Source organism: Zingiber officinale, chromosome 1B (genome assembly GCF_018446385.1).
Source record: "Zingiber officinale cultivar Zhangliang chromosome 1B, Zo_v1.1, whole genome shotgun sequence".
NCBI classification, from domain to species: Eukaryota; Viridiplantae; Streptophyta; class Magnoliopsida; order Zingiberales; family Zingiberaceae; genus Zingiber; species Zingiber officinale.
Window position 1 is genome coordinate 126,296,844 of NC_055986.1, and position 72,089 is coordinate 126,368,932.

Below are 72,089 nucleotides of genomic sequence, written 5' to 3' on the forward strand. Positions count from 1 at the left end.
GTTCCTTTCCATCTTGGTCGTGAGCTACTGTTTATAATTTATAAGGAACCGATAACATGATCTTCTGTGTGTGACACCACACACCATGTTATCTACAATATAAATTAATTGAGCAACTACATCTATCATAAATGTAGACATTTGACCAATGTGATTCTTATTTCTAGATAAATGTTTATACCAAAAGCTAGGCTTTTAGTATACACTCTAACACATCAACCCAGCTTCCTCCAATGTGGTCGAGCCATGTTCTGAGTCATCTGATAATTTCTCTATTGGTGACCTCTGCTTGGCCATTACTCTAGGGATAGTCCACTAAAGTGAAAACCTGTAAAATGTTATAGTTGGCACACCATTCTTATAGCCTTCGTCATTGAAATTGACAAATTGTCTTCTATTTTCAAAGATGAGCTTGTGAGGAACGCCAAACTAACACATGATTTTTTGTCATAAGAATTTGATAACTATCTGCTCGGTTATCTTAACCAGTGGTTCGACCTCCAACCATTTAGAGAAGTAGTCCACAGTCACGAGAAGAAATTTCCTCTAATCGATCGCCATGGGCAAAGATCCAATAATATTCATGTCCCACTGATCCAACGGGCAAGAGACAATAGATGTCTTCAACTCTTCAGTGTTAGGACCAAAAGTAGCTAGAGGGGGGGGGGGGTGAATAGCTCGTCACGTTCGCTCGTTGCTCGGCGTTGCTTGGCGTTGCTTGTTTCTTCAAAGATGTGCAGCGGAAATACAAAGAAACAATCACACAACGCTAACAAGGTTGGTTTACTTGGTATCCACCTCACAAGAGGTGACTAATCCAAGGATCCACACCACGCACGCACCCTCCACTATGAAAACACTCCTTTTCGGTAACTACCGAGGGTGGAGAAGCCCTACAAGACTCTCAGTACAAGAAGAAAGGAAAGGGAAACAAAATACAAGCGCAAAGCTTACAATGAGTACAGAAAACCCTAACCCTAGTTTCTCTTCTTGCCTTTGATCCGCCTCTTGACTTGGAAAGCTTCCAAGATCCTTCAAGAACTGGCGATCTGATCTTTGAGAGCGCTGTGGAGGAGTTGGCGAGAGATCTGGAGTGAATCGGAGAAGCGATACCGAAGGAATCGTGCGCCTGCGGCCTTTATCGACGCCAACGGTCGGATCCCGATCGATTCGAATGTTCCCAATCGATCGGGGAGGCTTTGGATCGATCCACGGATCGATCAGCACGTGCGCGTTAAACGCTGGATCGATCCATGGGTCGATCCAGCGCTTATCGCGCAGCCAGTCGCCAATCGATCCACCGATCGATTGGACATCTGAATCGATCCACGGATCGATCCGAGGCTCTGTTCGACAAGGCTTGGATCGATCCACTGATCGATCCAGCTCCTGGATCGATCCACTGATCGATCCAGTACTTGGTTTTTGCCCAAAACTAAGTCCCAAGCCTACCAAACCAACACCCGGTCAATCTTGACCTGTTGGTACACCATGCCTAGCATCTGGTCACTCCTTTGACCTGCTAGGACTTCCCACCAAGTGTCTGGTCAATCTCTTTGACCCACTTGGACTTTTCTATTCATGCCAAGTATCTGGTCACTCCCTTTGACCTACTTGGACTTCCATCAGATGTCTGGTCAATCCCTTTGACCTATCTGTATTTCCTCATGCCAAGTATCCAGTCAATCCTTTGACCTACTTGGACTTCCCAACACCAGATGTCCGATCATCCTTGATCCATCTGGATTTTCCCTTGCCTGGCTTCACTCACCAGGACTTTCATCTAGCTTCACTCACTAGGGCTTTCACCTGGCTTCACTCACCAGGACTTTCATCTAGCTTCACTCACTAGGGCTTTCACCTGGCTTCACTCACCAGGACTTTCACCTAGCTTCACTCACTAGGGTTTTCAATCTGCCTAGCTTCACTTACTAGGACTTTCCTTCTGCCTGGCTTCACTCACCAGGACTTCCATTCTACCTAACATCCCAGTTAGGACTTCCCAGTCAAGTATCCGGTCAACCTTGACCTACTTGACTCTTCTTCAATCAATTTCTTATTGTCAAACATCTAAACTCAAACCAAGACTCAGCTTGGTCAACCAGGTCAACCTTGACCTGAGGGATGTTGCACCAACAATCTCTCCCTTTTTGATGTTTGACAATACCACAATAACACTTACAATACCACATGTAAGTTAGGCTAATCCTATAGCCTCAATCTTCATGCCACTAGGCAATGAACACATAAATTAAGCTCTTCATTCTCCCCCTAAGAGGGCACACTCCCTCTAGGTAATGAAAGCCTAACTTACACCCATTCACAGGTCCTTTCATTCTCCCCCTATTGGCACACATCAACCCATCTTTGGGCACACATCAACCCATGCCCCAATTTTGGGTACACATCAACACATTCATTTGTTGACGACTCTCCCCCTGAAGAGTTGCTTATCGTTGTTCACAACATCACTCATTGTGATCAACACGATAATGAAGGTCCCATACCCTTCATTTATCCTTAACTTCTCCCTCAATGTAGACAAATACCCAACCTTGAGCATTTTCTAACCACTTGAGTTCCCACTTGAAATAATGAGGATATCCACTCCCCATTTCAAGTTCAAAAGCTCATACATGAGCATTTTCTTTACAGAAGGTTAACCACCTTCCAAGGTTCATGAAAAATAATTTTTCATGTCTTTAAAGAGTCCCTCCCCCTAAAGACATGGTGGTAACTTCTGTCATTGCACCAACAATGACTTGGAATCCCTAAACCTTTAGGAAACCCAAATTTAGAAGTTTTGAGGTTCAAATACTCAAAATTTGAAACAAACCTCAACCTAAACTTCAATGAAGCCTTCCTTAACCAATCCATCCTTGTTTTCACATGAAAACACCCTTTGTATGTATACAAATGTATTTTAGGGTTTGGAATGGTTACCTAGACTCAAAGAGGTTCAAAGATGTGAAATCAGCCTTCCCACCAAAATCAGCAACTTGGATCGATTGAAGTTGGTTCAATCGATTGAACCTTCCGAATCGATCCACCGATCGATTCAGACCTGGATCGATCGGTCGATCGATCTGCTCACGGGAGACTTGCCTTCGAATCGATCCACGGATCGATTCGGCACTCAATCGATCCACGGATCGATCGAACTCGATAGTTGCTGAAATTCCATTTCAATCCAGAAAACCCTAGAAAATTCTACAAAAATCTAAAAATCATGAAATTTCGTGTAGACATTATTTAGGGCATACTTAATCATGGAAAAATAGCTTTCTATGAAAATACATCATATTTTCAAAGATTGACACAAACTTGAGAACTTGCAAAAACTTTAGTGTTTTCTTCAAGTTTGTGTCTAACTATTCAATGGTGATTACTATCAAAAGATAACCTTCACCAAGGTTTTCCAAACTTATTTTAAAAACATTTTAAAAACCAATATCCCACCATGTTCCTTGGGCTTAATGCACATGACTTGTACATTAGCTTTCCCAATAATGGGAAACACATAACTATGTGTTTTGATGAACTTAAAACTCAAAAGAATGCACTAAATCAACATCTTGAGTTTTGTTCATCATCCTAACATCTCACTTGTATCTAATGTGCACTGAAACACATACAAGTCATCTTATAGGTCTTTGTGAGATGTAGATTTTGGTTTTGCCCTAATCTAGGGATCATGCATATCTATCTAGGCATTTTAAAGATATTAGACATCCACCTAGGATGTCACTTGTTAATAAGTGTTGCTAAAATGCCATTTGTCCTTAATTACAAGGAATTAAACTAATGCATGATAATGTTATGGCATACATCAAAATACAATAACATTCAAAAGAAAGATTCCTATAACTACATGATGTATGAATGTCATGACATGGTATTTTTGGATTTTGCATAATAAAACATGAATGCAAAAATAGACATGATGTCATGGCATATGATGGGCAAACAATCATGGCAAGATTTAGCATAAATAAAATATACCTAGATTAACTATTTAAGTATCCTTAAAATCTTAGCTAAACTTACAACTTAAACCTAGATTGCCCTAAAGTGCTTCAAGAAAATGCCAAAGCCTAAATTGGCATTTCTAATTTCCTTGATTAAATTATGCCAGTCGAAATTAAGCATATCCTCAACTGTTGGCATATTTCATTTTTCACAAGAGTAGCACTTTTAAATTAAGGCCCGGATTGCCTTAAATTTTCTAAGAACATACCAAAATCCCAACTTGGTAGTTCTTCTGAATTTCCCAATATGTGCCATTTAAGATTAAAATCAATTCTTCCACCATTAGGCACATTTTACTCTTTCAAGGAGTAAATAATAATTCCATTTCATTTTCAAAGGTTAACAAAAACCTTGAAAATGCTCCTTGAGTGTCAATTTCCTTAAAGTTGGGTTAACTACCCTTCTAATCGGAGTTGACACTCTCCAACCCATCTATGGGATAGAGAAGATGCTCCTAGGAACCCAACACCTATTGGTGCTCCTTGGATGCTCTAGGTACTCACTAGGGATAACTTCCCTAGATACCTTCCTAGTGACCTTGTTGGGCTTCTTAGAAGCCTTGGTCACATTTTCTAGGTCAACTCTAGGGATAGCCTCCCTTGTGACCTTGTTAGTGACTTTCTTAGACTTCTTAGAAGTCTTAGTCACTTTGGTTGCAAAAATACTTCTAGGGATATCTTCCCTTGTATCTTTGACTTGACCTCTAGACTTAGGGTTTGTTCCATAGCTATATGGAACCCTATGATAACTTGGCACATCCTTTTTAGCTTTGGGTTTGTATCCCAAACCTCTATGGCCATTGAATGACTTTTGCACCCCTAAACCTAGGCTATACTCATTTTGCCCTAATAGGATATTTTCCATCCTTTTTAGGGTCTTTTCCATTTTATCAAGTCTTGATCTCAAGACTTGATTTTCTATCATTAAATCCTTAGATTTTGATTTTTCATTACACCCATGAGCATTTTTGTTTTTGGACTTGTATCTATTATCCTTAGTGTTCTTGCCCAAGTGTCCATCTACCTTCCTAACCTTAGGTTGGGTAGTTTTGGCATGTAGGGCCACATGTTTTTCCTTAAAGCCCTCATGCTTTCTATTCTTATGGTAAATTGCATTAAAATGATAAAATTTTGAACTATCATGCTTTTTACCATAATGTAAAGGGGTAGGCTCAATAAATGTTACCTTCTTCTTTACCTTGGAGGCTCCCCCTTGACTTGAGCTTCCTCCATGAGCCTTGACCACCTTCTTCCCCTTAGGGCATTGATTTCGGTAATGCCCTTTTTGTTGACACAAGAAGCACACAATGTGCTCCTTGCTCTTCTTTGTCCCGGGGGTGGTCTCCTTGGGCTTCACCTTGCCCTTAGGTGCCACTTTGCCCTTCTTCTTGGCCAATTTAGGGCACTTACTTTTGTAGTGCCCATGTTCCCTACACTCAGAACATATAATATGATTTTTATTATTAATTGAAATATTTATACCTTTGCTTGTAGGGGTGGCATTTTCTTTGGATCCGGAGGTAGAAGCTTCCTCTTGATCGGACCTTGATTCTCCTCCATTTGATTTTTCTTGACTTGTGGAGGTAGAATCTTCTTCCTCCTCTTTGTCTCTTGACCCGAATATAGAAGCTTCTCCTTCTTCTTGATCCAGCGTCACCAAGGATTGCTCCCCCTCAATCCTAGAGGTGGAGGCTTCATCATCTTGAATATGAAACAAGGAGTATGCTCCCTCCTTGTTCCCTTCGTTGCATTCCCTTGAGGATGAAGCTTCTTGGATTTCCTCTTCTTCGGAGGTTGAGCATCTCTCAACCTCGGAGTCCTCCTCTTGGTCTTGCTCCAAAGAGTCACCATCTCTGGATACTTCTTGCTCTTGTACAGTGGAGGGATCTCATGAGCCTTGGCCAATTTGCTCCATAATTCCTTTGCATCTTCAAATTCTCCAATTTTGCAAAGGATGGTGCTTGGCAATAAATTGACCAAAAGCTTGGTCACTTTGTCATTTGCATCGCACCTTTGGACTTGCTCCGAGCTCCATTTGCTTTTCTTGAGAAGCTTGCCCTTGGAGTTTGTTGGAGCTTCAAATCCTTCCATTAGAGCAAACCATTGCTCTATCTCCATCATAAGAAAGTTTTCGATTCTTGATTTCCAAGAATCGAAGCTCGTGGAAGTGTATGGTGGAGCCACCCTCGTGTCAAATCCAAGTCCATCTTGGAATTGCATCTTGAAGTTGAGCTTCTTGAAATCTTTGACTTTGACAATTTTGCTTCAACTTCTTCACCCTCTAGCTTTTCTTGATATGCTTGACCCTTCCGGCGATGATTCCGGTGAAGAGCGGCCTCGCTCTGATACCACTTGTTAGGACCAAAAGTAGCTAGAGGGGGGTGAATAGCTCGTCACGTTCGCTCGTTGCTCGGCGTTGCTTGGCGTTGCTTGTTTCTTCAAAGATGTGCAGCGGAAATACAAAGAAACAATCACACAACGCTAACAAGGTTGGTTTACTTGGTATCCACCTCACAAGAGGTGACTAATCCAAGGATCCACACCACGCACGCACCCTCCACTATGAAAACACTCCTTTTCGGTAACTACCGAGGGCGGAGAAGCCCTACAAGACTCTCAGTACAAGAAGAAAGGAAAGGGAAAAAAATACAAGCGCAAAGCTTACAATGAGTACAGAAAACCCTAACCCTAGCTTCTCTTCTTGCTTTTGATCCGCCTCTTGACTTGGAAAGCTTCCAAGATCCTTCAAGAACTGGCGATCTGATCTTTGAGAGCGTTGTGGAGGAGTTGGCGAGAGATCTGGAGTGAATCGGAGAAGCGATACCGAAGGAATCGTGCGCCTGCGGCCTTTATCGACGCCAACGGTCGGATCCCGATCGATTCGAATGTTCCCAATCGATCGGGGAGGCTTTGGATCGATCCACGGATCGATCCAGAGCGCCTCTGATCCAGCGCTGATCGCGCGATGCAGCCGCGTCCCAATCGATCCACTCCCAATCGATCCACTGATCGATTGGGACATCTGGATCGATCCACGGATCGATCCAGAGGCTCTCTGTTCGCTAAGAAAGGCTTGGATCGATCCACTGATCGATCCAGTACTTGGTTTTTGCCCAAAACCAAGTCCCAAGCCTACCAAACCAACACCCGGTCAATCTTGACCTGTTGGTACACCATGCCTAGCATCTGGTCACTCATTTGACCTGCTAGGACTTCCCACCAAGTGTCTGGTCAATCTCTTTGACCCACTTGGACTTTTCTATTCATGCCAAGTATCTGGTCACTTCCTTTGACCTACTTGGACTTCCATCAGATGTCTGGTCAATCCCTTTGACCTATCTGTATTTCCTCATGCCAAGTATCCAGTCAATCCTTTGACCTACTTGGACTTCCCAACACCAGATGTCCGATCATCCTTGATCCATCTGGATTTTCCCTTGCCTGACTTCACTCACCAGGACTTTCATCTAGCTTCACTCACTAGGGCTTTCACCTGGCTTCACTCACCAGGACTTTCACCTAGCTTCACTCACTAGGGTTTTCAATCTGCCTAGCTTCACTTACTAGGACTTTCCTTCTGCCTGGCTTCACTCACCAGGACTTCCATTCTACCTAACATCCCAGTTAGGACTTCCCAATCAAGTATCCGGTCAACCTTGACCTACTTGACTCTTCTTCAATCAATTTCTTATTGTCAAACATCTAAACTCAAACCAAGACTCATCTTGGTCAACCAGGTCAACCTTGACCTGAGGGATGTTGCACCAACATTCAGTAGGTCGGTGCAGTATGTTCTGGTATCTTTGACACGATAAACAAGTAGCTACTGTCCAAGCGGTATATGCTTATAAGGTGGGCCAAAAATATCCAGCCAATAAGATTTTTTGAGCCAGCGAACAACCGCCCGGATGATTGTCACAAGAACCTTGGTGTACTTCTTGTAAGATGTACTGAACGTCTTCCAATCCGATGCATTTGAGCAATAACCTCGAGAAAGCTCTCTTGTATAATTAGTCTCCTATTAATGTGAACCACCCGATCCTCTTTTTTATCAACCGAGTCTGCTCCTGATCGGCGGACGGATTGCCCGATCGGAGGAACTTAATCAAAGGTGCCCTCCAGTCACTTAGTGCTCTTACTTCAGCCACTCTCTTGATATGAGCAACTAACATCACCTGCTCGATCGTCTTATTTAGCACTATAGGGCTTAAAGAGCTCGCTAGTTTGGTTAACTCATCCGCATATTGGTTGTCGATCTGGGGGATCTTTTGCATAATTGCCTCTTGGAATTCTGCCTTTAACTTTTCAAAAGCTTCGGCATATAATTTTAGTCTAACATAATTTATTTCAAAAGTACTTGAAAATTGTTGGGTCGTTAGTTAGGAATATGACTGCATAAGCACCCATAAGGCTCCCATATACCTGGTTGCATACAGACCGACGATCAGAGTTTCATATTTTGCCTCATTATTTATGGCTCGGTAGTTCAGCTAAATAGACAGTTGCATCTATCTTCTCGTGGAGATATTAAAAGTATTCCTACTTTGCTGCTGTGTCTAATGGACGACCCATCCATATATACTTTTTAAGCTGCCTCTAGCTCGGCACTCTATATTTTGGTCACAAAATCAGCTAAGGCTTGCACATTGATCGCAGATCTAGGCTGGTACTGTATATCAAATTCACTCAACTCCATAGTCCACTTGATTAGCAGCTCAAACACCTCTAGGTTGAGGAGGACTCTCCCTAACATGGTGTCAGTTAACATAATTATAAGATATGAAAGAAAATAAGGGTGTAACCTCTGAGCGACCAGGACTAGTCTGTATGCCAGCTTTTCAATACAGGTATAACGACTGATGTACATAGATTATATATGTTATTTTGTAGGGTTTAATACACATCTTCATGCATTCATTATCTATGATTTATGCTTTTGCACCCTGTATCATATTAATTTCAGTATAATTATTATCTTGCGTTCAGAGATCTGCTCGGAGTCTATTTTCATTTTCGGGAGCAGTCTGGAGTGAAAAGGGAATCTAAAGGCGCAAAGAACGATCATTTGATAAAGACCGGGACCCAACTTTGTCTATCCGTGGAGAGAAAAACTGAGGAATGGAGTACCCAAGGCAAGGGAGTGAGCAACAACCATTATGGAACCAAATTTGACCTGGTCATGCCTTGAGGCACGACCCAGAGGAGATGGCCATGCCTTTTGGCATGACCAAGCTATTTGAGCCAGAGCCAATTGGCTCTGGCCGTGCCTCTAGGCACGGCTAGGTAGCCAAGAGACGGTTTAGCCGTGCCAAGAGGCACGGCCACCTCGAGCCTCACTTCTATTTAAGAGGTACTTCATCCCCTTTCAAAGGGGGAAGCTTGGTGGACAGGAGGAGACCATTTAGGTCAGATCCCTGCATCTAGAGTCGTCATCTGGATGATCTGAAGCCATTCTGCTGCTCCATCCTTATCGGAATTCCAAGATCTACATCAAAAGGCTCCACTCGACATCAAGGTTAAGTTTTTACTCCCTTTCTTTAGGGATTTGGGAATTTTTATGTATTTAAGTCTTTGGATTGTATTTCTATCTATTATAGAGTAGATCTTCACTATTTTAGGACGTAGGTAGAAATTACAATGTGTGGATGTTATAAACTCTATTGAATTGCCGACTCCTTAGTTTGATGAAGCTTGTATGTACTTGTTCTATTTCATGAAATGCTTGTAAGAAGACTACCTTTATGGATTTGAATTTGTATATCTAGATTGCATTTCTGTATGCATAGATCTGAATTCTATACTAGATACATTGCTGTGTATCTAGAGTTGAGCATGAACCTGAACTTTCATTAAATAGATGCATAAATTGTTGTCTCGTTTGAGTGTGTGTGATTCGATATAGCTCAGCATGGTTTTAAGGTGCTTGTTTCAAAGTTGAGTATCTAAAGTAACTATCCTTCTATATGAGTCATAACCTCCAAGGGGAGAATAATTCTATATATGGATTAGTCTTTTACTTGACCTAATGAGCTTTCCTTAATCATATTCTATGCAAGTGACCTATGTAATCTAAAGACGTATACCCGAGGGAGACCTAGTGACAGGAGATACTCTACTGAAACCCCGAACTCTCTAAGTTACTTCTTTACTTGATGACATATCTGATTACTGGCAAGGAGAGTACTCTGATACACCGTCTTGGGGTGGGATTCAGTAGTGAATTAGACTGTCCTGTAAACATATAAGTAGAGAACTATGGAAGGGCGAATTCATAGCATAACATCCACCATTACAACGAAACCAATGGCCTAGAACATTTTATGAATTAAAGACTTTCTTGATTTTCTTCCTTTTACTTTACGGTAATAGTTGAAAATCTCCAGACAAACACTTATCAATCTTGTCTAGTCAAACTCGAAGTATAGAACCGACTAGCACTTAATCCTCAGTCCTTATGGGATCGACATTTATAAATTTTATTTCTTGATGATAACCATACGCTTGCAGTTTAACATATCAATGGCATTCAGTATTTTTCAATAAATGGCTTAAGAAGTACACTGGTTGTTGTTCATTGCCGCTATGCTACGCCAACGCCAATCCAACCGCTCGCTCTGTGGAAGACAAGTATATCTAGAGCGGCTCATCTGCGATGGGTTTTGCAAGTACAGGTAAAGAAGATGAATAATTCTTAAGTTCCTCCAGTGCCTTACCGCATTCAACATCCCATTGAAACTTGGTAGCTCAGCATAGAATTTTAAAGAATGGCTAGCTCCGATCGGATGACTTAGAGATGAATCTTAACAAAGTTGTAATTTTTCCGATCAGGGGTTGAGCTTCCTACAGATTACGTGGAGGCGACATGTCTTAGAGTACCTTCACTTTACTCGAATTTGCTTTGATTTCCCGCTCGGTTACAATGTAACAGAGGAATCATCCGCTCCTTGCTCCGAACAATCACTTGTTAGGGTTGATTTTGACTCTGTACTTCCTCAAGGTCTGGCAAATCTCTTCTATATATGCACACAGATTAGTAGTTCGGAGGCATTTTATCAATATGTTGTCAACATATACCTCCATATTTCAGGCAATCTACCGACAGAATATCTTGTTTATCAATCTTTGGTAGGTGGCTCCAGCGTTTTTTAGTCCGAACGGCATGATGTTGTAGAAGAAGGTTCTACCTGCTGTGATAAAGCTGACCTTCTCTTGATCTTCCTTGTCTAGCGAGACCTGATGGTATCCTTGATATACGTCTAGCATGTATATCAGCTCGTAGTCCGCTGTAGAGTCAACCATCTAATCGATGCACGACAAAGGACAGTAGTCCTTCAGGCATGCCTTATTCATTCTCTAAAGTCGATGTAGACCCGTCACTTATTACTCGTCTTGGAGACCAACACCACATTGGCGAGCCAACTTGAGAATTGTATTTTGTGGATGTGCCCGATCTCCAGTAGCTTCTCCACCTCCGCTTGGATAATCTAATTCTGTTCCAAGCTAAAATTCATTTTCTTCTGCTTGACTGGCCTGACGTCTGGTCGGACGTGCAATTCATGTTGTGCTATTGTTGTCGAGATACTTGAGAGCTCATGAGTTGCCCACGCAAATACATCATGATTTTGCCTTATACATACAACAAGTTTGGTCTTCTTTTCTGTGCTCAGATCAACTGCAATAAAGGTAATGGTCTCCGATCGACTGGGGTGCACTTGAACCTCCTCTTTTTCTTTATAGACCAATGTGGGAGACTTCTCCAGAATTGTTTGACCTCTAGCCATTGAGCCTTTCGAGCGGCTCGCGACTCAGTGTTCACTATTTCCATATAGCAACGACGAGTGCAAGCTGGTCGCCCTTAACTTCACTGATTGAGTTATCCATAGGAAACTTGATCTCTTGGCAGAACATGGAGACGACCATTTGGAACTCGTTCAACGTTGATCTGCCCAATATAACATTATAAGCGGACGGAGCATCCACTACAATGAAATTTATCATCCTTGTCCTCACGAGTGACTCTTCTCCAAGCGATATGACCAGCCAAACCTATTCGATCGACAACAACTCATTACCTGTGAAGCCGTATAGTGGAGTTGTCCAGGTTGAAGTTTGTTCCGATCGATCTGAAGTTGATCAAACATCTTCTTGAATATAATATTCACTGAACTGCTTGTATCAACAAAAGTGTGGTGAATGTTATAATTAGCAATTACTCTGATGATCAATGCATCATCGTGAGGGACTTTGACTCCCTCTAAATCTTGGACACCAAAACTGATTTTTGGTCCCTATGCTTTTTCTTTGCTGGACATGCCTGCATGGATTTCTAATCGCCTAGCATGTGACTTTCGAGCCCGATTAGAATCACTGTCGATCGGGCCTCGCGCGATCATGCTGATGTCACCCTGAGCGGCATTGCTACGATTCTCTTCTTCTCGAGCTGACGGGCGTGGCCGCTCGGCGGACGCTAGAGTAGGCCTCTAACTCTCCCTTTGTTGGGGATGTGGTTAGTGCTACTCGGGAGTCGCCATGCCCTCCTCATATTGTCCACCCAATTGGCAGTGATGGTGGCGATCAGGAGATGGAGATCAACAGCGGAATCTTTGAGGAGTTGGTCGGCGCGGCTTTGAGTTGAGATGATAGTAATCCCTCGTGTTGTGAGTTGCTTAGCGGTGGTATGAGCAGAAGAGTCAGGTTCACTATCGAGGCTCGATGAATTTTGCCTACTTGGCCTCGACATATTGGATTGCATGGGTTCGGGGCTCCTGATGTTGCTGAGTTGTGCCCGCTTGGGATCCTTTTGGTCGTGGCTGAGTGTGGGTTGCTCGGTGCTCCGGGACAACTACCGACTCAGAAATCACATCCTTCTTCCGAGTTGACTGGGCATATTTGACGTTAATGTACTTAGTAGCCACCCAAGCATATGGTCAAAGACTCTTGGGGGCTTCTGGATGAGTAAGCGAAAGAAATCGCCATCTGTAAGTCCTTGGGAATAACTTACCAAGATTTCCGGGGTGGCTGACGGGACGTCCATGGCCACTTGGTTGAATCTCTTTATATAGGCTCGTAGTACTTCCTTGGGCCCTTGTTTGACAACGAACAAGTTCACGTTCATTTTTTGGTAGCGGCAACTGCTAACTAAATACTTAAAGAAAGTCATTCGGAAGTCTTTAAAGATGCAGATGGATCTGATCGATAGCCGTTTGAACCATCTTTGTGTCGATCCGGGGAGCGTGGTGAGGAATATTCATAACTTGACTCCGTCGGTGTAATGGTGTTGTCGAATTTGATTAGATGGTCCTCGGGGTCAGTTGACTCCAGTGTACTCTTCGATCATTAGAGGCTTATAAGGTGGCAACTGATTATCGAGGATTTATCAAAAGAACTATCTGTTGATCCGTTCAGGAGAGTCATCGAGTCAGGATGCCTTGCATTTCCGCCTACGCCTGGCAGGAACATTCTTGGAAGATGATCCTTGTGCCCTTTATGCTCGACTATGCTCTTCCAAGGGTGTGCAGAATAATGCTCGGTGATATGAGATCATCACGTTCGGTGCTTCCTAGAATGCACTAGTCGGCCTATGGTTCGACTTGCGGCCGACAATGTCTCCCGCTTGGGTTCTTAGGTCAGCTCGCTGACCCATTGTCGACACGGTGGGGTGTTAGACGCTCGACAATCGGTTGTTGTCGCTTGTTGCTGCTGCACTATCTTTGCATCTCAAGCATTTATTAGTATCTCTAAATCTTCTTGGGTTAGCATCATGGTGGTGAGTCATCCAACGTCTTTCATCTTCAAGTTTCATATGCAGGTATAGTTCCCACAGACGATGCTAAATATAATCCTGTCCGAAAGCTGAGAAGATGACAGGTTGGGAACGCGACTCTAGTGCTGACTGGAAGGAGACTTCACGGTGGCTCTAATGCAGACCAAAAGAAGACTCCTTGTTGTCCTACAAGACCGGGAGATTTAGTGTTGGGTCGGGAAGGGGTCTTTGGCATTAACCCTCCGATGCTCAAGTAAGTATCCAACTCAGTGGAATAGTAGCAATGAATAGTAGTGAAAAGTATGTAGAACAATGAAGCATCGCACACCTTTGCCTGTGGATGGAGATCCCCTTTTATAGTGTCAATGTAGCATTGGTGCACGAATTTCAAAGCTGTTGGGGTTCAATCAAAGTCCCACATTGGAAAGATTTGGTAAAGATCATGAGGTTAAAAGGATGCATGATATATGTTGGAATGTATACTAAAAGCCTAAGCTTTTGTAAACATTTATTTTGAATAAAGAATCACATTTGGTCAAATTGTCTACATTTAGTTGTAGTTGTTCAATTAATTTATATTATAGATAACATAGTATGTGGTGCCACATACAGAAGAGGATGTTATCAGTACCTTATAAATTATAAACAGTAGCTCACGACCAAAATGGAAAGGAACAAACCATTGGAAGGTCGTAGTGTAATTAGGTATAAGTTTATCTTGACTATATAATTACACTAGTACACTTAGAGTGTATTGAGTAGGACCATTAGAGGTCGTTTCTTTTATACTGACTTTATAAAGGAACAAAGACCTCAGTTATTATGGAAGTGTGTACTCTTAATCCTAATATAATAACAAGTACATATATTTGATATTTATTTCTTTAATTTATCAATGGGTGAGATTTAGTTCGATGAATCAATAAATCCGATAAGTTGGGAAATGATATCACTTATAATGTGTGTTGTTGATTATAGAAGGAAACTGTGTCCTAGTAATCTAGGTTGATAATGTCCCCAAGATGAGCTCATAAAGATTGTCATGTTAAACCCTGCAGGTAGACTTAGTCCGACATGACGATAAGGTTGAGTGGTACTATTCTTGGATTAAGATATTAATTAAATGAGTTGTCAGTAACTCACTTAATTAGTGGACATTCGACATCTTAAACACAGGGAGACTAACACACTCATAATAAGAAGGCGCCCAAAAATGTAATTTGGGATTGATGTGGTAGTTCAATAATAGTTCTCTAGTGGAATGAATTATTATTGATAAAATTAAGTTGTGTGTTCGGGGCGAACATGGGATGCTTAATTTTATCGGGAGACCAAAACCAATTCCTCCTCTCGGTCCCTATCGTAGCCTCTTAATTATAGAGTACTATACCCACCTTCTATACCCACCTAAAGGGGGTCGACCAAGCTAGCTTGGGGATCAAGCTAGGGCCGGCCTAAGCATGGTTTATGGGTGGTCGGCCCTAGCTTGAACCCAAGCTAAAGGGGGGCCGGCCCTAATGAAATTAAAAAAGAATTTTAATTTTAATTTTAATTTTTCTTATGTGGAAGATATAATTTATTGGAGAGAATTAAAATTAAAATATCTCTTCTACAAAAGATTAAGAAAAGATATTAGATCTCTTTCCTTATTTGTAGATAGGAAAGATATTTTATTTTTTCTCTGAAAATTATTCACATGTTGAAAAATTAAAATTATTGAAATTTCTTTTTATTAACCATGAAGGGATTTTTGAAGAGAAATTTTATTTTTTAAAATTTCCGGAAATAAATTAGGAAGTTTTATTTTGTTGATTGAAACTCTCCTAATTTGTCCTTTTGATTGTGGCCGGCCATTGTATGGATAAAGAGGAAGTTTTATTTAATTCTTCCCAATTAATTCATGTCAAGGAAAGTTAAGGAAATTTTATTATAATTAAATTTCCTTATTTGCCAAAGCTAAGGAATATAAAAGAGGGGGTTGGGGTGCCTTCAAGAGATACAACTTCTATTATTCTTCTCCCTCTTTTATTCCTTGGTGTGGCCGGCCCCTTCAAGCTTTCTCTTCTCCTTGTTGTGGCCGAACCTCTTCTTCCTTTTGGAGATCTAGTTGTTGCTGGATACAAGCTTGGAGAAGAAGGAGAGAAAGCTTATATCCCTTGGAGCATTAGTGGTGTTTTTTCTTCATTCTTGGAGGTGCACTTGAGTTGGCCGAATCTTACAAGGAGGAGAAGAAGGTGTTTTGGTGGTTTCTCATCTCGGAAGATCGTTGCCCACACAACGCCCGAGGTTAGAAGAGGAATACGGTAGAAGATCAAGAGATTTTTCTAAAAGGTATAACTAGTATTTTTCCTTTCAGCATCATGCTAGTTATTTTAGGAAATAATACCAAATACAAGAGGCATACGGTTTTAGTGTTTCGAATTTGCTTTCGATGTAGTGTTCTTTTGTTTGTTCTTTTCCTTGTGATTTGATTATTCTTTTTGGTTGACCTAAAGTTATTTTAGGAAATTAAATATTAGCTTTCCTTAAAAGGTTTTGTCTAGTCGGTGGTGGTTGCTCCCATATCCAAGAAGGTCATGTGCCTCGCCACGTCAGTACTGGGAACCAATTATGGAAATTAATATTTACTGGAATTAGTAACTTAGGTGATTTGGATCGAACATGTTAAGTTCTGCAGGAGATCCAAGTCAAAACCTAAAAGAACATATAGATTAAATTTTGGATCAAACGTGTTAAGTTCCGCAGGCGATCCAAGTTTAATTTAAAAGAACACATGGTAGCTAGGAAAAGGTTCGGATCTTTGTACAAAATTTTTGTACAGTGGAACCATTAGGTTTTCCGAGTAGCAACCAACAATTGGTATCAGAGCTAGGGTACTGCCTCTGTGTATTTGGTATTAGTTTAATTATGCGCATGTCATACATAATTTAGGCAGGTTAATAGTAGGATATGCTAACTTTGTGGATGCAGGATCCAACTATTATAGCTTTTAGTTATTATGTGTGTGATTGGACCCTTGGACATGTCAAGGGCATTTATATGTGTGTGCATGATTGTATTATAAAATACAGCAGGAGCTGTATTTAGTTTTATTAGGATTTTATTTTTTGATCTAGTTACATGTACATTCCTTTTATGGAATATAGGATCGATGGATGTAAATTTTTATTTTATGTTCGATCTAGTTTACATGTACATTTCTTCGAGGAATATAGGATCGAAAAATGTAAAATTCTATTTGTGTCGCGGATCGAATCTTGCAAGGCGTGGAACTTTTTGAGGACCAGAGGCGCAGCGGAACAAGGAGCAAGATGGATGCGACATCTAGACCCCGTGGCGGCGGCCAAATATGGCAGCAGCTTGGGATGACAACACACGGAGGACAACCATAGATAAAAGTCATAATAGTTGAAAATTAGATTTTCTATTTATTGCTTTTATATTGTGCTGTGTGTGTATGTTAGTATACAGTTTTAGTAGGCTAGCATAGTTAAAATTCCTCATTTATAAATAACTAAGTGGGAGAGGGATTTTAAATAAATTCCACGGTCTCCATTACTGGTTTGTAAGTGATGCAAACAAGCTTGCGCGTTGGCTCTGAGTGCCTTCCTCCATATCGGATGAGCTTGTTTGTGGATCACTAGAACAAACTTCCATTTTGGATGACTATAGGAAGTTAATTAAGAGCATGTGATCTTCCCTATCGGAAGGGGCACAATCTTATTAATGGACTTAGTGTCAAGTATTGATATACACTTAGGCACGTCTAATAGTATCCTCTCCATCGAAGTCACTGCTATTATTCGTGTGACCAAAGGATACCAACTATTAATTTTATTTGTCAAAAAGTTAGGTTGACAAGATAATAAAATTAATGGGTTGAACCCTCCTTTTTACAAATGCTGAATTTGTATACGTCCACACTATCGTGGCATACAATATTCGCGGTGTTTTGAGGTGTTGGTTAATTTAAAATAGTATTGTTTGAGGAATCAATATTATTCTAAATTTATAGTTCTGACCAAAAGTTATTTGTGATTCTTAGGATGACTTTCAACCCACTGTCCATCATACTACAACAGAATAGACTTACTGGTCCTAACTACATAGATTGGAAAAGGAACCTGGACATTGTTCTTACTACTGAAAGCTATAAGTTTGTACTGACTGAGCCTTGTCCTGATGCACCTACTGGTGAATCTACCCAAGAGGAGATTGAATATCATAAGAAATGAGTAAAGGCAAATGAGATGGCGCGGTGTTACATTTTGGCTTCAATGTCAAATGTATTGCAACATCAGCATCAAGATTTACCAACAGCTTATGATATTATGAACAATCTCAAGGAACTCTTTAGTCATCAGGATCGAGCTTCTAGACAAGAAGCCATGAGAAAGATAATGACAGCCACCATGCAAGAGGGTACTCCTGTGAGGGATCATATCCTAAAGATGATGGCTTATCTGAACGAAATACAGATCCTTGGAGGAGAAATTGATGGGGAAACCCAGATCGATATGATCCTCCAAACACTACCTAGAAGTTTTGAGCAATTCCGCCTGAATTACAATATATTCATTGGCGGAACTACTGACAGAACTTCAGGCAGCAGAAGGTTTGTTTCGTCACAATTCTCATATTCACTATGCTGAAAATGGTTCTACTTCTAAATCGAAAGGAAAGAAGAAGAAGAAACAAGTTGGTTCAGCAAAGAAAGTGAATAAATCTCAGAGTACAGGACCTAAAGCTGGAATGAAGAAGTCGAAGGGCAAGTGCTTCATTTGCAAGCAGTCAGGACATTGGAAGGCGGACTGTCCTCGTAGGAATCAGAACAACAAAGGTATATCTCATGCTCTAGTTGTTGAAACATGTTTAGCGATGTTATCTACCAGCACCTAGTGTGTAGATACGGGAGCCACTGATCATGTCTGCAATTCCTTGCAGAGGTTCTAGGAAACCCGACGACTAACTGAAGGAGAGATTACCGTCTACATGGGCAATGCTACTAAGGTGGCGGCTGTTGCAGTGGGAGACGTCTACTTATCTTTTAATAGAAATAGAAATTTGGTTTTAAGAAATTGTCTTTATGTACCCAGTTTTAGAAAGAATTTAATTTCAGTTTCTAAACTATTTTTAGATGGATATTCAGTTTCCTTTAGTAACGATGTAGTTATTAAGAGAAATAAAGTGATTATCTGTTGTGGTGCATTAGTTGGCAATTTGTATACTTTAAATCTAATTTCTCCCACAAAGCAAAACAAGGAAATTTATAACTCATCTTCTAATTCTAATAAGAGAAAAGAACCTTCGGAAATGAATCAAGCATATCTTTGGCATCTAAGGCTTGGTCATATTAATTTAAGTAGGATTCAGAGGCTTATAGCCGATGGACTTTTGGGTTCATTAGAGTTGGAAAATTTTCCAACTTGTGAATCTTGCTTGGAAGGTAAAATGACCAAGAGGCCTTTTAAGGCCAAGGGGTATAGAGCCAAAGAAATGTTAGAATTAGTTCATTCTGATTTGTGTGGTCCTATGCCTGTCCAGGCAAGAGGTGGTTTTGAATATTTTGTCTCTTTTATAGACGATTATTCAAGATACGGATACATTTACCTAATGCGTCGTAAGTCCGAGTGCTTTGATAAGTTCAAAGAGTACAAGGCTGATGTGGAGAAACGACTAGGTAAAAGTATCAAGACACTACGGTCTGATCGTGGTGGTGAATACCTCTTAGGAGAGTTTAGGAATTACTTATCAGAGGTCGGGATTCAATCCCAACTGTCTGCACCTGGTACACCCCAACAGAATGGTGTGGCAGAACGAAGGAATAGGACTCTTATGGAGATGGTTAGATCGATGATAAGTTATTTAGAATTACCAAATTCGTTTTGGGGATACGCTCTGGAAACAGCAGTGCACATTCTGAACTTAGTACCTTCTAAATCAGTTTCTTCTACTTCCACAGAATTGTGGAATGGGCGAAAGCCCAGTCTAAGACATATTCGGATTTGGGGTAGTCCAGCACATGTCCAGCACACGTTCGAGGGACGAAGACTGCGGATGAGTACGCCGGCTGACGAGAAGGAAACACGCAGCGATTTCGAGGGACGAGAAGCCGGAGGGAAGCTCACTCGAGAAGACCGGAAGTTGGGTTCGGGTGAGCCCTTTTCCGGATGGCAGGGGTCACCCAAGCGAGCGGATCCGGAGGAGAAGAACCGGACCGAGGAGGGACTGAACCAGAGAAGAGGTCCCGGACAAAAAAGTCAACGCTGTTGACTTTGGGCTCCGGGGCGCCCGGAACCCTTCCGGGCGCCCGGACCCTGATTTTGACCAGGATCGCGATTTACGCGATCTGAAAGTTGGGGGATAAAGTTTTATCCCCACAGGGCGCCCGGAACCCTTCCAGGCGCCCCGACCAAGGCTATAAATATAGCCTTGGTCCAGAAGCTTTTCATCAACTCAGTAATTAGCATTCCAAACACTTATGCGCTCACTGTTCTAGTTTAGCTTCTATTTTTGTGCTTTCATCGGTGTAAGAGGCTTCTCCGCCCGAAGGAGTTTTTAGTGCGATCACTTTCCTTGGATTAACAACCTCCCCGGTTGTAACCAAGTCAAACACGGTGCCTCGTTTCTTTCTTGTATTTCTGCTTAGCTAATTTTATACAAGTGTTAGTTTAAGAGTTCGAGAAGGGTTGCTTTTGTTTTTTTTTTACAGGGCTATTCAACCCCCCCTTCTAGCTGGCCCAACGGTCCTACACGAGCATGCTGTCGGCTCGGCGCAGGTGCGGTCGAACGGCGAGGAACAACCAGTGTACTTCCTGAGCCATGTTTTAAAAGATGTTGAATCTGCTACACTGGTCTCGAGAAACTTGCCTTTATGCTGGTGCTCGCCGCTCAGATGCTTCGACCATACTTCCTCGCGCATACAATCATTGTAATGACAAACAACCATCTGGGCCGAGTCCTCCTCAATCCAGAAGCATCCGGACGGCTGATCAAATGAACAATAGAACTTAGCGAGTTCGATATACAGTATGAGCCCCGAACGGCCATCAAGGCACAATCCTTGGCAAACTTTGTCACGAAAGTTCAGAATCTCAAGCCAGAAGCCACTTGGAGGATATATGTGGATGGATCATCCACTCGGCAAGGGAGCAGAGTCGGTATACTACTGATCTCCCCTCAGGAAGAACGGATGCATCTGTCAGTTCGACTAAAATATCAGGCAACTAATAACGAGGTTGAATACGATGCGCTCATAGCAGGCCTGCAGGCCGCTCGGCACGTCAGAGCGATCCAGGTCTTGATTCACTCGGATTCCCAGTTAACTGCTCAGCAACTCGCTGGAACATTTGAGATAAGCAACACCCGACTCAAGCTCTACGCCGAAGCCTTTGAATGGTTAAAAACCAACTTTCGGGAGGTGATTATTCAGAAGATACACCGAGCGGAGAATCAAGTGGCAGATGGGTTGGCCAAGCTAGTTAGCTCCATATTGCCTGTTGTCATATCGCATCCGATAGAGCAGGTATCTCTGGTGGCACACGTTGATCGGATGGAAGAACTCGCCTTCCCAAACGATTGGAGGACGACGCTGATAGAGTTCCTGCGATCGAGAATTACGTCGTCCGATCGCGAGGAAGCCCATCTGTTGAGAAGGAGAGCGGGAAGATTCACGCTGATTGGGGATCAACTGTATAAGAAAGCTTTCTCCCGATCCCTACTCAAGTGCGTCGGGCCAGAAGACATCGAGTACATTCAACAAGAGGTACATCAACGAACTTGCAGAGGACACCCGGCGGTCGGTCGTTGGCCAGGAAGATACTGCTGGCCGGATATTTTTGGCCAACCCTCCAGGCGGATGTCGCTCGGACAGTGTCCGCATGCCTGTCCTGCCAGAGGTATCACAATCTCCCACACCGACCCACAGAAGAAATGATGACGTCCACAATATCCTGCTCGTTCGACCAGTGGGGCATGGATATAGTGGGACCCTTCCCTATGGTGACCGGCCAACGAAAGTTCCTACTCGTCGCGGTAGACTACTTCTCGGCGCTGATAGAGTTCCTGCGATCGGGAATTACACCGTCCGATCGAGAGGAAGCCCATCTGTTGAGAAGGAGAGTGGGAAGATTCACGCTGATTGGGGATCAACTGTACAAGAAAGCTTTCTCTCGACCCCTACTCAAGTGCGTCAGGCCAGAAGACATCGAGTACATTCAACAAGAGGTGCATCAATGAACTTGCGCAGGACACTTGGGCGGTCGGTCGTTGGCCAGGAAGATACTGCTGGCCGGATATTTTTGGCCAACCCTCCAGGCGGATGTCGCTCGAACAGTGTTCGCATGCCTGTCCTGCCAGAGGTATCATAATCTCTCACACCGACCCACAGAAGAAATGATGACGTCCACAATATCCTGCCCGTTCGACCAGTGGGGTATGGATATAGTGGGACCCTTCCCCATGGTGACCGGCCAACGGAAGTTCCTACTCGTCGCGGTAGACTACTTCTCCAAATGGGTCGAAGTTGAGCCGATTACAAGAATAACCGAGCAGATGGTTCAGAAATTCATCTGGCAGCACATCATATGTCAGTTCGGAATTCCGCGTCGGCTTATCTCCGACAATGGGAGACAGTTCACCGGGCAACGTCTCAAAGAATGGTGCGAAGGCTACGAGATTCAGCAGGCCTTCACTTCCGTGGCGTATCCCCAAAGCAACGGACAAGCTGAAGTCGCCAATCGGGAGATTCTGTTAGCTAGAGCCCTAGAGCCAATCATTTGATGATTGTATTTTGGACTTGTTGTATCATATTCTATATATAAATAAAGGCATTTGATTTTTGGTTATTATACTTAGTTGTATTGGTGTCAAATAAACTAAGTATAATAACGTCCTTGAGTAGAAGGTTCTTATCTATATCAATCGGTTAGCTGAACCGATAGTGAGATGATATAGGGAACACTACTCTTAATCATTCCTAGTCGAGTATTAACATTCAGGGACAATGTTAATGCAATAAGACTAGCATGTAGGTCAACTCGATGACTTGATCTCACAAGTCATGTATATAAAGATATCAAGTTGACACATGGGTATACATTAGAGAATGTATACTGAATGACCCGCCATGAGAAAGTATCATGGATTGTTATATGAGTGTCATATACTTTCTCATGTGGCTATTAGTATGACTACTAGTCCTTAGACCTGAAGTCACCATGGATCCCTACATAAGGAGTTATGTACTTTGGTTTCGTCAAACGTCACCCGTAACTGGGTGGACTATAAAGGCGATTACTGGGTATGTAATGAATTATGCAGAGGGATGTGAGTGATGTAGATGGGATCTATCTCTCCTATATGACGGGAGTGACATCAATATTCTTGATAGAGTGAGACCACGAAGTGCATGACCATGCCCAAATGAGTCAATATAGGATATTGAGCTCATTTGATTTAGTGAGTATACTTGGAGTTCAAGATTTAGATTGATTAGAGGATGACACGGTCTATGCCTCATATTGATCAATCTAGATGTCTAGGATAGAAGGACACTTGTCATATATTGTGAGGAGTCACAATTAGTAGTCACAAGGTGGTGTTGGATCTCAACATTCTTGTAACATTGGGTAGTAATGATGTGTTGCTAGATACCGCTCGTTACTTATGCTCCTAAATGGGTTTAGGGGCATTGCCAACGTTACAAGAACCTATAGGGTCACATACTAAGGACAATTAGATGGAGATTAAGTTCATATGATGAACCAAGAGGATTAGATTCATTTGATGGATCAAATTGGATTAAGAGTAATCCTAATTGGGCTAACTTGAGTTGGACTTAAGTTGATTCATGTGTTTAATGAGTCTAATTTAGATTATGACTCATTGAATCAATTTAATTAAATTAATTAGATTCATTATATTAAATTAGCTTGAATTAAATGGTTGGATTAGATCAACCATGAGAGAGATTAAGTCAAGTTTGACTTGACTTGAGAGGAAGATAAAGAGTCAAGTTTGACTTGACTTCATGCCACCTCATTGGTGAGTTGGCATTAAGTGGCCAATGATGAGGTGCCACATCATCATGTTTAGCACATGTATGTGCTACCTCATGGAGGTTACAAATCTCTTAATGGCCACACTTAATGCAAAAAATGGGGGGTTACACTTGGGAAAGTGGTCGGCCACCTTTTGTTGTAGATGTGAATTCATTTTCTCATTCATGTGCATTCACTTCATCTCCTTCCTCTAGCCATTTTTGCTCTCCCTCTCCTTTCCTTGGCCGAATCCCATAAGGTGCTAGCACACCTTGTTTTGGTCATCTCCACCTAGTGTGTTCGTGTGGATACGTATAGAGAAGTATCTATCTTTGATACTTTCGAGATCCGACGAATCTTGGACGAGCGGGATACAAAAAGGACACGCATCGAAGGTATAGATCTCTTCCATGTAGATCTAGGAGTAGATCTAAGTTTTAGTAAACTCGTACTCGTATTTAAATTTTGAAATCTATCCTTCGCACGAGATCCAGTGGCATGGGTGATTCGGGGTTTTCGCGGCCCGAAAACCCAACAAATTCTGCGAATTCTTCGAGTTCGACTCGACCACGTCGGAGGCAACTGGGCGGATGAGCTTCCAGGCGTGCTATGGGCAATCCACACGACCCCAAAGGAGGGGACGGGAGTGACACTATTCCATTTGGTTTATGGAGGCGAAGCAGTCGTCCCTGTTGAAGTTGGAATTGAGTCCGATCGTCTGCAGCAATATAGCGAGGGGAATGTCGAGCGGAGACTCTTGGAGCTGGACCTGGTGGACGAAGCATGTGCTAAAGCAGCCATCCGATTAACGGCCTACCGATAGAGGATGCGCCAAAACTTCAATAGGAGGGTAATACCAAGATCTTTTCAGGCCGGCGACTTCGTATGGAAGAAGGTGAAACTGGTCGGAGATGTCACCAAGCTTGAGGCTCCTTGGGTCAGACCCTTCAAGGTTGTGGGAAAGCTCCAGTCGGGTGCTTATTACCTAGAGGATGAAGAGGAGCGGAGACTCGAATGTCCATGGAGCGCAAACCACTTCCAACATGTTAGCAGCATGGAGGTAATCTGGCTGAGTCTTGTATCTCTTCAGCTCGGGCGGAGGTGTCAGAGCGGTCTGCCATTGAGTACGGAAGCTTGGCCACTCGGGGAGTCTGATGTAGAAGAAATACTCCTTCCATTGCTTGTTGGAGGAGGGCATCCTATCGAAGAAAACTAAGCCGATGCGGGACTGGAATAGGTAGGTACCCAGCTCAAACTATTTGGGGTAGTAGAAGTAATGGAAGACCCGAGGGGTCAACGGGATGTTGTACATTTTGAATAGCACGACTACCCCACATAACAAACGGAAGGAATTGGGGACGAGCTGGGCGAGCGAGATTTGAAAGAAATTACAAACTTCGATCATGAACGGATGGAGGGGAAATCGGATACCGACCACAAACTGGTCTCGAAAGAAACAAATAGTACCGATCGGCGGGTTGTGTGGCCGATCGGACGGGCTGACTAGGACAATCTCGTGGTCGGACGGGAGGCCAAAGGAATTTATAAGATGTGTCGCGTTGCTTTCATCAAACCTGGTCTCCATGGTGGTATACCAGGGACTAGGGGCAAGGTCGGCCGGCTGGGAAGAACTAGCTATGGTGGGGAAGCAGAGAGGCCGAGGGGTCGCTAAAGAAAATCGTCAGGAAAGCAAGAAAGCAAGAAAGCAAGAGGAACAAGGAAAAGCTCACCAAGCGAAATGGAGAAAAGAAACAGAGGTCAAGAAACCACAGGAAATGCGGAGACAATAGGTCAAGAAGCTTACTAGATAGGGAAGCGCTGAGGGAGAGGAGAAGCTGGAGATTGGAGCACTAAACGAAGGATCGCCGGAGTGCTAAACGCAAAGTCGCCGGAGCACGCGAACACGAGAGCGGTAGCAATGAAACAAAAGTCGGTGTGGAGACTTTATAAAGACTTGGCTCGGCCAAGCGGAACCGTCTGATCTAGGGCGCAGGAATCGGGGCGCACATCCGACTGTTGAATTCAAACCGTCAAATGTCATATCAGCGGTTGTCACCTCGGACGTGCGCCGACTGCGCCAATGACACGTGGTGTCGTCCCACAGGATGGCATTTAATGGGCGTGTGTTGGGCCTTAATGTAAAAGATTTTCATGCATCACGAGGAGATGCGGACGGCGTCAACATTAGCTGACCGACTCGCATCCCTTCGAAATCGGTGGGGAAAAGTATCCAAGATACTAAGTATGAAGACATGAAGCACCGACCGGGGAAGAAAGAGCAATCCTACGGGGACCGAGCGGGATCCAACCCATCTGTCAGCCGACCGGCCAACTACTCGCCAGGCTATTCGTCCAGTCAGTCGGACTTTTAGCCTCCTTCGACTAGACTTGAAGGGAGGGCATGTGATCCGGTGGTAAGGGGGGGCCCACCCGACAGGAGGTCAAAGTGGTCAACACGCGACAAGCCGTTCAACCGGGCGGATTACTTTCCTGGTCAGCAGGAGGAATGGCCGACCTAGCATTTCGACAGCTCGGCCTGATGCCGAGTTTCTAACGCTCACAAGGAAAAGCAGGAAGAAACGGAAGCCGAGCGACCATCCCGCTCGGCTAACAGTAGATGCGACATTCGGCCGAGTGGGCATCCGCCTGAAGGTCGTCAGCCGACGGGCCTATGCTCGGCCCGGGAAAGGTACTAGCTGAGCGGTTCCCCCGCTTGGCAAGGGAATGGCGCTAGTCGAGCGGTTCCTCCGCTTGGCCCAGTAAAGGACAAAGGGAGCAGGTGGCGAGATCTTCCTAGGAACCAGTGTCGCCGACAAGAGGCATAGCCAGCGGCCTGGTCGGACAGAGAATCGTATGGTGGAAGCTTCCACTGTCATATCAGAGATATGCTCGTGCTATTAAGGTAGGGTGACAGGCATGCTTTTTTGACACATCCATTCCATGTATGCTTTGAGGAGTGTGCATGCCTCGGGGAGCATGCACGTGCCTCTGGGGAGCCCTATATAAGGATCCCTATACTTCGACGGAGGTATGCTCACTTCATTACTGTAGCTACAGTTCTCGCTTCTTTGCTCTACATCTTTCTGCCGGAGATTTGACTTGAGCGTCGGAGGGTCGTCACTGGGAACCCCTCCCCGGCTCGGCGTTGTGTTTGCAGGCTCACGGCGACAAAGGAGCTATGTCTTGGGAGTCTTTGACCAGTCAACAGGAGCACCACATCCCCAACGTCCATCGACTCAACACTCGGACAGGATCAACGGAGAACCTTATTTACATAAACTAATTGTGTCTTCTGGTGGTTTGCCATCTGACATAACTTTTATTGCGCCTGAATCATCAACTAATGTTATTGCAATATAATCAATGGTTCACGATGCAATGAATGCTGCAGTTGATTATTCCAATATAGATGAAATACCAACACCTGAATATCAGTAACTATATGAAATGTTAAAGGCTAGTGAAAGATAAGTGTGGAAAGACACTCCCTCTGGTCATTCCTAACTATCAGCTACTGCAAGGTTATTGAATATGAAAGTGGAACATCATTTTTTAGAAAGATGTTATGATGACATATGTCAATTAATGTTAGAGTTGCTTCCTGATGATAATATAATAATTGATAATTTTTACAGTACAAAGAAATTAGTTAAATGTTTAGGTTTGTGTGTAGAGAAGATTGATTATTGTATGATATTTTAGAACGAAGATAGCGATATGAGTGAATGCAAAATCTATACACACCCTTGTTATAAGCATGATACTCACATACCAGGGAAGAAGAAAAAATTTGCTTGGAAAGTAATGTATCATTTTTCGTTAACTGCTAGACTTCAACGCCTGTATACATCTGCTGCTAAAGCTTGCCACATGATGTGACATCATGAGCATGAAGGAGGTATAATGTGTCATCCTTGTGATTCCCTTGCATGGAAACATCTTGATATTGTATTTCCCTCTTTTACAATGGAACCATGTAATGTGAGATTGAGACTTACCGCAGATGGATTTCAACCATTTGATCAGTCGGGGCAACAATATTCATCTTGGCTAGTTATGTTAACATTGTATAATTTACCGCAATGGATGTGGATGAAAGATAAATTTATATTCCTTACTGTGCTAATTCCTGGTTCAACTAATCCTAAAGAGAAGATAGATATTTTCTTGTAACCTCTGATTGTTGAATTGAATGAATTATAGAATGTAAGGTCGGTGACTTATGATATTACAAGTAAAACTAATTTTAGATTGCATGCTGCATTATTATGGACAATCAGTAATTTTCCAGCATACTTAATATTGTTGAGATGGAGCACGGCTGATAAATTAGCATGCCCACATTGCATAACAAATTCTGATGCATTTGCATTACCTTAAAGTGGGAAGGTAATCTTAGTTTGATAATCACTGTAAAATTTTACCAATTGATCACCCTTTTAGGCGTAATAAAAGAAATTTTCTAAAAAATATTGTAGTCAGAAAACTTCCTCCAATTCATGCTTTAGGTGAACAAATAATTGAGCAAATAAACAGTTATAGATTTCTACCAGTATCTCAATTTGACTTTAATGAGATAAATAAATATATTGTTAGGATGTGCAAGTGTGGTTGGAAGAAAATGAGTTTTTTTTAGAGTTGTCATATTAAAAGTATTTACTTATTGGACATAATTTAGATGTCATATATATTGAGAAAAATTTCTTCAATAATATCTTCAACACTGTGATGAACGTGTTTGGAAGAACTAAAGACATTGCAAAATCATATGAGGAATTAAAAGAACTAGTTAACAAACCAAAGTTGCATCAGGATGAAACAACAAATAGATTTTCAAAGGCTTGCTATACATTGGACAAAGATAGTAAGCAAACTTTATGTAATTAGTTGAAAGAAATCAAATTTCCAGATGGGTATGCCTCAAATATAGCTCGATGCGTGAATATGAACAAGTTAAAGATGTTTGGAATGAAAAGTCATGACTTTCATGTATTCATGCAAAGACTTATTCCAGTAGCTTTCCATAACTTACTTCTTTAAAATATTTGACAAACACTCACAGAATTGAGTTTATTTTTAAAAATTTGACAGCGAAGTGTATTATGATGGATTATATGCTTCAGTTAGAAATAGACATTCCTCTCATATCATGTAAGTTGGAGAACATATTTCCACCCAGTTTCTTTGATTTAATGGAACATCTATCAGTACATTTACCATATGAGGTATAAATAATAGGTCCTGTCCAGTACAGATGAATGTATCGATTCAAACAGTTTTTAAGAAAATTAAAGAATAATGTTTGTAACAAAGCAAGAGATGAGGGGTCAATATGTAATGCTTATTTTGTTGAAGAAGCATCTTCTTTCTACTCCTATTATTTTACTGATACTATGCAAATAAGACATTAATTGCAAGTGTCCTAAAAATTCTAATGATGCTTCTCAGTCGACAGACCCATCAATATTTTCTATTTTCAAGTTTTCTGGTAAGCCAATGGGTGCATCGCTTTCTAGATGGTTAATCCAAGAAGAATACCATGCTATAAGAACATAAATACTCTTAAACTGTAAAGAGGTTAAACCATACATAAAATAAGTTAAATTCTCTAGTTAAACATTTATCCTCCGTTTAATCATTTTACTTGATATCAGATTTTTTTATATAATTACCTATTTTCACAACTTGTACGAACAACAACTATATCTACAAAATCTATCAATTGGTGTAAGTGATGTAGCTTCAAAGTTAGAGACTGAATTTGCATTATGGTTTCAAATATATGTAAGTTAGAGAATATGTAAAAATTTTTAGTTCATATCTATTAAGAAGTGTCTTAATTTATATCATAACTATTTTATAGGTGAAAGACCGTAGAATATCAAATGTATAAGATGATATAACAATGAATATTACATCAGGACCCCTCCATAAAATAAAGGTGTACTCTGGTTACTATGTTAATGACCTCAAATTCTACGTGACATAATGAGATTCACGAAGATTAACCTATAATTCTGGTATTTGCATTCAAGGATCTATGGGCAATAATAACACTGAGTTTGATTACTATGGTATACTTGACGAAATCATAAAGATTGAATATCTTACATTACCTATAAAGAGGTGTGTATTGTTCAAATGTTCACATTATGATCCGACCCTAAGAATAGGTACCAAAATACATCTAAATTATAATTTAGTTGAGGTTAATGCAAATAAAAGTTTCAACAAGTTTTAACCTTTTATTTTCCGGATATAAGTGGATCAAGTTTTCTATCTTGAATATCCTACGAAGAGAAGAAGATCTAGTGAATGATTGTCTATTTATCAAATCAAGCCTCGCTCAACCATAAAGATGTCAAACACAATCATTGCTCAAAACCATGATACATTTCAGAATGATGAAGTGGAGAGACATTCAGTTGATTCACAACTCCAATCCATTTTTAAATTACTTATAGATTTTATTGTTGCTTATGAGGAGATAGATGATGGAGAGATGTCCAACAGTGAAGATTTTGCTGAACTAATAGATTCTAGTGATGAGGACTTAGAAACTGTTAATGTTGATTAGTCAAATGTTAATAATAATTATTGAATATTAGCATTATCGTTCATCAAGTTATGCTTCCATATGATTTTATATTTATATTATCATGTCAATCAACTTTATTATGATGTGTTGTAATATAATTTAGTAGACATTATTATAGTTGAGCAGTAGGCAGTAGCACTCCGTAGCTACAAGGTTCTACGAGTTGTTGGAGACTTGTAAGTATTTTTTGTTATTAACAATTCAAGTTCATATATCACTTACTTAATAATATTTCTTATACCCTAATTATTTTTCTTACATGTTTACGTCTGATGGTCATAGAGTTACCACATATATCATGAGCAAATTCAAGGAACGAGTCTACCCTTTTGGTATTGCATGGAGGCATGTAACCCCGAAGACGAAGTTTTTTTATTATAACGAATTTGTCATAAGTATACATAATATGCTTTGTATTATGTAATACATTGATCCTTTAATATACTAAAGGTTTAATTCAACTTATAATTGTAGAAAAGATATATATGGGAGAAAGGTCAAGAGCAATAATTTAAAGATACTTAGAATATTTATTATTCTAAACTTTACAGAAACCTTCTTTATTATATGGGAAAGAAGGGCACCAAGCCAGTGTATGCGCCAGTCGAGATATGGAGTGCATGGACAACCACCTGAATTGTAGAAAGGTATCAAGCAAATGTTGAAAAGGCTAGAGAAAATAGAAATAAAGAGTCAGGTGATCCGAGCACCGAAATGGCTATGCATACGTCAAGTTCCAAATCTATTATTGAGCATGTTATGGATCTAATAAGTTTAATTTAAAGTTAAATAAGTAATTTGTATTTATTATTAAATTTATATAATTTTATCCTAAATTACTTATATATCTAGGAACGTGAACTAGCCCGCCAACTTACTTGTATGAAGGTCTTTTTTAAAACTCACAAGAAGAAGGATGACACATTTGTCGATACTAGATCGAAGGCTATATACGTAAGATTATTACTTTATTATATTTAATTGTATCTATCTTGATTAACTTTAATAATTATGATCAAATTGAATAATATTCATATTATATTTTTCTAAACAGGATCAAATGCCAGATAAAGTAACTCAGACATCTCAACCACCAGCAGAGTGAAGGGGGGGAGTCATAGTCTCTATCCATTGAGGTACTAAATGAGATTTATTATGATGTTATTGGTGGACGAACAAAAAGCTCCAACCTCTACGATCTTGGCTCTTAGACGAAAGTTGCATTTGATCGTTTGAGGACTCTTAGGGATCGTGATGGTTCCTCTTCTTATTATGAGGTACATTTTTTAAGATAGAAAAATCAAGAACTGCACACTTAAATTGCTTTAATGGATAAGAAGATGGGACAATGGATGACTGCTGAGATGCAAAGGAGAGCTGAGGAGGATCGGAAGCGACGTGAGGATGATGATGCTCTAATGACTCATATGTGACAGTTCATAACTAATGTATCCCCACTACCAGTTCCATTTGATTTTGATTCTCGATCCATCAAATCCTATTGATTAGTTTTTTCTGAGGTTTGTTCAACTAAAACTCATTTTTTTATTATACATAAATTATGCAAAATATATTTTCCATACAAAGATTGGTTAATTTATAAATATTATATTACTATATGTTTCAGGAGTCCAAGCCTATCTATTGACATTGATAATCATCATTTTTTTTATCCATATATCAAAATTAATTATACATATATATGTAATATTTTTATTTATACGTAAATATGACTTTCTACTATAGATTTTTATATTATTATTTTATATATGGATGTACTATTCGGATTATGGATTATGGATCATGGATCATGGATCATGGATCATGGGTAATGTAATCTTGTTCTATTACTTTGTTTTATGAATATTTTATTATTGGATTATGTTTAGATTTTTTTATTTTAGATGATTGTGGTTGTTTCTATTATGGATTGTGAAATATGTTTGTATTATGAAAATGTGTTTATATGTGTCGATTATGAAATGTAATTATATGGATTGTGAATGTTATCGTTTATGATGGTTCATTTATATATGAAAATTATAAACAAGACATGACCTTATTCAAGTTTATTGATTTATTTATTTTTTTAAAATCTCGATGGAATACTGAAAGATTCATCGATTCTGTCAATAAATATCAAAATGATTTACCGACAGAATCGGTGATTTCGTTGGTAAATTCTAAAGGGATTATCGACAAAATCGTGTATTCCGTCGATAATTCCTTTATAAATACATCGATGGAATATATTATTCCGTTGGTGATATTTACTACGGAAATAAATTTCTGTCGAAAAACACCGACGGAGTTTTTTTTCCATCGGTAAATTATTTTTCGATGAATTATCTCTCAATAAAATATTTTTCATCGTAATTCCATCACTAAACTCCTATATCGGTGGAATTACGATGGAAATTTTCGTCTATAAAACTGTTTATTTTTATAGTGAAAGATGATTCCGGCGGAATTATGATGGAAATTTTCGTCTATAAAACTGTTTATTTTTATAGTGAAAGATGATTCGTTTACCCTAACATATCCGTCAACCCGCCCCCACCAACAAACTCCAATTGTCCAAAAAAAAATGATAAACCTAGTTAACCTATTGACTATCCCTAGGATGACCGATCTAGCCCATGGAAGCTTCCACCGACAATCATGATAAATTGGGAAGTGTGCGCGGTGGTCAGCCTAAAAGTCCAGTATCCTTTGGTTGCGCTCTCTATTTAGAAGAAAAATTTCTATAAATATATTATAACTGGGGATCGAACCATGAATATCAGTGTGACAATATGAGGAGCATATCTCCTGGTCTACTTTTTTTTAGACTAGGGGATAAACCACTTGTAATTGTGGCCAGATTGTGACTGCGATCCGACTGTAATTGGTTATCATCCCTCCCTGGGTTCACCGTTCCCACCAGATTATAGTTTGGGTCGGAGTGGCCGCTTAACGCCCAGCAACCTGGACACTTGCCCACATTCGATAGGGAGGCCGCTCGCTCCGACTCAAACTATAATCTGGTGGGGAAGATGAACCTAGGGAAGGATCGTAACTAATTACAGTCAGAATCATGACCACGATTCAATCATAATATGAGTGGTTCATCCCTTGTCTATTTATTATTTTTACCAAGAGATCAGGAGAGAACAGTATAAATAAAAAAAATAAAAATGATAATCTCAGTTAACCTCATTGATTATCCCTTGGATGATCGATCCGACTCCATGAAAATTTCTGACCGGTTATCAAATAAATCGAGAAGCGCACAAAAGGTCAACCAAAAGTCCATATCTTTCATTTGGAAATTTTTTTTCTATAAATATATTATAACTGAAATTTAAATCATGAATACTTGAATGATAATCTAAATATTATCACCATACCATAACCCCGGGACAATATAAACCCAGCTTCATCAGGTGGCTCGTACGTAGCTTTCGGGAAGAAGCCATCTCGAGCTTTGATTAAAAAAGCAATTTATTTATTACTGTTTTTAAATTCCTTCAGCATCTGCTCAGTAAAGTGGGTTCATGTAAATTTTTTTAAGGATACTTCTGCATTCTGCTCTTAAAAAAAAACAGCTGTAACTTGTGCAACGACAAAAGTTGCAGAATCACGTGTTTCCTTCGAAAGCTGCACCATCACGAACTCACTTTTAATTTTTATTCCTTTTTATTTTCCAACATGATAAATTGATATCCATTCTGCCAATCGGAACTAAAATCCTGTTTGCACTTGCTGCACTTTCCTGGATCCACCACTTTTATTGCTGCTCTACATTTTTTCATCATTTTATTTTTTTTCTTTCTATTGAACACAAAATTGGTTTGCCCAATTAGCTGAGCTTCATATGTTCCAGCAGTAAAAATCCTACAATTCAGCAGATAATTTCTGAAAAATTACCATTCTCTGCACAATTCACAGTAATAAACACGTTCATCTAGAGACTTCGAATGATAACTGAGCTTATTGTTATATATATACACTGATACATAAACAGCAAGCAAAGCAGAGTCGTTCCCAGCTTCTCCAATGGCGCCGCCGGCCAAGTCACGAGCGGCATCCCTCCTCCTCATGTCTCTCCTAATCACTTCCGCCGCATTCCCACCGCTGGCATCGGCCTGCGACACGTGTACGACCACACGCCCCAAGAAGCACCATCCCAAGCAGCGCTCGCCCCCGGAGGCCACTAGTCCGCCTGCCGTCGTCCCTCCACCGGCGGACGACGGCGACCCGGCGGCGAAGTGCTCGGTGGAGTACATTCTGAAGCTGGGGCTGTGCCTGGACGCGCTGGGGGGTCTGGTGCACGTGGGGCTGGGCCGGCCCTCGGAGAACGCCTGCTGCCCGGTGCTGGAGGGTCTGCTGGAGGCGGAGGCGGCAGCGTGCCTCTGCACCGCCATCAAGCTCAGGGTGCTCAACCTCGATATCTACATCCCCTTGGCTCTCCAGTTGCTGGTTACCTGCGGCAAGGATCCTGCCCCCGGTTACCTCTGCCCTCTCAACTGAAAGCTTACGGTGTAATTCCCAAGATTATGGCAAGAATTTTCATGGTTTAGAAGATTGATTAATTAGGTGCTGCTGGTTCTTGTTGTATTAGCTCGTGAACAATTCTTGTTTCCTGTTTTTTCTAGGTACGTAGAGCACTCCATTACCTGTGTCATCTGAGTGCTCTTGCATCTGACGATGAATGGATTATGCGGTGTGGCAGACGCATTTTAGCTCGATTCCACTGTGTTTTCTTCTGCAAGTGAAAGATCTTATTTATCAAGCAAACTTTCCTCTTGCAGCATGTCTGATCTACAGTCATGTTGGATTTGATTAAAACAAGCTAAAATGTGTTAATCCTGTATTTTCGTCAGAGTTACTTCTGTCTTAGATAGTATCTGTTTTGGTTTCAGTATTTTTACATCTGATAGATCCTGCAAATCGAGCTAAAAATATTCCAAACTCTCAATTTCACTTTATTCATTTCCCTCCATACATGAAAGTGTCTATTTAATAACTGACTTAACCAAAAGTCCAAACTCCGGCCTTCGCTTTACATTCTTGATACATCAAAAGCAACCGCCAGCAAGTCCCATTTTGACTTTAACCGTTGACTATGACGCCTCCTGTATTCACAATTTTGAAGTCTATAGAACAAATATAATTTAGACATATTATTAGTAATATTATGAACGTACCGTTGGGGTGGATGACTTGTCCAGTGATGTAGGCAGCATCCGGCGTCGACGCGAGGAAGACATACGACGGCGCAACCTCGATCGGCTGCGCCGCTCGGCCCATCGGCACTCCCTTCCCGAAGTTGGCCACCTCCTCCTCCTTCATGGACGAGGGTATGAGCGGCGTCCATATCGGACCCGGTGCCACTCCGTTCACCCGAATCCCCTTCTCCGCAAGGTGCAGCGCCAGCGCGCGGGTGAACGCCACGATCGCGCCCTTCGTCGCCGTGTAGTCCAGCAGCTGCTTGTGTCCCTTGTACGCGTTCACTGACGTCGTGTTGATGATACAGCTACCTTCCTTCATGTGTTTCAACGCGAACCTTGATTCGCCAAATCAAGAACAATAATTGATCAGCCCAAATCAAATTATTAATTAGGCCGCATGATTGATCATAGTCGGCGAGGGCTAACTTTGTGACGAGGAAGAAAGATATGATGTTGGTGCGGAACATCCGATCGAGCTGCTCCTCGGTGATCTCCGTGATGCAGGGGCGCTCGTACTGCTCCGCGGCGTTGTTGACCAGGATGTCGATGCGGCCGTAGGCGTTGACCACTTCCTCCACCACCTTTCGGCAGTTTTCCTCGTAGCCGAGGTCGGCCGGCACAGCGATTGGATCCTTGGCGCCGTCCCTCTTGCTCTTCCGCAGCAACTCCAGCGTGTCGTTCGCGTCCTTGTCCTCCTCCGACTTCAGGTACGTGAACGCCACCGTGGCGCCCTCCTGCACGAAGCAGTGGCACACCGCACGTCCGATGCCGGAGTCGCCTCCGGTTACCAGCGCCACCTTCCCCTGCGAGTCGCATCAGTATTGATGCACCAACAATTACAAAATAATAATTCGTATAATTTTTAGAGAGGGAGATGGAGTCCGAGAGAACTTGAAGCTTGTTAGCGGGTTTGTAGTCGTCGCTGGTGGCCTGAGGAAGGGGATCCATGATATGCTCCTTTCCGGGTTGTTTGTCTTGCTTCTGAGCGGGGAAGGTGAAGGTCTGACCTCCGGAGGCCATTCTGGAAAACAGAGAAGGAGTGGCCGGCGGCGATGAGAAGGGTGGTCTGGCTTTCAGGTACTGTACGGAGGAGAAGTGGAGCAGAAGCTTGAGAGGGGAGCGTGAGGAGAATGAGATCGTAGCCCTGAGCGGGAAGGGCATATACAAGAGAGAAGAACATGGGAGTGATCGAGAGAGTGGAGGTTTGCTATGTAAAGGGAAGGGAGATTGAGAGGTGGATGCCAAGTGTTATGTGAGGGAGACGTGGCGGGATGCTACGTTTACGTGGCAATTTATCAAATTCGCGAAGCAGCCACGCGTCAACTGTTCTCGAGTCAAGTCAAAGTGACCGTGGCTAGATCAGAGATGTTAACAATATTTTCCAAATTAATTGACACAATTTATTTTACTAAGTATATTTTTTTTAAAAAAAAAAAATCGTGGTGTGTTGTATGTGTACTGTGTTGCCTTATAATAAAGGCCGAAGAGGCGAAGACTAGAGGCCGCCTGGCCCGCCTCATGTTTTGCACATACACCCTCTTTAAAATTTGAATTCGCAAATTACCGTCCGTCGGATTTTGTTTTTTCTTTGTGCAAGATCGAGAAAAAAAATGTGAATCTGGAGGAAGGAGCGAACTCCAATCGCCATTGGAAATTCTAGGCGAGAGCTAGCGGAGTCGCGATCTGAGAATCATGGCGGTCGCAGCCTCGCCGGCCGGCGACTGGGACGAGCTGCGGAGAGAAGCACGGCGGATCGAAGGCGACCTCGACGTCCGCCTCTCCTCTTACGCTAAACTCGGAGGTGGAATTGAACACCCCCCTTCTTGCTCTTCTATTCCCTTTCCTCTTGTTGGTTTTTATTACTGTTGTCATCGGTCGTAGGTTATTCGGATCCGAAGAGCCCTGCGAGCGATTCGCAGTGGAAGTCGATGGAGATGGAAATCGAGACTCTGCTGGCGAGGCTGACGGACGTCAACGAGGCGATGAGCAGGTGCGCCGCTGCCGCCTCGTCGACGACTTCTGTGGCCCAAAAGCTCACCAGGCACAGAGACATCCTTCACGAGTTTGCCCAGGTCGGATTCTATGTTATAGAGCTCTAATTACTCTTGTTCCTTCTTGGATTCCTTGCTTATTAATATAAATCGAACTTTCTAAGAAATGTACCTCCCTTCTCCCCCTTGTTTGTGAGTAGTGTACTAGAAGAAAAAAAAGATAAACAAACCCAATGATTTTTCCTGGGAGCGAGGATAGATATGCATTTATTCCTTTACAAGAAAAATGGTCAACATGGGAGTGTAGCTAACTATCATGGCATGCGCGCCATAGGGAAGTTGCAAACAAGAAAAGTTCTATGTTTGGCTTAATACATAATGGCACTCAAAGCAAATAAGAAAAGTTCTATGTTTAGCTTAAGCAATGTTGTATGTTGGAAATAAGAAAAAGGATCAACATGGGAATGTAGCTAACTATCACGGCACTTAATACATGAAAATTATGTAGAATCCCTTTTCTAGTAAGACATTGACTCTGTATGAGAAATACTTGGATGACTGGATTCTCATTTGTTCAGCTTAAAATCTAATGCTTGTGGATTTCTTTGAGAAAGTTGCTCAGTCAGTGACTTTAATGTACTTTCTTATAATCATTATTTTTATTTATTTAATCTGCTTTCCATGGAAATCATGCTATCACATTGAAATATTAGTGTCTAAGAATAATTTTGTCTCAAAATGAAATTTGATATTTGTATAGAATATGAATCTTGTACAAGAATATACATTATTACTGACCAGAACGGTAACTGTCCTTCAGTCAGTTTCGTCAGTCCAAAAGGATTAAAGTTTGCACTGAACTTCACATATGACTTTTTGCATTAACAGGAGTTCAAGCGAACAAGGAGTAACATACTGTCAAAAAGGGAGCATGCTGAGCTACTTACATCAGTTCGCAATGATATAAGTGAATACAAGGTTTCCTTCTAGTTTAAACTAACTGGATTCATGATTCTACTTGTGCTCTTAGCTAACCAATCAGTTTAATGAGCAGGCTGCAAGCAGCACACAATCAGCACCAAGTTTACTGAGAGAGCGTGCTGCTATACATGGAAGTATTTCTCACGTAAGTGATTTTATGTGATATTCAAAATGGTAGTAGCAAAAACGTGTTAAATGCTTGTATCCATTTTCTGTATTGGTGTCGTAAGTATTCAAAATGTTGTTCTTCATTTTTAGATTGATGAGGTGACCAATCAAGCGGAGGCAATAAGGGGTGTATTGGCAACTCAAAGAAGTACTTTCAGTGATATTCAAGGAAAAGTAAAACAATTGAGTGACAGATTCCCCATGATCCGCAATATACTAGGTCTTTCTCTTCTCTCAACCACTTTATATATATACATTTAGCTAAATTTGAAGAACACTTTGAACTATTATGCTTGTTCTGGAAATGACCAATATGGTTAAGAATTACGCAACACCACAACACATAAATATGCAGTAAGTGGTACTGATTTCCAATATATTTTTTTATTATCCCGACACTATATGGGCTATAAATTATAGAAAACTCTATGCTAAAATAATAATTTGTGTACATCAGCTGATAAAACTACATTATTCAAGAACTAGATAAAATTATATGTAAAATGAGATCTTTTAGATTTTAATTGATTACAAACCTAAATTAATGGGATTAAGCACATAGATGTCAGGTAAGATTGTATTGTATGTATGTATTGTCATCAATATCAATCTTTTGTATTCTATTTATGACTTTAGGAGAATTCTGAATATAGGATATTGCAGATGATGAGATGAAAGATTTCATGTTTTAAATTCTTGACAATTTAGTGCCGATCCAAAAACAAATTATTTTGTGTTAGATAATTGCAAAATATTAAATGGAACTTACACAAACCTAGTATTTGATTCTTAATTCTAAAATGGATAATTTGCCTTTACATCAGATTTACAAGTTAAACCAAAAGAACGAAATATCCCTGACCACTTCTTTTTTCTTAATCATGAGCTATTTGAATATCTATTCTTTATTTGTTTGTCTCTTATTTATCATCCATTCATTCGACTTGTTTCTTTTTTTAGTTTTAGTACTAAAGAATAAATTCGTGAAAGATATATGACTTAGTTTACTTGGGTGTAAAAATAGGAGGGAGGAGTGTGAACAAATCACGTAGGTATCATGGATTGCTTGCATACATTCCTGTGTTACTTTTCCTCTTCCCCCATTTCCCTTCCTAGTTATCTATTTAAGCAAACCAAGCCTAAGTGTGATACGTAGGCATTGATTACTAATTTTTCTTTAGACGAGTTAATGATATTTCTGTTCATCTTATGTTTTTCAGGAATGATAAAGAGGAAGAAATCCAAAGACACCATAATTCTCTCCGCTGTTATTGCAGGATGTACATTATTTCTTATCCTTTACTGGTTCTCCAAGTGACTACCTATAATTGTGGCTTGCAATCAATTCAAAATGTTAGCCTCTAAATCTATTGTGACGATTTAGTGGTCTCTGAATTATGGCCTCGAGGAGCAATCTTCCACAGGTGTCCATTTGCAAGTTTAAGCATATATATTAGTTCCCAAGGGAGGATATGTTGTTGCAAGTTCTCAAATAATTTTGGGATTTGATTGATCGACAAATACATTTAGTAATGGAGTAAAGATTTTCGTGGACAGTAAAGTGAACTTCATTGGCCAGTTTTATTCAATTTGTTGATGTTGATTTACATGTATCTATCTCAAGGTTCGCTTATAAGAGTTGAACATTTCATATTGAAATTTTGTTCAAACTTCAATCATTATTACAAACTCTATCAGGAAAAAGAAAATTTGAGGTATATTGAGGAGGGAACAAAAGATACTCAACTCTAAACTGGCAACCGGAGTACATTATTCTGCTTACTTTAGATAAGACAGCCCATTTCTCCAACTGTTGAATCTTCGATTAGATTTTTGAGGTGAGAATGTAAGGCCAAACATTTCTTTGAGGGCATGCCCTTGGTCTAGAAGTCCAATTAAGCTTGCCACAACAGATGCACTCGCCCTGACATGTTCGAGGTCCTTGGGTTCTGACCATAGGCGCCAAGCAAGCTGCATTCTTCTCTGCTTTGAGTCTAATGCAATTCCCCATTTGACATAGAGGCTGTCCCTTTCTGCAGTAGACAAACTCTTTTGCATCTGCCTGCAAAGCATGTCTCTTTCGCGTCGAAGCAACCTTAAGCTGTCAAAGCGGAATCGAACCTTACTTCAGTAACAATCACAATCAGGGCTATGTTTTCACAGAAACAAGAGTGAAAAATGCAACATTTTGAATGTAACCTTGGTGGGGAAGTGGAACTTTGACCAGCTGTTGATGCTTTATCAATGTTTTTCCGAGATAGAGTGCTCTTTAAAAAGGATAATCTCCTTGATTCCACTTCCATGTAAATAGAGTCTGTTGGATCACCTGTGAATAGCATGTAAAAGCAAGTCCTATGAACTAAGGACACATTACACTCATGCCAAAGCTCAATTATCTCTCGCTGGTGCTTCTCAAATTCCCTGGGCCATTCAGAAGGGCATTGCAATGAATCTAAAGACGGTGCCAAATTGAGAACCTTGCCGGTGTCCTCAGCTCCAAAATCTTGAACCTCATTCCTTTTAGTTTTCTGACATCAAGCAAGATATTAATGGGAATGAAGAATATTAAGGATACTTGCTCCACCAATTGTTTAAACTTGAAGTTCAAATGCATGGCTATTTATGAATATTTCAATATTAACAACACCCGTATTTAAGTTCCTTTAGCGTCAAAACAAAAACAAAACAAAAAAAACAGTATGAAGTGAACATTTGATGTAAAAGGAAATTCATGAGAAAATTATATGACAACCATCAAGGAAAAATCTGACCCAATATTACTCAGACAAGGGTACGAGCATCTATACAAATCTGAACATCTGACAAACCTTCCTTAGAAGTGAGGACACAAGCACGCGACAAAAAAGAGTCTGAATTTTAGGTGTGGGTACAAGAACACGGCAAAGCTTAAATATTACAATTATTAATTATGATATTATGTTATTAAAAGAGTAGAATATTAACAAATTATGATATAATCTAATATAAAACTAAGTGTTAGTACTATTAAATTAATATTTCCTTATATTTAAAAGTATTAAGATCCTATTAATAGTATCATACTAAAAAACCAATAAAACAACAAATAATAGCAAAATAATAATTGTGTTGTATTTACAATATCATATTATAAAATTGATATTATTAATTCATCCGTAACACAGTATGCTATTTTATTACCTAGCGTATTAGTTGATGCATAACGATAAGAAATATTAGGTGAAAATAATTTCGTCTCTGGTGTTGGTCTGAGTGACGTATTCTATGGAGGACTATTTTGTTAATAGACAAAATCAGCGGCAAGAAAGAATAAGATTAGATACTTATTCAGTATGGATAGCATACCTGATCATTGAAATCTTTTCGAAAATAAACTTCATTCATCTCATTGACTTGTGCATGGCCAACCACCAATCTGTCTGCCTTGACACTGGAAGCATCTTCTGAGTTCAGTTTCTGTGAACTAAAACGTGCTGTATCTATGGAAATTTGAGAAACTGTTGCTGACAGGTTTTTGGTATTATCTCCAACGTCCAACGCAAGCCATTTCTTTTGTAATCCCTGAGGTCTTCCAGGGAATTCTTTCAGAGATATATCAGGTGGTGTATTAGCTTCTTGGAGCCAAATTGAAGAGCTCATCAATGTTGATCTACAACTTTTACTTCTACTTAATGGAACACCTCTAAAGCTTTGTTCTTGCCATGTTGAACACGGAGAGGATCCATCTGGATATGCTTTCACAAGGTTGATAAGTGTCTTCTTTACATTCTGAAGATGCTGCTCTAATGTGACAGGATCATCATTTGTTAATCCCTGATCTAGTTGTCCTTCAGGCTTATGATTAAAATCTTCATGCTCAGGAGTTCTGATATTAATTCGTTGGAGACTGTTGCTTCCTTCTGCCAACATGGACTCTGATTCTTGGTGCACAAGTTCACCATTCACTTCAATGCAGTGGACATCCTGACAAAGTTCCTCAAATTCTTCATCACCTTGACTCTTGGGTGACTCAATGAAGTCAAGATTTTTAACTGTGTGTCTTAGTGATGATGTTACATGGGTTCCTGTTTGGTTATACTGATTTTGTGAATTTACACATTTCAACGAGGCAGAATCAATACTGAGATTATCAGAAAGCTCAGATGCTGAAATTAAATCATCACACGCATATGTTTCATTGACTGCTGGGGTTTGGCTTGACTCCTGGAAGAAAAACCAAAAATAAATCTAGAACGTAGTTTTAAGTTTCAATTTTCAGATATAAGAATATAGTTACCCATATTTTTGAAGGATCCTTTTGGATAATTTGCAGCAAATCTGCCATGCGAAACTGGGCTATATCGCGTTGCTGGATCAATTTCTTTATCTCACACTCCAGCTATAAAATATGGATTATAATGTCAGTTGATTTCTAAACTTGTAGAGAACTGAGAATATCATAATTATTCTACTACGTAATAGCAAATTGAAATATAGATGGTTTGTTCATAAGTCAATAGAAAGTTACAAAATGGTACCATTTCCAGTCCACCTGTTCATGATTGATAAATTAGGCAAAAGTGACTGCGACCATATTTTATATATTATTCATCTTAGATTGACTAATATAATCTCTATGGGGCTCCATGGAAGGAAAAAAACATCCATGCAACTGATTCTAAGCAGTTCAGAGAGAATATAGTGACTTACTCTTATGCCAAATAAGAATTACAGATATGAGATATAGTGAAGTATAAAAAGTATAGATCATGCAAGAACAGTGAATTTTTAGGTCAAGTGAAAAGAAGACCATTTCTTGCCTTTTTAATATGAAGATCCTTCTCCCTCAGCAATGTTTCAACGCTTGGAGCTATTCCTGAATATTTCATTTCACTCTCCAATCTTGCAAGTTCTTTTTGCAAATGTTTAACTAATGCCTTATCTGACATAACTATATTCACTTGTGCACTGGTAGCAACCTCTTTCGCACAACTAGCAAAAAAAAGAGTGTTTCTGGATTGCTCAATATGGCTTCTTGCAGGACTCATTGTGCAAATAATGGCAGTTCTTGAATTACCCCCCAATGATGGTTGCAATATCCGTGTGAGCTTTGAATCTCGATATGGAATGTGCCCATTTCTTCCCTTACTGTGCAAACCAATTGCAGTGGTATGAACAATTATAAATTAATAAAAGAAGAATTGTCAATCTTCAAATCACCTTACATCATCAACTTAACAGGAAAAAAACTCCAGACTATTTCTAAGTACTGAAAATAATTTAGGTATGACCAAATTATGGATCATAGATCATTTAACCTCTAGAAATCATTGAGTGTCCAAAAACAGATTGTCAGCTTCCATGCAACTAGTGGTGCCTTCAATCCCAACATATTTTAGTATACCCAAAGAATCATATACATCATCTACATGCACTTTGAGAATAATGATAATGCACAAAAATACAAAGTTATTGAACACCAAAATTATTGTCACATGGCTGTTGACTTGTGCCTTTTGGATTATTTATCTTTATTTTTGAATAAGGAAGAGAATGCTTGAAATAATTGTAATTTCACTGATCTGATTCACTATGGTTCTTGCTATCCACATAAATCTACTAGTGGGAAAGACTGACTGCTAATTTTTGTTCCACTGCATGTCTGCATCAATATGACACATCTCCTGGTCCACTGAATTAACCAACCAGGTCATAAAGGAGCTTTGTTCAACACTTTTAGCTCCAACCAATCTCTTTATAGTCTATTGTATTACTTGAAATGAATAGATCATAATAGTTCAGTTACTTTGGATTCCAAGGTCCAGAAAATTTGCTGGATAGTTTAGAAAGGAAACATGCAACTCCATAATCCAGGAAAAAAAATTGCTGTCTATCCTCTCATCCACAGTGGAGTTATGTTTTTTCCACATGCAACTCCATAATTCCTACCTACTTGTTTGGATGTTTGCTCATTTCATACTATTTTATCCCTTCCAATGTTTGCATATGAGAGTATAGACCTTTTGTCACATGAGATTCTGTACCACGAACCCAACAAAAGGATATTTTTGTCTTTAGTGATCTAGAGACCAATCATTATAAACTAGGACAAGGCATATTATGACATCGATTTATCTAACTATTCTATGATATGGTCGAGCAAATGTATTGTCTATTTTGACTAGTATACACCTATTTAGTCACAGATGCCTCTTTTGCTACCATGTAGCATTTTCAGGGGAGCTGCAACTATTTCACCACCATGATTCAAATGTGTTTTCTATGGAGGGCCCCTTCTGTACAGCTGTCAGATTGGTCTGGATCAGTCTCAGCCACTATAATTTAAACTGAATTTGACAGCTTAATCGATTTGCACCAGATCCAATGAATGTACAAGGTCCCTCCTCCATAAGGATTTATATGGAGGGTCCCTCTTAAGAAAATACCTTCACCTCCATAATTCCTCTGTCACCATTAATAATAACTTAAGCCTAGAAGAATCCTAGATATATCAGATTTTGTCCATTCACAAAAAAAAATCAATAGATATTAAATCTATGAACGAAATTTAGGTTTCGTCACAAGTCAAACATGCTGGTAACGCAAAAAGAAAGCTATACATATTAACTAAGGTGCTTAGGTGCAGCCATCTCTATACCTTAGTATAGTAGATGATACAAACATTATTTTGCAGCTAAAAAATTTGCAAAGCCTAACAAGCCAGGCTACTGATAATTGTTATCACAGCTAATAAGTAGGAGTAACTAAGGTGTAGTGCATGTAGTGGTTAGGAGGATACAAACTTAGTTTTGTTATATTGTCAATTGATTTTATCTAGTTCTTTGGCCATCATTGGATCATTTGTCACTGCAATGTAACAGAGATAATCTTTTAATACTACAGATAGATATTGCTAAATGGTAGTGCCAAATAAATGAGGTTAGACCTTGAAATCATTGATCTGTATAATCTTTTGGGTTTGGATCCATATGTTTATAATAGTTCTGTTTGAGAGCAGATTCCTAGCAAATAGGTTCACAATCAAGAAATAGTTTAACAAAATTGGTAGTACTAAAATGCCCGGGGAAAAAGATAAAAATGTGTTTTTCAATAACCTAATTTCAGGTGATAACTTGTAAGTAGTAGAAAATGCATGAAAGAAAAAAGATTCCATAATTAGTAATTGTTTAAAGGCAACCGTTTTCCACATTAATCTATCTAACAGAGATCTGCTCCCTATTAGAACAGACAATAACAATAAAGGAAAACTATTTTTTCTCATCAGCTCAGAAAATACATGAAAAGTGAGTCAATAAGCACGAAAAGGCATACAAATTAACATGATAAATCTCAAGCAATTCGAAAAAGATATCTTCGATGAATAGGTACACACAAAAGTACAAAGCAAGGAAAAGGCTGAAAAGAGAAGGTCAGACAACCTCAATTTGCGGATAACAGATCCAAGTGTCAGCAAGCTTCGATTTATGTGGCAACCCTCTTTAAGCCTGGTACCAACTGATAGTGCCTGAGATGCACGTTCACTTCCAGCTAGATCAACAAAATTCTGCATGCAACAAATAGATAAAACTTACCACGAATCTCCCTTTAACACACATAACAATAACAATATAAACAGAAATAAAAAAATATCAGCCTACCACACTAGCTACAAGCATGGCCGAGTTGTGTTTTCCCAAAAACTCCTGTGCACAACTTTCAATAGTCTGCAGTGATAATGCATCACAGGAAATACAATATGACCTTCCAAACCAGAAAGTGATTCCGTTTAACATAATTATAGAATAAGAAAACAGACCAGTCGGAGAATTTGATGAGATCTGGAGCTTGTTTCATTTAGAGAGGTTTCTCCTATCTTTCTCTGAGCTAAAGAAAAATGAATCTTGAAGAGTTAAGTACATCTCAATAAGAATATCCTTAACAAACTTTATATTGATTACCTTCACACACAGAAATTAGTGCTTTAAGGTGGTTCCAGTCCTTTAATATTTCCTCTGTAAGTTTCTCAATTACTGTTCCTTTCTGCTAAAAACATTTTATTTTCACTTTCAAGTCTATCAAAAGTAAAACAAAATATACAGATACAAAATTTCACCTCTGGATCATCTAAAAGCCTAAGGGGATAAGAATCTGTACTTAGTAGATCTTTAACAGCCTCATTGTAAATCTCTATAGCTGAAAACTTCAGCACAAATGCTCTCTCATTATGCTGCAAAATTCAAACAAAATATGAAGGGCTACTTTTTGCACAGTAGAGGAATTCAACTAGAATATCAGTTGAATCATAGCAAAATTGGTATTACCTTATGTATATATTCATATATATCTAGTGCAGTGCATTCAGTTATGCCAGTCATTGTGTATGTTTTTCCACTGCTTGTTTGACCATAAGCAAAAATAGTAGCTGGAAAGGATTACATGCACTTATTTTAAATATGCTTTAGCATATGTGGGAAAACAGAATGATACAACTGTATACTTACCATTAATCCCACTAACTACAGAAAGAGCAACTTCTTTAGCCCCTTCCTCATACACTTGTTTGGTGGTGCAAGCACTTCGAAATACTCTGTCTATTAGCAAGAAGTATAAGGTGGAAATGGAAGTTAATATAAAAGTACTTTATTATTGACTGTTCCAGCAAAAAGGGTGTCCTCTGAAAAGAAAAAAAAAGACATGACTTGTACCCAATATACTATACGGATTCTCACAAGTTTGAGAAATTACGTAGCCAAAAAAAGTAATGCATTAGTAATTGAAATTGGGAGATCATGTTGCATAACTAAAGATTTTTCACAATTGAAAATCTACAAGGCTTGTGGCCTTTGGGAATACTCATATACTACTTCAGTGTAATACAAAACTACATCAAGTTCACCTGGAAAATATATGAGATCTAAAATAAATGAATAAAAGAAGAAACGTTTTAATCTCACCAAATGTGTAAGCTGTGGGACTAATTGACCGCTCAGATAGATTGTTCCTGAATATAATTGTTGTGTCATTGATGCACTCCCAATCACAAGGATCATTCATCGCCACCTCCTTCTTGCTCAGAGGCCTCAATCGCACTGAAACAAAAATCCTCTCCACCTTCTCACCACCTCTTTCTCCAGCAGTAGCCTCCATCTTCTCCCACCGAGCCAGCTCCTCTCCGCTAACTGACCCCATTCCTGGCCTCTAACTCCTACACCAATTGCAACAAGCCACAAATGTATATATGCATATAAAAACAAGTGGTCGCCGAACAAACAATAATATATTGCCCTATCATGATTCACTCTCAGCTCAAGTTGAAGTATCCTGCGAGAGAGGCAACAGATCAAGGCTGTCGAACTACAAAGATTCCATTTTCCCTCAAAACTATCATCTTCGGTTCAGATCATCAAAATCTGAGATCATTATGCTCGAACAAATGCCGGCTTAAAGAATATAAACAAGTTTTTTGAAAAAAAAAATGTTTGGATAGGGTTTTGTGCCAGTTAGATCTGGACTGCCAGCTGATAGAAGCTATCGCACAAGAACAACAAGAGGCATTTGACATAAATGGCGCAGCCGGGGAGCATATAGAGCAGGTATTTGCAGGCACCCAAATAGAAAATAATCAAATACATTTTCCTCCTAATGCAGCTGCCAATTGAAAGAAGAGCTTAGCCGAACGCACCGAAGAAGAGGTTCTAGGGAACCGGCGGCGAGAACTAGCGACTGGAGTCGCCTCCTCGGCTCCGCCTCCTCCTCTCCCCTGCGATCTGAAGCAGCAGCAGCGGCCGCCGACGCTGCCTCGTCTTTTAAAAAAGTGAGTTTACTCCCAGGCTTGTTTAGAGCCGTTTGATGTTACATCCATCCAAAAATATATTAAGGAATTGTTTCCAAATCCGTCCGATTTGATCGATATCGTATTTATTTAGTTGACCGTTGTTTTCTTAATAATAGAAATAATAATAATATGATTGATAATCAACAATTTAATAGTTACTAGAAGTCGTGGAGTAAACGCAAAGAATAGATTATTAAAGGTATAAATCTGACGGGTATGATGCCTTTGCTGTAAAATGTTTGGTGGATTGAGTCTTGCGGTTCGAAATTCAACTAGAATTTGGACAAATTTTACCTTAGATTTTCGACTATAAAGTTCCGTTGTTAAATGAATTATGTTGGATATTGGAGCTTAAATGGACCAATACGATTTTGAGGAGGAAAAATCGGAAGCCATCAATTGTTGAAAGTCGTAATTGACTTCAAAATTGAAATCTACGTTTCGCGTAGATAGATTTAGACTATTAATTTGCTCAAAACCGATTAAGGGTGAATGAGAAATTAATGTTCAAAGTCGGCCCAAAATAACGTTGGTTATTCATTAAGGAAATGCAAGGGAGAATAGTCCCACATCGGAAATTTCCGATGTGCATTCCTTACTTATTAATGATGTTGAGTTATTGGAGTTAACTCAGAAAAGTACCAGGTACAGGGCGAGCACCTGTGAGCCCGCCACCCGCCACGTGCGCAATGGGCGCTTTGTAGGCGCACTTTGCACTTCGCACTTCGCAATGGGTTATAACTCTTCAGTCCGGACGGCCCAGATTAATCCACCCAAAGGTCACACCTCTCCCTAAAGCCTCTTCCTTCTATATAAATAGAACCCTCCAGATTGGAATCAAATCACTCAACTTAATCTTCTCTTCCTCAAGTATTCACTCATTCATTTTGTGCATTCAAGAGTCCAAGAAGCCTACGAGAAGGTTCGCTGGTCTCGGAAGTCGGAGTGCTACGATTCCGAGACGATTGTCATCGTTGTATCTTGGGAACGAATTGCAACAATCCGTTAAGCACCGTAGCGGAGCAATATCGTTTACGGAGATAGTGTCGAACACTAACCTCGACGATCAGTTTGCATACTCCGGAATTTACCGGAAACAACAAATTATCCTGAGCACTTTCAATTCTGTCTACTTCCGGGATTAATTAGGTTGGTAAAGATATATATATTTAGATTATAAAAATATAAATATATATATATATATATATATATATGAGGGATATCTGGTGCATCCTTGGACGAGAGGAGATCCTCTGCACCGCACCATACATCTCCACCAATGCATGGTGAGGGAGCATCCTCTGCACTACAAAAGTGGTGCAGAGGATCCCAGCTCTCCTTGGACGCTCATATTAGTCGTAGGGTCAGCTCTGATTTTTGAAAGGTCAGTAAAAAAAATCATTTATATTTATATAAAAAATAATAAAATTAATACTATACAAATAATTTTATTAACAAAACACATAAATTAAATTTATATTTAAAAAATCTATGGTTTAAGAAGAGAAAAAAAAATCGGTGAAAATGTCTACTCAATTTTTTTTATTGAACACTTTAAAAAAATTATAATATTTTAAAATTTATATTTAGATAGTGTATAATTTAATTTTTTTCAAAAACGATAATTCTTTCATTAACATTTATTTTTAAAATATAAAAATTATAAAAACAAAAGTGACCTCATCTTTTTAATTTATTTTTACCGGCTCTGGCGTGTGGAGCGCCGAGCCGATCGCTATTGTTATGTTGCACATGACATATCATGTTTTTTAGTTTAAGGTTTAATAAGGGGTATTTAGTTGAGAGTTATCATTGATAATTTTGATAGGTTGGGTTAAAAATTTAAATTGAATGAGAAATTAAATCTAGATATTTGGATTAAGATTGATAAATTTTATTCATCCAATTTAAAAAGTTTAAGTGCCCTTTGAATGACTTAATCTCATTCATTGATTCTTAAAGGATTGCATCTAACGAAGAGATATTGTGTCTTTTAAGAAAGGATGTGATCTATATCATCCAATTTAAAATAGATAGATGAGATCTAATTGAACTAAGAAGTTCTTATATCCCTTCATTTAGTACAAATAAGGTATCTCACATCCTCATTTTCATTCACTCAATTCCTTCCAAGAAAAGTAAGCATTGCATTCCAAACTTGCATTGGAGAGTTCGAGAATCTTCTTCGATTCAGAGGTCTTGCGATTTGCAGTGCTGCTATCGCTAGATAAAGTCATTGTATCTTGGAAGACGATTACCATGTTCCGTGAGCATCGTATGTGAGGCAAGTTCGTCTTAAAGAGATAGAGTCTAACTCTAGTCTCGACTTCGCCAAAACGGTAATATATCGTCATTCTACCCGCACTCAGATTGCACCACCACTACAAAATCCCAACGGATTGTCAACAAAAACTTTATTTGGTTTAGATAATGAGTAATTCTCTTTACATCAGCAATATGGTAATACCATCCAAAATCAAAAATTTTTTGAAGTGTAGTTTTTTCATGATTTCAAAGTTAACAAATGTTTTTTTTTTTTTCAAATTTACTCTTTGTTTGACCATCTTCGTCCTCCCTCTTTTGGATGAGGTGGCAAATCAATAGGAGTAGCTAGCGAGGAAGTAGGAAGCGACAAGGAGGAGCAGGAGCCCAACACAAGAAGCTGTTGTTGTTGGTGAGAACCAACACGAGGAGCTGGAAGATGAGCAAAGTGCCAGTGAGTAGGAGATTGGTGAGGTGGGTGGTGGTCGCTAGCACTTGAGATATGGCTTCCAAGGACGACGACGAGGAAGATGGCGAAACAACCACCGACGACGGCTAGAGTAGTGGTGGTTGCTCTTGGATTTGGTCTTTGTCTTTTTTCCTTTAAATTTCCTAAACTTGGTTTGAAGGGACATGGTGGCCTGATTAGATCCTCTGATCTCGATCTACCTCCTCCTATTGCAAATCTTCCCTCCCTCCCTCCTTCAACAGAACATGGTCAAGGGTGGAGGGATTGACGGGCTTAGGAGACCTGACACAAGGATGAAATTTAATTAGGTCTGAGACCCCGATAGTTGATACGAAGCACAGATAGGTCAAATGACCGATCTGATATATGACAGAAAGTCTGGCTTGGTCCACGGGGCCTAACAGTTGCCCGAAGCCCAATTGGGTCTACGAACCTGACATCTGACAAGAAAACCTAGTGGGTCAAGAGACTGCAAGTTGATAAGTGAAGATAAATCACTGGAGAAAAGTGACTTAATGAGGATGCATCATAGTTGAGGGGACAATAGACATCGATCTAATTTAAGTCTATTTTTGGATCCCTAAACTAAGACCTTGACTAGTTCTTGTCCTAAAAGGACAAGAACTCATTATTATTGCTTATTATATTTGTGTTAACTTTGTTTTAAACTTAGATGTTTTAGTGTTGGACTAACGTATTTTGTAGAGCAAATGGAGTACAAAGTGCCTCGGGTGAACAGTACCTGAGGTGCCTTCGAGGAGACGGAAGGCGCCTTGAGTATTGTTCATGGAAGGCACCTTTGAAGGCTTGGAAGACACCTTCCATCAGATAAAATCAGACTTCGTTGACGATATGAGCTGAACTGTTCAGGATTGTCATGCCCCGGGGGAGTCCCTGCCGGTGAAATTTCGGCAGCATCTCCCCTGTACGGATGACAATATGAAACTTGTCTACAAGCCCTCAGGGCCTCTCAATCCTCGGCCAACACGGCCGGAACATATACAATAATTAAATAAACAATTCACGTAATTTATATAGTACAACCTCCAGTTGACAATCACAACCACGCAGTTTAATAAAAATCTACTCCACTACAATAAGGAAAACACAACCTACAACGTAAAAACTCCGCAGCAGAAAACATGGGCATCATATCTGAATCACGATATAAAATCCACGAGTGCAAGACACACGTATCACCAGTATGTATATACATAACAAGAAAATAAAGACTGAAAACAGAAAACCGTCACAACATAGAGTGGGGACTAGCGATTGGAACCTCCTGATTGTTGGTTAGTCCTAGGAAAACGTATCGGTTCCACTGTACAAAATTTTTTGTACAAGTGTAGAACCTTTCCTTAAATAACCTATTATGTTCTTTAGAAGTTAAATTAGGAATCCCAGACGGAACTTAACATCATTGATTCCAAATTTAACTTATCTGTTCTTAATGGTTTAGATTTGAATCGCAAGCGGAACTTAACACTATTGATTCAAATCCACTTATGTTATTAATTTCATTAAATATTAATTTCCAAAATTGGCTTCCAGGACTACATGGCGAGGTACATGACCTTCTTGGATATAGGAGCAACCACCACAGCCTAGACAAAGCCTTTTAAGGAAAGCTAATATTTAATTTCCTTAAATAACTCTAGGTTAACCAAAAAGAACAATCGAATCACAAATTCAAAAAAGAAGAAAACACAAACTCAAAAAACTAATTTGAAAAACTAGATCTAATGCCTCTTGTATTTGGTATTTCCAAAAATAACTATACAAAGAAAACTAGTATGATGCGGAAAACAATTACTAGATATACCTTTCTTTGTAAGCAAATAACCTCTTGATCTTCTACCATATTCCTCTTCTTATCCCAGACGTTGTGTGAACAACGATCTACCGAGATGAGAACCACCCAAGCCCTTCTCCTTTCTTCCAAGTTTCGGCCACCTTCTTTTCTTCAAGGGATGAAGAACTTAGACCACCAATCAATCTCCAAGGGATGCTAGGAAACAAAGTCTCCTTTTTCTTCTTCCTCAAGTAAAATCCGGCCACCAACCAAGCTCCTAGAGAAGTTGCCGCCGGCCACAAGAAGAAGAGAAGAGGGAGAAGCTCGGGCCGGTCACCAAGGAGGAAAAGAGAGGAAGAATAGAATAGAGTCGTTAGCCATGAAGGCACCTCTACCCCCTCTTTTATAATCCTTGGTCTTGGCAAATAAGGAAATTTAAATAAAAACTTCCTTAATTCTTTTTCCATGATTAAGAAAAATTAATTAATTAAAAAATAATTTTCTTTTCTTAAACATCATGGCCGCCAACTTTAAAGCTATAAACAAGGAGAGTTTTAATTAATTAAAACTTCCTAATTTGTCTCCGAAAATTTATAAAAAATTTCTCCAATAATTTTTCCCTTCATGGTGGATTATAAAAGGAAATTTTATAAATTAAAATCATTCTTTTAAACATGTGGATAATTTCCAAAAAGGAAAGTTATCTTTAAAAATTAAAATCTCCTTTCAATCTACAAATAAGGAAAGATATCAAATCTTTTCTTAATCTTTTGTAGAAACTTATAAAAGAGATATTTAATTTTTAAACTCTCTTTTAAATCATGAACATAGTTAAGGAAAGTTTTCTTCAAATTAAACTCCACCTTTCAATCTATAAATAAGGAAAGATTTCAAATCTTTTCTTAATCTTTTGTAGAAAGCTATAAAAGGAAAGATTTAAATTTCAAACTCTCTTTTAAAACCATGATATCCACATAAGAAATAATTTTAATAAAAATCCCCTTTTATTTTCTAGTGGTCGGCCACCTAAATTTAGCTTCACCATTAGCTTGGGTCGGCCCTAGCTTGGGCTCCAAGCTAGCTTGGCCGACCACCTTAAGGTGGGTAGAAAGGTGAGTATAGGTGGGTATAATTCTCTATATACAAGAGGCTACGATAGGGACCGAGAGGAGGAATTGGTTTTGGTCTCCCGATGAAATCAAGCTTCTCGTGTTCGCCCCGAACACACAACTTAACTTTATCAATAATAATTCATACCACTAAAGAATTATTATTGAACTACCGCACCAATCCCAAATTACATTTTGGGCTCCTTCTTATTATGAGTGTGTTAGTCTCCCTGTGTTTAAGATGTCGGATGCCCACTAATTAATTGAGTTACTGACAACTCATTTTAATTAATATCTCAGTCCAAGAGTAGTACCACTCAACTTTATCGTCATATCTAAGTCCACCTGTAGGGTTTAACATGACAATCTTTATGAGCTCCTCTTGGGGACATTATCAACCTAGATTTCTATGACACAGTTTCCTTCTATAATCAACAAGACACACTATAAGTAACATCATTTCCCAACTTATCAGGCATTTTGATTTATCGAGCTAAATCTCATTCTTTGATAAGTCAAAGAAATAAATATTAAATATATGTGCTTGTTATTATATTAGGATTAAGAGCACACACTTCTATAATAACTAAGGACTTGTTCTTTTATTAAATCAGTATAAAAAGAACTTTCCTTAAATGATCCTGCTCAATACACTTAGAGTGTACTAGTGTAATCTATTAGTCAAGATAAACTAATACCTAATTACACTACGACTATTCCAATGGTTTGTTCCTTTCCATCTTAGTCGTGAGCTACTGTTTATAATTTATAAAGAAGCGATAACACGATCTTTTGTGTGTGACACCACACACTATGTTATCTACAATATAAATTAATTGAACATCTACATTTGGTATATATAAATGTAGACACTTGACCAATGTGATTCTTATAAATGTTTATACAAAAGCTAGGCTTTTAGTATACACTCCAACACTGATAGCTTCAACCTGAAATAGGAAAATAAAGCAACGAGGTGAGTTCAATGAACTCAGCGGGTATCAAGTTGACATGCATAATAAGATATAGCTATTAGTAATAATCATGGAGTGCAGTCTCCTGATCAATAACAGGAAATGCAAAAATTAAACAAACAAAGAAGTTGTATTCACCAGGACCTCCTATCCGGATATAAGGGTCGTTAGACCAAATACCTCATGTCTCCTGTATGCATGTCAATCATATGTAACCACCATAATGCAACATCTAAAATGCAGCAATCACAAGCAATAAATGTAATCCATGCATATGATACAAATGTCCTAGTCACCCTTGACGTCAGTCAGCCATCTCACACGCGATGGTGAGGTCGAGTGGGTAGGGCTGTGACAACTGTGCACTCTGTCATCAATACTCCTGAATGATCGAGTGGATAGGATGCTGTCGGAGTACACCTATCCTCCTACCCCAAATAGAGTGGGGGGGGGGGGGCCAAAGCTCTCATCTCCCTGTGTCATAGTCAAGAGGAGGGATCCCTGCCCGCTACCACACTGCAATCATCGCTACCCATGAACGGACAAGCGGAGCCTTGATAGAGCAAACTGCACACACACCCTGCTTAAAATACCACTAACCCATGAATTGTTGTGTGTGTGCAGGTCATGCAACCGACGATGTGCTAAACAACAATGGAGCCGACAATCACACAGTATGCAATCATGCAAAATGGTGTATGACACTAAGCATGTAAATCCTGAAAATGCCAGTCTCCTCATAATGTGTAAAAAAAAAAAAAACCAAGTCCATAACAATAATCTAGGTACACATGCCAGATGATAAAATTGGGTACACAATCAAGTATATCTAGTAGGTAGACATGTATCCAGTAACACATTGTATGTCACTACATAAGTACACATGGAAAGAATCAATAAGGACATACACATAAATGCACAATATATAACAAAATAGGTATAATATGGATATCAAGTAGTGACATAACAAGCAGATATCAGCATAACTATTACTACTAGTTATAACTCACTAAGTATATCAGAATGATAATATCACAAAGATAAATCAAAGGTACCCGCCTCAAAACGAAGATCGTATTAGAAAATTCCACGTCGAGACATCCGTCTTGAATCAACGTCTTGCGATCACATAATGTATTTAGCTAATAACATATATAGTAAATAGTTAAATAAAATCCCCTAAACCTATTTAGGGTAACTCCTAATCGAAGTACGATTATTAATTAATCACCCACTAGAGTTAAACTAGTTTAACCCTATTATCACAACAACCACTTGGATCAATCATTCCAATTTTTTTTTCTATCTTCAATTCTAGGTATAAGCTATTGTAAGAATCAATTTCTCTACACCTTACCTCAACACAAAGCCACTCCTGTGATCCACAGCCTGGTAGCGCAGCTGCCGAAAATTGTTAACTAAAGGTGCCTGCTGTTGGAGATCAGTGGCCTGAGATACTACGAGGCTACTGCCAGGAACAATCATTCCTAGTAGCACAATTGAAATCAAAACCCAATCTCTACAAACCTAACCCAGAACCGAAAAGCCTTACCCAAATCAGATTCGTAACTTCCCCTCTGATGATTTCCGAAAGTTTCTGCGGTGGTGAACCAGGGCAGAGGGGCGGCGATCAGCCGATGCTGGGTGGTACCAAGTGATCGAGAGTTGGCGATACTGGGTGATCAGGCACCTGAGATGCTGGCAGTCGTGATCGGGCAACAAGACGATGACGTCTGGAAAAACTAGGGCTCGGGCGAAGAGGAAACCAATTGGTGCGGCAAGATGCATGCAATTGATGGATCGGAGAAGAAGATGATTGTTCGACCGATGGTGGTGAATTGGAAGAGAAGAAAGCGACATCAGCTGAGATACATAAGGGAGATAGGCTCGGGCTTCCTTGGCTGATGCGTTTTGTACACGTGGGAGAAGAGGAAGCGGTGTCGTCGAGTTGGGGGAAGGCGAAGGGATCGAGGAAGAGAGGAGAGAGTGGCGGGGGACTTAGGGCACGGGTGAGAAAAAGAGAGGAAGTTTATAAAATAAACTTAGGTATTTTAATTAAACCCTAGGTTAAATTCCTCAATCAACTCCCATCTTTGGGTATTCCAAACAGGCTTTTCCCAAGCCTATAAATTCATCCCCCTTAAACTCGTCATACGAGCTCTGAAAAACTTTCAAAAAATTCCTAAATTTTTTTGAAAATTTCCTTATGATTATTCATCTATTAAATCTTATTATTTAATTATTATTTTGAGTACTGTATTTTACAGGGATCAAATTTTACGCATTAAAGGCGCCTTCCATACTCAATAAAAGAACATCTTGACCAAGGCTTTTTACACATCACTTCTACGATCTATTGCACGTTCATTTGAAGTTCTGATTGCTCTGGCTTTCTGCTATTACTTCAAAGAAGTTCTGCCTTCGAGCTACTTTTCTGAGTCATCTAATCATCTCCGACAGACTGACAGCAACACACAAGCACCCTCTAAATTGTTGGCTACTTTTAATTATGCTACATTTTTCATACTACCGCTTTAAAAGTAAAGTATAGGCTATTACACTGTCCCTATCTTTTGTATTTGATTACCTCTTTCGGTAGTTCCAAAAAAAACATTTAGTGGATTACTCATCGATAGATCCACGGAACTTGGGGTCCTATAGTAGGAGTCGCCGAAGGCTCTAAACCAAATAAATCAACTGAGTTTTTCTTGTAGTTTAATCTTTCCGCTGTAATTTTATTTTAAAATTTAAAATTACTTTGTTTCCAAAAAACATGTGATTCACCTCCCTCTCACGTGCTCACAATCCAACAAGTGGTATTAGAGCCTAGTTAGCTCTGAATTAGTGCAACCACCGATCGAGCAGGGGGATCATTACTTTTTTGATTTTTTTCGATTTTTGTCGCTTAATTATAACTGCAATAACTATTTTTTTCCCACGCTGCTTACCACAAGATCCAATCATTGTATCCATTTTAAGTTTTCTTTTTCAGTAAATTAATGGCCCAAACCGAGGGATTCAACACCGTTCGTCCCCCACTATTCAAAGGAGATTACTTCCCCTACTGGAAGTGTAACGTGTTGGATCGAGATGCGCTAGAGGGGGTGTGAATAGCGCTCGCGGCTATTTCATTTTTCGAATCCGTAAATCGTACGAGAAACTAACAGAGTAATAAGCAGCGGAATAAAAACAATCAAACACAGACACGAAAGAATTACTTCGTTCGGAGCCTAAGGCGACTCCTACTCGAAGGCCCGCGATCCTTGATCGCTTTCCGTGGGCAACAACTATAATTTCGAATAGAGTACAAGTATTGCAAATAAGTACAGTAAAAAGAACTACGATTATACCGACAACAGTATTGAAATCACAAGTTACGGAGCTCCGGGTCGTCGGAATGTCGCAGCAGCACTTCGGAATGATCTCGTTAGCAGCACGCTGAAGAAAGAAAGCCTGGAATTTGATTGATTAAGGTGCTGCTCGAAACCCCCTTATAAAGGGTGTTCAGGGCGCCTTGAAGGCTGTTCAAGGCGCCTCCATGCTGTCGAGTCCTCCGCGTGGATCAAGCTTCAACTGGTCGAAGTTCATCTGCATAAGGCGCCTTATGCCCTATCCAAGGCACCTTCCAAGGCGCCTTATACCTCCTTTAAGGCGCCTCCATGGGTGCTTCGCAGCCAGCTCCAGCTTTGCACCCGAGGCACCTCCAAGCTCCATGGAGGCGCATCGGACACTGTTCATCCGAGGGAAAACTTCATTATTTTGTACCTGCAAGACATGTTAGTCCCAAACAATATCCTGCAACACAAAGTTAGCATAAACATCAGCATGAATATGATAAAGAATATTATGACAGTCTCCGGACTGTCCGGGTCTGACTTCGAATTTCCGTCCGGAAACCCTAGGTCGACCCGACGCCTACTGTTCCCTCTGCGGGGAATGCGTCCTCACCTACTCCACTCAGGAGATTTACCTGTTGCTAGTGCGATCCTCCAGATCGACTGGACTTTTTCTCAGCACTCGATGCTTCCGGACTTTCTGCTGGACACCCGCTTCCCGGCTAGTCCAGTCTTTCACCTGGTTTGCGACACCAGGACTTTCCACCTAGGGTTACCACCCTCTAGGACTTTTGCCTGAAGCCATCGACCTGCCAAGACTTTCCGCATAGGGTTACCACCCCCTATGACCTAGGGTTACCACCCCCTATGACCTAGGGTTACCACTCCCTAGGGTTTTCCCTTTGCCTAACCGCAGCTAGGACTTTCCTGAAATACTCAAGCAGACTTGTTAGATTACAAAACACCTTAACTTTGAATCCTTTGCCATTATCAAAACACGAGTTCGATCGTCGGATGCTTCCCGCATCAACATAACACCCCAGTTTTTTTCCATAACTTTTAAGAAAATACATAAATTACGGATGTGACTCGCTCATACTTCTATAGCGGGTTCTCAGTTCAAATAAAATTACATACACAACTCGAAGAAAGTAAACATAGTTACCTTTCTTTATTGTAGTGGTAACATCTTACCTTTCTTTTCCTTCTTTTACCCTGCACTTGATTAAACTTATTAGTTTTAAAAAAAAATTTGAATTTCCTTACCATAAATGTCGTTTCGTCATCATCGAGAGACATTTCAAACTCTAGTTCGTCTATTTTTGCCTTTAAGGCAATGTTCTGAAGCATCTTCATCTTTAGATCTCCATATCTAGATTTGTGAATTTTAAATGTCAAAAAAAATTCCTCTAAACTACTACCTCCAAGTCCTTAGAGATGAAATATGCATCTATTAAAGATGACCAATCAGGAGTCCTAGAAAATGTGTTAAGCGCGTATCTTAGTAAATTCGGTTGGTTACTTTTTCTCCGAGATTCGTGAGTCTGGTGATGAGTTATTTGATTCTTGAGTGGAGGTTTGCGATGGTTTCGCCTTCTTCTAATCGAAAGTTGCAGATCTAGTTCCGGAGCAGGTCCCGTCTCACAAGTTTGGCTTCGGACGTACCTTCGTGTAGCTCCAGGAACTTCTCCTAAAGTTCCTTTACTGATTCTAGGTGTCGATTCTATTGACTTCTTGTGGAGGTAACACGCTCAGTAGATGGAATTTGGCTCGTCCATTTGCTACGACCTCCGCTTGCTCCTTCTTGGTCTATTATTATTCTTCTTTGTCATTCGATGATACAAAACCATACTTCAATATTAATAATAAATCAAAATCCATTTTGAAGAATACCTCCATCTTTCTTTTCCAAATCGCGAACTCTCCCTCGAACTTAGGCGGGTAGATGCTTGGTCTGACCATCATCTTTTGTACTTCGATCGAGGGTTAGTCCTTCTAAAGTGGTTGAGCTCTGATTCCACTTGTTGGCCGCTTGTGTAGAAATTGATGCCAAAGAAAAGTAGTCATCTTTATTGATGAATCCAAAAAAAGAGTTGTTAGAAAATAAAGAGTACAAAGTCTTATATAGTGAATTATCAGAAAACCTAAACCCTAAATTAAAAAGGTAAAATACTAAATTGCCCTCAAGGCTATAAACAAATAATTCTAATTATATAATCTAACATCCCCCCTCAAACTCACGATACTACAGCCAAAAGTAATCTGATACCATATTGACGATAGAATTCACACATATTATTAATGATAGCATATGATATATATAAATACCATTACAAGTAAAAATAGGAAAATACATAAATTAGGAAAATAATAAGTATTTCCTAATAATAATTATTCTCTAATAACTAGGAAACAGATAACTATTTTCTAATAATAATTATTCCCTAATAACTAGGAAATAATAACTATTTATTTATAATAATTATTTCCTAATACGCCCTCTCAAGATGGTGTCCCAGAAATGACACTAATCTTGCTGCAAATAGCAAACAACCAAGGTCGAGAAAGCGACTTTGTAAGTGCATCAGCTAACTGATCCTCAGCAGGAATATGAGTAACTCGCAGTTCGGAGGCCTACACCAGATCATGAATAAAGTGATAGTTAATAGCCAGATGCTTCATCCGAGAGTGAAAAATAGGATTAGCTGAAAGATACATGACACCCAAATTATCAGTAAAAAGCACAGCAAGCGTGGTAACCGGAAGAAGCAGATCTGTCAAAAATGACTTAACCCATTGGATCTCAATTATTGCAGAGGCAATGACACGATATTTAGCCTCAGTCGAAGAGCGTGCAACCGTGCGTTGTTTGGTATATTTCCATGAAACTGGATTAGCACCTAGAAAAATAATAAATGCACCCGTAGAACACCGATCATCTGGATCTCCTGCCCAGTCTACATCGGAGAAACTATGAAGAGTAAAAGGTGTATCCGTAAGAAGACGAATGTTAAGATCCCTAGTATCATTGAGATACTGAAGTAGACGCTTCACAGCACCCCAATGCGTCTCTGAAGGAGCATGCATAAACTGTGAAAGCTTGTTGACCACAAAGGAAATATTAGGACGAGTCATATGGAGATGTTGTAAGCCTCCAACCACTTGTCAGAACTTAGTTGTATCAAAAGATAAAGACCTATCATGCAAAGTAAGATGAAAGCCAGCATCAATAGGAGTGGAGACCGGCTTGGAATCAAGCATGTTGTGTTTGGAGAGAAGATCAGTGACATACTTTTGCTGAGATAAGAGAAGACTATTTGAGGTTAGGCGAACTTCAATACCGCAGAAGAGAGAAAGAGCCCCAAGATCCTTAATCGTAAATTTTGCATGAAGTTTACATAATATGACGTTAATAGAAGAAGCATCACTCCCTGTAATTGTTGGGATGTATACTATAAGCCTAGCTTTTGTATGAATATCTATTTTGAAATATTTTGAAATGAGAATCACTTTGATCAAATGTCTGTATTTTATATTTCTATATATGTCAATGCAGTTGTCTATTTAATTTATATTGTAGATAACATGGTGTGTGGTGTCACACAGAAGATCATGTTATCGGTTCCTTATAAATTATAAATAGTAGTTCACAACTAAGATGGATTGGGACAAACCATTGGAATGATTGTAGTGTAATTTGGTATTAGTCTGTCTTGACTAGAAAATTACACTAGTACACTATGTGTGTATTGAGCAGGACTATTTGATGTTGTTCGATTTATACTGACTTATGGATGTGTGTCCTCTTAATCCCTATATAATAACAAGTACGTATACTTAGTATTTATTTCTTTGACTTATCAATGGGTGAGATTTATCCGTTCAATCAATAGGCCCGATGAGTTGAGAGATAGTATTATTTTTATAGTGTGTTGTTGATTATAGAAGGAATCTGTGTCCTAATTATTTAGGCTGATGATGTCCCCTTGAGGAGCTCATAAGGATTATCATGTAAACCCTACAGGTAGACTTAGTCCAGCATGATAATGAAGTTGAGTGGTACTATTCTTGGAATTATATGTTAATTAACTGAGTTGTCAGTAACTCATTTAATTAACGGGCATACGATATCTTAAACATGGGGAGATTAACGCACTCATAATAAGGAGCCCATATTGTAATATGAGATTGGTACAGTAGTTCAATAATAATCCTTTAATGGTATGAGTTATTATTGATGGACTTGAGTTGGGTGTTCGGGGCGAACACGGGAAACCCATGTTGGTTGCTACTCGGAAAGCCTAACGGTTCCACTGTACAAAAATTTTGTACAAAGGTCTGAACCTTTTCCTAACTACCATGTGTTCTTTTAAATTAAACTTGGATCGCCTGCGGAACTTTACACGTTTGATCCAAAGTTTAATTTATTTGTTCTTTTAGATTTAGACTTGGATCTCCTGCGGAACTTAACACGTTCGATCCAAATCACCTAGGTTATTAATTCCATTAAATATTAATTTTCAAAATTGGCTTCCAATATTGACGTGGCGAGGCACATGGCCTTCTTGGATATGGGAACAACCACCACCGACTAGACAAAGCCTTTTAAGGAAAGCTAATATTTAATTTCCTTAAATAACTCTAGGTTAACCAAAAAGAATAATCGAAGCACAAGTTCGAAAAGAAAACTAAAGAACACAACATCGAAAACTAATTCGAAACCTTGAATCGCATGCCTCTTGTATTTGGTATTTTTACAAAGAAATAAAACTAGTATGATGCAGAAATTAAATACTAGTATACCTTTTCTTTTGCAAACAAAAACCTCTAGGTCTTCTACCGTATTCCTCTTCTAACCTCGGACATTGTGTGGGCAACGACCTTCCGAGATGAGAACCACCAAGCACCTTCTTCTTCCTTGCAAGTTTCGGCCATCAAAACTTCTCCTAGGATGAAGAGGTTCGGCCACCACCACCATGCTCCAAGGGATGCTAGAAACAAAGCTTTCTTTCTCTCCTTCTTTTCCTTCTTCTCTAAACTTGATCTGGCCATCATATGAATCTCCACAAGAAGGATGAGGTTCGGCCATCAAAGAGAAGAGAGGAGGAGAGGATGGCTGGCCACACTAAGGAAGAAAAAGAGAGAGAAAATAGAATAGAGTTCTTGTCATGAAGGCACCTCTACCCCCTCTTTTATAATCCTTGGTCTTGGCAAATAAGGAAATTTTAATAAAAACTTCCTTAATTCCTTTGCCATGAAAAATAAATTTAATTGATATAAAATCAATTTCTCTTTTATTAATCAACATGGCCGGCCACGATAATCTAAGCAAAAGAAATTTAATTCAATCAAGAATTAAAACCTTCCTAATTTGTTTCCAAAAATTTTAAAAATAAAATTTCTCTAATAATTTTTTATCCCTTCATGATTGGTTTATAAAAAGGAAATTTAATAAATTAAAATCTTTCTTTTAAACATATGGATAAAAAGAAAGTTATCTCTAAAATTAAAATCTCTTTTAATCTACAAATAAGGAAAGATATCAAATTTTTTCTTAATCTCTTGTAGAAACTTATAAAAGAGAATATTCAATTTTAAACTCTCTTTTAAATCATGAACATGGTTAAAAAGGAAAGTTTTCTTAAAATTTAAAATCCACCTTTTAATCAACAAATAAGGAAAGATTTCAAATTTTAAACTCTCTTTTAAACATGTAGATGCTTTACAAATAAGGAAAGTTTTTACCAAAAATTAAAACCATCCTTTTAATCTACAAATAAGGAAAGAGATTAATCTCTTCTCTTAATCTTTTGTAGAAAACTATAAAAGGAAATTTTTAATTTTTAAACTCTCTTTTAAAACCATGATATCCACATAAGAAATAATTTTAATAAAAATACTTTTTAATATTCTAGTGGTCGGCCACCTAAGCTTGGGACTCAAGCTTTGGCCGGCCACCAACTTGACTCATCCATTTGGTCATGGCCGGCCCTAGCTTCGGTTCCAAGCTAGCTTGGTCGGCCCCATTGGATGGGTAAGAAAGTGGGTATGTGGTGATTATAAATCTCTATATACAAGAGGCTACGATAGGGACCGAGAGAAGTAATTGGTTTTGGTCTCCCGATGAAATTAAGCATCCCGTGTTCGCCCCGAACACACAACTTAATTTCATCAATAATAATTCATTCCACTAAAGAACTATTATTGAACTACCGCACCAATCCCAAATTACATTTTGGGCTCCTTATTATGAGTGTGTTAGTCTCCCTGTGTTTAAGATAACAAATGTTCACTAATTAAGTAAGTTACTGACAACCCACTTAATTAATATCTAGCTCCAAGAGTAGTACCACTCAACTTCATTGTCATGTCGGATTAAGTCCACCTGCAGGGTTTAACATGACAATACTTATGAGCTCCTCTTGGGGACATTCTCAACCTAGATTACTAGGACACAGTTTCCTTCTATAATCAACAACACACACTATAAGTGATATCATTTCCCAACTTATCGGGCTTATTGATTTATAGAACTAAATCTCACCCATTGATAAATTAAAGAAATAAATATCAAATATATGTGCTTGTTATTATATTAGGATTAAGAGCACACACTTCTATAATAACTGAGGTCTTTGTTCCTTTATAAAGTCAGTATAAAAAGAAACGACCTCTAATGGTCCTACTCAATACACTCTAAGTGTACTAGTGTAATTATATAGTTAAGATAAACTAATACCTAATTACACTACGACCTTCCAATGGTTTGTTTCTTTCCATCTTGGTCGTGAGCTACTGTTTATAATTTATAAGGTACTGATAACATGATCCTCTGTGTGTGACACCACACACCATGTTATCTACAATATAAATTAATTGAACAACTACATTTATCATAAATGTAGATATTTGACCAATGTGATTCTTATTTCTAGATAAATGTTTATACCAAAAGCTAGGCTTTTAGTATACATCCTAACAACCCAAGTCCATCAGGAGGCCTAAACCAATTCCTCCTATAGGTCCCTGTTGTAGCCTCTATATATATAAAGCCTCACATCCACCCATCCATAACCGGGTTTAGTTTAACTTGGTTTGGTTTAACTTAACTTGGTTTGATTTAACTTAATTTGGTTTGGTTTAACTTAACTTGGTTTGGTTTGACTTAACTTGGTTTGGTTTGACTTAACTTGGTTTGGTTTAACTTAACTTAGTTTGGTCTAACTTAACTTGATTTGGTTTAACTTAACTTGGTTTAGTTTAACTTAATTTGGTTTGGTTTAACATAGTTTGTTTAGATTTTTTCTAAACAAAATTTTGTTAATTTTTCTTTCCTTGTAACCGACGGCAAGTCTATAAAAAGGAATAGGATGTGGCTCTTAAAACCTAACTTTCTAATTCTCCACAACTCCCTTCTCTCCTTGTGGTTACCGCCCCCTCTTCCCTTGCTAGGGCCGGCGGCACAACCAATTATCTTCTCCCCTTATGGCCGGTGGCACCTTCTTCCCCACCTAGGGCCGGCGCCAACCTCTCCCTTGCAAAGGGTCGGCGGTTCCCCTTCTCCCTTGGTGGCCGGCGACTTGAAGAAGAGGAGGAAGAGAAGAAGAAGAGGAAGAGAAGGAAGAAGATTAGAAGGTGCCCCATCCTAGAGACTCCTTTTGTGACCGGCGATTTGGAAGAAGAAGAGGAAGAGAAGAGGAATACGACAGAAGAGGAGAGGGTGGTGTTGTCTTGGTAGATTGTCGCCCACACGACATCCAAGAAGAGGAGAGGAATACGACAGAAGATCAAGAGGTCTTTAGCTACGAAGAAAGGTACAACTAGTTCTTTAATTCTACTACATAATTGGTTTTGTTTTCTTCGTGTCGATTTTGGATATCGATTTTGAATACCAACACAAGAGACCAGTGATCTTGTACTTCAATCAAGGTGTGCTTTGATCATTCAAGAACTTACTTGATTGATCAAACACATGTCTGATCGAACGTGCGGGTTGTTAGGAATAGTTCTGTACTTGTACAATTTTTTTGTATGGAAAATTTAAACAGAATAGAATTTCAGCGCCCTTCAGTAATGATTAGATCATCAACACATACAAGGACAAAGATAACAGTATCATCTTGAGAATAAACAAATAAGGAGGTGTCAGCTCGGGATGCGATAAAGCCAAGAGAGACCAAGAAAGCACGAAGCTCCAAATACCAGGCGCGCGGAGCCTGCTTCAGGCCATAAAGCGCCTTATGCAAACGACACACATGATCCGGAAAGCCAGCACTGTGCATACCCGAAGGTTGCGCCATATAAACCTCCTTTGCAAGATGACCATTAAGAAACACATTTCTCAAATTGGTATCAGAGCCCGTCGTAATGGGTGACTCACAAGCACTTCAACAACGTTTTGATGCGTTTCTCAAAATCTACCAGGAGGACAAAGCTTCCAATGAAAAATAGTAGCAACTCATCCATGCTCAACTAGGGGAATTATCGAAAAGCTTTTCTAATCTACACTCGCACAACAGCCATCAAGGTGAAGAGAGCAGCAATCATGCCGATCCATAAAGGCACCTCTCGAAAGGGTATCATGGCCATGAGGAGGGATCCTCATATATACTAGGATATTCGAAACTGGATTTCCTATGTTATGATGGTGAGTCTGATCCTTTGGGATGGCTCAATCGATGCGACCATTTTTTTCGCCATCAATGCACTTTAGAGGAAGAAAAGGTGGGCCTAGCCTTGCTCCATCTTGAGGGAGATGGCCAACTATGGTTCATCAAACTTGAACATGATCAACCTCATATTCAATGGGAGGAATTCAAAGATCAGTGTAATTTGAGGTTTGGTCCACCTATTCGCAACAAAAAATTGGGCGAGCTTGCAAAACTTCAACAATCAGGATTCATGGAAGACTACCAGTGAAAGTTCGAACAATTGGCGGTACGAGCGAGTTCCTATTAGAATGTATATTAAAAGCCTAGCTTTTTGTATGAACATTTATTTTGAAATAAGAATCACATTGGTCAAATATCTACATTTAGTTAAATGTAGTTGTCCATTTAATTTATATTGTAGATAACATGGTGTTGTTGGAATGTATACTAAAAGTCTAGCCTTTTGTATAAACATTTATTTAGAAATAAGAATCACATTGGTCAAATGTCTACATTTATGCTAAGTGTAGTTGTCCGTTTAATTTATATTGTAGATAACATGGTGTGAGGAGACACACAGAAGTTCATGTTATCAGTTCCTTATAAATTATAAACAGTTGCTCACAACCAAGATGGAATGGGACAAACCATTGGAGTGGTTGTGTGTAATTAGGTATTAGTTTATCTTGACTAATAAATTACACTAGCACACTATGAGTGTATTGAGCAGGATTATTTGAGATAGTTTCTTTTTATACTGACTCTTTAAAAAGAACAAGACCTCTGTTATTATGGAAGTACGTACTCTTAATCATGATATAATAACAAGCACGTATATTTAATATTTATTTCTTTAATTTATCAAAGGGTGTGATTTAGCTCGTTAAATCAATAGATCCGATAAGTTGGGAAATGATATTATTTATATGGTGTGTTGTTGATTATAGAATGAAACTGTGTCCTAGTAATCTAGGTTGATGATGTCCCCTTGAGGAGCTCATAAAGATTGTCATGTAAACCCTGCAGGTGGACTTAGTCCAACATGACAATAAGGTTGAGTGGTACTACTCTTGGAGCTAGATATTAATTAAGTGAGTTGTCAGTAACTCATTTAATTAGTGGGTGTTCGATATCTTAAACACAGGGAGATTAACACACTCATAATAAGAAGGAGTCCATAATGTAATTTGAGATTGGTATGGTAGTTCAATAGTAGCTCTTTAGCGGTATGAGTTATTATTGATGAACTTGAGTTGGGTGTTCGGGGTGAACACGTGAAGCTCAAGCTCATCGGGAGACCAAAACCAATTTCTCCTCTCGGTCCCTATTCTAGCCTCTTATATATAGTCTTATATCCACCCAAAGCCTAGCCTCTTAGCCCATGATAGGGGCCAACCCCTATCCTTGCTTGGAGCCCAAAAAAGGGGCCAGCTAAGCCAAGCTTGGAGCTCAAGCATGGGTCGGCCAAGCCTTGCTTGGTGCCCAAGCAAGTGGCCGGCCAAGTAAGGAAAGGAAAGGGAATTTTATTAAAAATAAAATTTTGATAAAATCTTTTCTTTTATATTTTTATCCACATGGTTTTAAAAGAGGGTTTTTAATTTTAAAATCTTTTCTTTTATAGATTTTCTACAAAGGATTAAAAGAGAGATTAGATATCTTTCCTTATTTGTAGATGTCTATAATGTTAAAACAAAGATTTTAATTTTTAAGAAAACCTTCCTTTTTTGTTACCATAATATAAAAGGAGTTTTATTTTTAAAAATCTTATCTTTTATAGATATCCATAAAAGGATTTAAAAGAGAGAGATTTTAATTTATAAAACATTCCTTTTATAGGTAATCATAAAAGGGATATTTTAAAAGAGAGATTTTAATTTTTGTTTAAAATCTTTCCTTATTTGTAAGAGGTGGCCGACCATGTCATGAATAGAAAAGGAAGTTTTATTTTTTGTTATAAAACTTTCCTTTTTTAGATTCACCAAGGATTATAAAAGAGAGGTAAAGGGTGCCTTCATGGGACACAACTTCTATTCTATTGTTCCTCTCTCTTTTCGTTTGGTGACCGACCCTCTTCCTTTCTCTCTTCTCCTTTTGTTTTCCACATTGTGGCCAGCGACATCAAGTCTACTAGGAGCTTTGGTGGCCGGTTACTAGGAGGAGAAGAAGAAGAGAAAGGAGGCCCTCTTGACTTGATCCCTTTGGTGGTCGGAGATTGGAGGAAGAGAAGAAGGCTTTGGTGGATTTCTTTTTGGTAGATTGTCACCCACACAACGTCCAAGAGAAGGAGAGGAATACAATAGAAGATCAAGAGGTTTTTGTTAACAAAGAAAGGTATAACTAGTTGTCTTATTCTGCATCATACTAGTTTTCTTTGTACAGATTTTGAATTATCAAACACAATAGGCTAACGATTCTAGGCAATCAATTTTATGTTTCGATTTTATGTTTCTTTTGTTTTTCGATCTTGTGATTCGATTGTTCTTAATGGTTAAACCTAGGGTTACTATAAGGAGATTAAATATTGAATTTCGTTGAAAGACTTTGTCTAGGAAGTGGTGGATGATCCCATACCCAAGAAGGCCTAGTGTCTCGCCATGTTTAACCTAGAAGTCGATCTTTGAAAAAAATGTTTAATCAACTTTGTAACATGGGTGGATTTAGATTAATAATGTTAAGCATCGTTTGCAATCCAAGTCTAAACCTCTAAGAACAGATAAGTTGAATTTGGAATCAATAATGTTAAGTTCTGTTTGCGATTCCACATTTAATTTCTAAATAACACAATAGGTTGTTAGGAAGGTTCGGGACTTGTACAAAATTTTTGTACAGGGGAACTAGTACGATATTCCGAGTAGCAACCGACAATTGGTATCAGAGCTAGGATATTGCCTCTGTGTGTTTGGTTTTTCAGTTTAATTATGCACATGTCATACATATTTTATGCATAATAATAGTAGGATATGCAAATAGATTAACTCTGTGGTTGCAGGCATCCTAGATCAAACTATTATGACCCTAATGTGTTTATGTGTGATTGGACCCTCAGACATGTCGAGGGCATTTTATATGTGTGCATGATTGTATGTATTAAATACAGCAGGAGCTGTATTAGTTTTAGGATTTTACTTTTTGTTCGATCTAGATTACATGTACATTCCTTCGTGGAATATAGAATCGATAAATGTAAAATTCTATTTTTGTCGCGGATCCTATCCTTGCGAGGCGTGGTACTATTTAAGGACCAGAGGCACAACATAATAAGAAGCAAGATAGATGCGACGACTAGACCCGATTGTGGTGGCTAAAGATGGCAGCAGCTAGGGTTGGCAGTACATGGTGGACAGTGATGAAAGAGGTCATAATAGTTGGAAAATTATTTTTCCATATTTATTGCTTTTTATTTGTTGTAATGTGTGTGTGCATGTGATGTGTGCTTGCATGATAAAATCCTCATCTTAAATAACTAAGTGGGAGAGGGATTTATAAATAAATTCCACGGTCTCCATTATTGGTTTGTAAGTGATGCAAATAAACTTGCGCGTTGGCTCTGAGTACCTCCCTCCACATCGGATGAGTTTGTTTACGGATCACTAGATTAAACTTCCTTTATGGATGGTTATAGGAAATTATTTAGGAGCGTGTGATCTTCTCCAACTGAAGAGGCACAATCCTATTTAATGGACTAAGTATCAAGTAATGATATACACTTAGGCGCATTTAATAGTATCCTCCCCATCGGAGTCACTGCTATTATTTGTGTGACCAAAGGAATACCAACTATTAATTTTATTTGTCATAAAGTTAGGATGACAAGAATAAAATTAATGGGTAAAATCTCCTCTTATAAATGTTTGAATTTGTATACGCCCACACTAACATGACATACAAAATTCACGGTGTTTTGAGGTGTTGGTGAATTTAAATAATATTATTTGAGGACTCAATATTATTCTAAATTCTAAAGTATTGACCAAAACCTATTTTGTTATTCTTAGGATGACTTTCAACCCACTGGCTATTATACTGAAAGAGAACAAACTTACTAGTCCCAATTACATAGATTGGAAAAGAAACCTGGACATTGTCCTAACTGATGAAGGTTATAAGTTTATACTGTTAGAGGTCTGCCCTAATGAGCCTAATAGTGATTCTAGTGAAGAGGAGATTGAGTATTATAAGAAATGGGTCAAGGCAGATGAGATGACACGGTGTTACATTTTGGCCTCCATGTCAAATGTGCTGCAACATCAGCATCAGGATATGCCTACTGCTTATAACATGATGTACAATCTCAAGGAACTCTTCGGACACCAGAATCGGGCTGCTAGGCAAGAAGTTATGAGAAACTTAATGACAGTCACCATGTCAGAGGGGACATCCGTAAGGGATCATATCCTTAAAATAATGGCTTACTTGAATGAGATACAAATCCTTGGAGCTGAAGTCGATGGGGAAACCCAGGTCGATATTATTCTCCAAACGCTACCCAAAAGTTTTGAGCAATTCCGCCTAAACTACAATATGAATAAAAGGATTTATTCATTGGCAGAACTACTGACAGAACTTCAGATAGCAGAAGGGCTATTTCATCATAATTCTCAAATTCACTTTGCTGAAAATGTTTCTACTTCTAAGTCGAAAGGCAAGAAGAAGAAAAAGAAACAAGCTGGCTCGGTAAAGAAAGTGAATCGATCTTTAGGTACTGGACTAAAAGCATGAGTGAAGAAGTTGAAGGGCAAGTGCTTCATTTGCAAACAGTCTGGACATTGGAAGGTGGACTGTCCTCGTAGGAAAGAGAACAATAAAGGTATATCTTATTCTATAGTAGTTGAAACATGTTTAGCTGTGTTATCTACCAGTACCTGATGTGTAGATACAAGAGCCACTGATCATGTCTA

General features: G+C 39.3%; 4 protein-coding genes across 6 annotated transcripts; 2 read left to right on the forward strand and 2 right to left on the reverse strand.

Moving 5' to 3' along the window:
* Nucleotides 1-34,429: 34,429 nt before the first annotated feature.
* On the forward strand, nt 34,430-35,293 carry LOC121996626 (36.4 kDa proline-rich protein-like). 2 transcript variants are annotated; one of them, XM_042550685.1, is made up of 2 exons: nt 34,430-34,970; nt 35,067-35,293. In XM_042550685.1, exon 1 carries the CDS (start codon nt 34,468-34,470, stop codon nt 34,939-34,941), a length of 474 nt encoding a protein of 157 aa, XP_042406619.1. In that variant the 5' UTR covers nt 34,430-34,467; the 3' UTR covers nt 34,942-34,970; nt 35,067-35,293. The 2 variants fall into 2 exon arrangements, with proteins under 2 accessions (XP_042406619.1, XP_042406695.1); XM_042550761.1 differs by having other exon boundaries at nt 34,430-34,952.
* Nucleotides 35,294-35,523: 230 nt separating this feature from the next.
* LOC121996757 (NADPH-dependent aldehyde reductase 1, chloroplastic-like) lies at nt 35,524-36,671 on the reverse strand. Its single transcript, XM_042550882.1, has 4 exons — nt 36,534-36,671; nt 36,069-36,445; nt 35,619-35,977; nt 35,524-35,546 (listed from the first exon to the last, which is right to left on the reverse strand). Exons 1-4 carry the CDS (start codon nt 36,660-36,662, stop codon nt 35,524-35,526), a joined length of 888 nt encoding a protein of 295 aa, XP_042406816.1. The 5' UTR covers nt 36,663-36,671.
* Nucleotides 36,672-37,198: 527 nt separating this feature from the next.
* Nucleotides 37,199-40,343, forward strand: LOC121977785 (Golgi SNAP receptor complex member 1-2-like). Its single transcript, XM_042530210.1, has 6 exons — nt 37,199-37,443; nt 37,524-37,714; nt 38,522-38,611; nt 38,688-38,759; nt 38,873-39,002; nt 40,003-40,343. The coding sequence occupies exons 1-6, from the start codon at nt 37,335-37,337 to the stop codon at nt 40,098-40,100; spliced, it is 690 nt and encodes a 229-aa protein (XP_042386144.1). The 5' UTR covers nt 37,199-37,334; the 3' UTR covers nt 40,101-40,343.
* A 64-nt stretch (nt 40,344-40,407) lies between these two features.
* LOC121977767 (kinesin-like protein KIN-7C) lies at nt 40,408-48,606 on the reverse strand. Of its 2 annotated transcripts, none has more exons than XM_042530195.1 (14): nt 48,444-48,606; nt 47,716-47,966; nt 47,263-47,352; nt 47,083-47,183; nt 46,875-46,988; nt 46,720-46,801; nt 46,578-46,645; nt 46,420-46,485; nt 46,201-46,325; nt 43,582-43,909; nt 43,059-43,160; nt 42,128-42,985; nt 40,982-41,310; nt 40,408-40,883 (listed from the first exon to the last, which is right to left on the reverse strand). In XM_042530195.1, exons 2-14 carry the CDS (start codon nt 47,948-47,950, stop codon nt 40,562-40,564), a joined length of 2,820 nt encoding a protein of 939 aa, XP_042386129.1. In that variant the 5' UTR covers nt 47,951-47,966; nt 48,444-48,606; the 3' UTR covers nt 40,408-40,561. The 2 variants fall into 2 exon arrangements, with proteins under 2 accessions (XP_042386129.1, XP_042386135.1); XM_042530201.1 differs by having other exon boundaries at nt 47,716-48,289.
* Between the last annotated feature and the right edge of the window lie 23,483 nt (nt 48,607-72,089).

Bases quoted from the DNA above. Each gene is read 5' to 3' on its own strand.
- LOC121996626 (XM_042550685.1), top strand. From the start codon at position 34,468: ATGGCGCCGCCGGCCAAGTCACGAGCGGCATCCCTCCTCCTCATGTCT.
- LOC121996757 (XM_042550882.1), bottom strand. From the start codon at position 36,662: ATGGCCTCCGGAGGTCAGACCTTCACCTTCCCCGCTCAGAAGCAAGAC. The intron at 36,446-36,533 runs GTTCTCTCGGAC...TGCGACTCGCAG, and splicing joins AACCCGCTAACAAGCTTCAA to GGGAAGGTGGCGCTGGTAAC. The intron at 35,547-35,618 runs GTACGTTCATAA...TTGTGAATACAG, and splicing joins ACAAGTCATCCACCCCAACG to GAGGCGTCATAGTCAACGGT.
- LOC121977785 (XM_042530210.1), top strand. From the start codon at position 37,335: ATGGCGGTCGCAGCCTCGCCGGCCGGCGACTGGGACGAGCTGCGGAGA. The intron at 37,444-37,523 runs GTGGAATTGAAC...CATCGGTCGTAG, and splicing joins CTCTTACGCTAAACTCGGAG to GTTATTCGGATCCGAAGAGC. The intron at 37,715-38,521 runs GTCGGATTCTAT...TTGCATTAACAG, and splicing joins TCCTTCACGAGTTTGCCCAG to GAGTTCAAGCGAACAAGGAG.
- LOC121977767 (XM_042530195.1), bottom strand. From the start codon at position 47,950: ATGGGGTCAGTTAGCGGAGAGGAGCTGGCTCGGTGGGAGAAGATGGAG. The intron at 43,161-43,581 runs GCAAGAAATGGT...CATATTTTATAG, and splicing joins AGGATCTTCATATTAAAAAG to CTGGAGTGTGAGATAAAGAA. The intron at 41,311-42,127 runs GTATGCTATCCA...GCTTGATGTCAG, and splicing joins GAAAAGATTTCAATGATCAG to AAAACTAAAAGGAATGAGGT.